The sequence below is a fragment of the Crinia signifera genome, chromosome 1 (assembly GCF_055691185.1).
Source record: "Crinia signifera chromosome 1, ASM5569118v1, whole genome shotgun sequence".
Lineage (NCBI taxonomy): Eukaryota > Metazoa > Chordata > Amphibia > Anura > Myobatrachidae > Crinia > Crinia signifera.
Genome location: NC_139217.1, coordinates 462,430,879 through 462,502,967, shown reverse-complemented (window position 1 = coordinate 462,502,967; position 72,089 = coordinate 462,430,879). Strand labels below are relative to the sequence as shown.

The window sequence follows — 72,089 nt, the reverse complement described above, 5'->3', positions numbered from 1 at the left end:
ACACACATTGTGCATGCACGAGGGGAAATGGCGACAGAAAAGGCGTATGATCTAATCTCAATAATCCCGCAGTTTGATTGACAGGAAGTCGGTGTTTGGGGGAGTTTACCTGAAGTTTTCTGGGAGTGTCAGAAAAAGCGCAGGCATGCCCAAGAGGATTATGGGAGGGTCTGTGATGTCAGCACTGGGCTTGATTAGCCTGGTTCTGTCACTGATAGGGTCAGACTTACTGATATTTGCACAGACTGGGGAAATCATTATATGGTACATGAATTGTGTATGGATTTGCAGGTAGATAGTGACTAGGGTGGCCAATCCCGGGATCGGGATGTTTGGATTCCAGGATTAGACCGCGCAGAACAGAGTAGTAACAGAGAGAGAGAGGATTTCCAACCTGGATACAGACGCATGAAGGAAGAGTGAAGCTGTGTGGGACTCTATAGTGGGATGTAATGGGGCAGGAATGATATCAGTTGTTGTATAGATGAGTTATCAGGAAGAACTTGAAGGTTGTAGGTGCAAAATGAACTGTAGGGGTGAAAGTCTGTTTTGGGGAAGAGCAGTGTACACACGGTGCGATGTACTCTCTATTCAATCCCGATCCAATCGCACGGCGCAGTGTACACATTCAATGTAGACTATATAGTACAGTTCTGCACTACAGTATATATAGTCTTTCCTGCACAGTCTATTTTTCTATTCGATTTCGATGCATCGGGATCGGATAGTATTTGATTTTGCATATATAAGCAAAATTGAATAGAAAAATTGATTTTATCAACCCTACAACAGGCATGTCCAAACTGTGGCCCTCCAGCTGTTGTGAAACTACAAGTCCCATCATGCCTTGCCACAGTTTTGCTATTAGGGAATGCTGAAACTATAGCAAGGCCTGCTGGGATGTGTAGTTTCACAACAGCTGGAGGGCCACAGTTTGGACATGCCTGCCTTACAAGGAGGCTCCTGGAATAATCAGTGTGGGAGAGGGGAAGCAGTGCAGTTCTTGCTGTGTCCTGTGTAAAGCTGGCCATACACTAGAACAATATCAGTACAATTTTGACAGGTCGTGCGATCGATTGTGTGCACATTGTGACGTATATCGTTACGATGCGCGGTCCCATGGGTCGAGAGGTCGATCTTCAGGTCATATGTGCTGCACATATGACCCATCAGCTTTGCTTGCAGTCATTAGCGGATTTCTCATTCGATCACTCTTACAACCTTCAAATTATCAGGTTGTTCTGAGGTATGGCCAGCTTACGATATGGGCACATTCCGGATGTTTTTTAGAAATATGTAAAAAGATTTGGATACAGACTGAATGTGGGGAGCGAAGACAGTTCTGAATGTGGGGAGCTAGGACAGTTCTAAGTCCCAGATACCAGGCCAGGAAATAATAATAATCCCACCGACCAATAGTGTTATCGCTGTTTTGGAAAGACCAAGTGTGAGGTGGTGAGATGGCTTAAAAGATGAAACTGTAGAAAAACATTCAGTGACAGTGACCCCAGAGATGGTTAACAGTCAGGAGAGGTGATGTAGTTTAAGGATTCAAACACATAAGATAACAGACATTAAAAGAGGCAATTCGCTTTCCAGACAGAGAAAAGCCGAGGACCTAAGACTGAGCCTTGTTGTCTCTAACGGACAGAGGAAGCGAAGAGGAGGTGGATGCAGAGAAGCCAGTACTGCAAAAGCAATATGATAAGTAAGAGAAGAACCAGGGAACGGCAATGCAATGGCGACCTGGGGAGTGGAGCGTTTGTAGAAGGACAGAGATTCAGAAGATGGAGGAGCAGACATTAGCCATAGCAGTGACTAAATTGTTTGCCAGCTTAGTCAGTGCTGTCTATGGTGTAGTGGGAACAAAAGCTGGATTTAGGTGGGTCTAGTAGGTGGTGAGGTGACAGCGGGAATATCTCCAGTAGCCTGGATGGGCATGGGATCTCCGTCATCGAGCAGTAGCTGGACAGAATGTGTGGGTCACAATGGGGGAGAGATTAGAGACTTTAAGAGGCGATGTATCTGACAAGTGAACAAGTGAGAATTCGCTGATATCAACCAATCAGCTTCAATGGAATTTACTTGATCAAATGATTTGCTATGGATAAGTCTCACAGTTAGTTACGAATGTGTGACGGTATAGGAGGAGAGGTATTAGGCTAGGAGCAGGGTACAGAGGTACTGGTTGGAGGAATGTACCATCTCGTACAGCAATAAATAAAATGTAATAATAATCTCCAAGTAGCACACACAGTACATAGACGAGTGTCCCGTACCCCACACACACAGTACATAGACGAGTGTCCCGTACCCCACACACACAGTACATAGACGAGTGTCCCGTACCCCACACACACACACAGTACATAAATGAGTGTCCCGTACCCCACACACACAGTACATAAATGAGTGTCCCGTACCCCACACATAGTACATAAATGAGTGTCCCGTACCCCACACACACCATACATAAATGAGTGTCCCGTACCACACACCATACATAAATGAGTGTCCCGTACCCCACACACACAGTGCATAAATGAGTGTCCCGTACCCCACACACACAGTGCATAAATGAGTGTCCCGTACCCCACACACACAGTGCATAAATGAGTGTCCCGTACCCCACACACACAGTGCATAAATGAGTGTCCCGTACCCCACACACACAGTGCATAAATGAGTGTCCCGTACCCCACACACAGTCCATGAGTGTCCCGTACCCCACACACAGTACATAAATGAGTGTCCCGTACCCCACACACACAGTCCATAAATGAGTGTCCCGTACCCCACACACACAGTCCATAAATGAGTGTCCCGTACCCCACACACAGTACATAAATGAGTGTCCCGTACCACACACACAGTACATAAATGAGTGTCCCGTACCCCACACACACACAGTACATAAATGAGTGTCCCGTACCCCACACACACACAGTACATAAATGTGTCCCGTACCACACACACACCGTACATAAATGAGTGTCCCGTACCACACACACACCGTACATAAATGAGTGTCCCGTACCCCACACACACAGTGCATAAATGAGTGTCCCGTACCCCACACACACAGTGCATAAATGAGTGTCCCGTACCCCACACACACAGTGCATAAATGAGTGTCCCGTACCCCACACACAGTCCATGAGTGTCCCGTACCCCACACACAGTCCATGAGTGTCCCGTACCCCACATACAGTACATGAGTGTCCCGTACCCCACACAGTACATGTACATGAGTGTCCCGTACCCCACACAGTACATATATGTGTCCCGTACCACACACAGTACATAAATAAGTGTCCCGTACCACACACACAGTACATATATGTGTCCCGTACCACACACACACCGTACATAAATAAGTGTCCCGTACCACACACCGTACATAAATAAGTGTCCCGTACCACACACCGTACATAAGTAAGTGTCCCGTACCACACACCGTACATAAGTAAGTGTCCCGTACCACACACCGTACATAAGTAAGTGTTTCGTACCACACACCGTACATAAGTAAGTGTCCCGTACCCCACACACACAGTACATAAGTGAGTGTCCCGTACCCCACACACACAGTACATAAATGAGTGTCCCGTACCCCACACACACAGTACATAAATAAGTGTCCCGTACCACACACACAGCACATAAATGAGTGTCCCGTACCCCCCACAGCACATAAATGAGTGTCCCGTACCCCACACACACACAGCACATAAATGAGTGTCCCGTACCCCACACACACAGTGCATAAATGAGTGTCCCGTACCCCACACACAGTCCATGAGTGTCCCGTACCCCACACACAGTCCATGAGTGTCCCGTACCCCACACACAGTCCATGAGTGTCCCGTACCCCACACACAGTCCATGAGTGTCCCGTACCCCACACACAGTCCATGAGTGTCCCGTACCCCACACACAGTCCATGAGTGTCCCGTACCCCACACACAGTCCATGAGTGTCCCGTACCCCACACACAGTCCATGAGTGTCCCGTACCCCACACACAGTCCATGAGTGTCCCGTACCCCACACACAGTCCATGAGTGTCCCGTACCACACACAGTACATATATAAGTGTCCCGTACCTCGCTGCCGCCGTTGCATTCTGCTTTCTCCTTGTTAGCGGGGACCGGAGCGCTCTGAACAGATTTCTTTGGCCAGATTCGGTTGATAAATGGACCTATGAACGGGTACACGATGGGCTCTAAGAACTTCTTGTAGACCCACAGGAGGACTGGAATGACGATGCAAGGGATGCACACCATGGCTGCTGGTCTGCAGGAAGAAGCACATTGTAAGAACTAATCTTGGCACAGACATGCAGAGAGCTGGCTGGCGACTTAAGGGGCATACAGACGCAGTGACCCGGCTCTCGATGAGCGACAGGCTTAAGCATGACCGCTCAGCACACATCGCGGTACACCCAGCGGTGCTGAGTGCTGAGTGATCAAACTGAGCGGGGCTTTGCCTATTTTTAATAGACAAAGCCCCGCAATCTTGCAGGAAAGCCAGTGCAAGCGCTGGCTTTCCCTGCGGGCAATAGCGCCATCGCTGCAGGACATACACACAGAGCGATCAGTGCTTCATTTCTAAGTGATCTAGTCACATTGCTTAGAAATGTATCTAATATCGCCCCATGTGTATGCCCCTTGGGGACATTTATGAACACAAATGGATTTGTTTGTAAACAATACAAGAGAATGGAAAAAGTCCTAAATCACAAATATAACCAGTCTGCGTACTATCATAGTACCACCCGGAGGATAGTGGCTCAGAGGCGGAATATTTAGAACCGGCACTGAGCTCAACCTGTTTGAATTCCTGCAGGCAGATCTGCACACACTAGCTGGATATACACCTACAGATTTATCTGTCCAATCTGCCTGGTGGGAACAAACATCTGGAAATGTATGGGAGAAAGTAACAATTGACCATTTGCTCGCAAACACTTATGATTATGGTCATTCAGACAGATCTGTGCAAATAATTGTTTTTATCCATTTTTCAGGGTTTGGGAGAAAACGGTTAAATGGCATATGCTTTCATTTATCAACAGATTGTTGTTCCCACTAGACAGATTGGACATAGATAAGTGTGTACGCAGCTTTAGGCTCACTGCTATTTCATTTTTATTATTAATAAAAAAAACATAAATCACAATGATAGGTTTTCTTAATGTTTTCTACACCTATAACCTATAAGTCATGTAAGTACAATACCATGTGGAAGTGCTTACTGCATTAGATTTCAACACATACAGCACTATAATCAGTGTATATAGGTTACATCACGTTCCTTGTGCACCAGTATTTATTATTATCTCCAGCAGTTTTACAGATGGAAGAGAACATGCAGCGATACCGTTTCCCCACTAGATGGCATCACTATACTTACAAACACTGAACCAGAGCTACATTTAAAGAACCTCTGAGCCAGCTTCTAGTATTAACAGGAAACAATGCTGACTGGTACCAGAGAAAGGGTCTGTGCTCTACTCTGACCCGTCCACAACCCTGCAATAGACACTGGCTGATTGGGGCCAGAGCTGGCGTCACAGACCCTCCCTGAAAATGCCCAGGCACGCCTGTGGTTTTCCTGACACTCCCAGAAACTGGTCATTTGCCACCACCAATCGGCAGCTTCCTGTCAGTCAAACTAGGGGGTGAATGCGAATAGATTTATAAAATCAGCTCTGAATAACCCCCCACTTACACCATCAAAGCACAGTGAAAATCTATGGAGATCCAGGTCTGTCTTCCATGCGGCCTCTGCCCAACCTATTGCCCTGTACTTCAATGAATGCAGGCAACGAACTCCCGTTTGCCAAATGTAAGTATACCGGAGAGCGCTCAAGTTGTGCCGGGGATGGGGGGGGACTTAAGCCGTGTACACACGGCAGCGATGTTTGCTGAAATCGCTGGCAATATGGTCACTGGCGACCATATTTCCAGTGATGGGGAGTATGCCCCCGGCGATAAATCGCCAGGTGCGCGCTCCCATTTTCAGCCCTGTTCTAATCGCTGGTCGCAGGAGCTTGCTCCTGTGACCAGCTGCTTACCTCTGCGGCACCGTCGGCAGAGGTTTCTTTCCATCAGCGACCATCTCTGGTCGCCGATGAAAAGGGGGCATTGAGCGATATATCGCCCGGCGATATATCGCCCCTTGTGTCCGCACCTTTAGGTGTAGGCACTTTGTAGGAATTGGAGGTAGTGTGCAGGGGGGGAGTTAGTGTTAGGCTGCAGGGCAAGTGGGGGCAAGCATTAGCAGGGAAGGCTAGGGTCAGGATGTGGGAAGGGTGAGGTAAGTACCCCTATCAGTATTCCCTCCTTCAAGATGCTGCCTGTCAGGGATAGCGATAGGAGTTATTTGTTCCTGTCAGGACCAAATAACTCCTGAAGACCCCCATACACTTGTGCGATTTGACCTCTTTTCATCCGATTCAGACGATCGGGCCAAAGAATCAGATAAAAAGTGTCCAAAACACAGTTGTCTGATCGGATGTGAACACGCAATGGATGCGAGTCGGACCTGCAGAACATAAGATGAGTTGGAATGAGTTGATGTATCGCACCCGATTCCCTGGCACTCCCCCGGTAGCGCCCTGGGTGCCCTTATACATGCGATTTATCGTATGTAAAAAAAAATAGCACATCAAATGCAAAATCGTATGTGAGCCATAACCAGGGAGCTGCCGGGGAAGATTAATAAAAATAGGGTCAGACTTACCTTAAGACAAGACGGACTAGTGTATGGGGGCCTTTAGTGTGATAAAGATATCATAACAGAAAGTGAAAGCAATTGTTGCATGGACATTGATAGGTTTCAAACTTGCTGGATATGGAGGGAGCTATAAAAGACAAAGATTAGGGAGGAGCCGATAGGGACTGGGGGTGGGGTGGAGAGATTTGTGGGCTAAAAACTGTCACAGCTCAAAGTGAAACTACATCTCTTTCTCCCACATGCACAGACACAGAAGCTAGCTTTTGCTTCGAGCAAGCTTACTACTGTATAAGTAAAACAATATTTAGTATTATGTATTACTGAATAATTCTATATGCTGCTAGAACTACATGCGATGGGCGAGGGTATGCTAAACTGTGAACTCCCATGCCATTCTATTCTGACCTCTCTATGCCAATGCTGCAATACAGACCATTTCTATCATGTGCCACCTTATTATACCCTGTAAATTCTTATGCCACCATATGCTGCCTTGCATTATCCAGAGCACACTACAACCTCCTAACATCTCTTATCCGCCATCCTCCTGTCCTGCATGCATAATTACCTACCCAGGAGACTCCCTGAAACAGCAGCTATCTCCCTCTCTCCCTGATTAGTCAAGCAATCTCCCTCATATTACCTAGCCCACATTATGGAGATATTGAATGAGAGATACATTTATATTGAATTATCAGCACCATTCCCCAGCATTGGTGATAAAACACAATGATCCCTATGGCTACATGCATGTCTTATTGCCATTTACATGGAACCACGTGTAAAACACAATAGATGAACAATCCCTATCAGTGACTTTTCTTTAGCAAGTGTAGTATGTAGCAAGTATAGTAGCTCTTACTAACTGCTCTGGGGCTCATCTACATTTTGGATACAAGTTATTTTAAAAGACTCCTCTCAGATGTAGCAGTACACAGCCACGCTTCTAGGTGCCACGTGCAAAATTTTACTACCAAATATAATCTCCCTGAAACTAATTTTCAAAAGAAGGCAATTATACCTGCATGACCTACATGTCCTATGCTGCACTGCCACCTCCTGCTCAGCCATACACTGCCTGGCAGACTCCCTGCCATATCCATGCTCTGCCATACGCTGCGCGGCAGCCTACTGCCCTGCCATACACTGCTGGGCATGATCCCCCTGCCCCACATGATACCGCTGTGCCATACCCTGCCCCACAGCCTCCTGCCATGCATGATACCCCTGTCTTGCCATACACTGCCCCGCATACTTTTGCTCTGCCATATGCTGCCCTGCTTGTGCTCCTTGCTCTGCCATACACTGCCTCTTGCCCAGCCATATGTCGTCCTGCATTATGCCCCTGGTCGGCCATACACTGCCCCATAGCCTCCTGCCCAGCCATATGATGCCCTTCATTATGCCCCTGATCGGCCATACACTGCCCCACAGCGTCCTGCCCACCCATATGCTGCCCTGCATTATGCCCCTGATCGGCCATACACTGCCCCACAGCCTCCTGCCCAGCCATATGCTGCCCTGCATTATGCTCCTGATCAGCCATACACTGCCCCACAAGATACCTTTGCTCTGCTATATGCTGCATTACAACCTACTGCCATACTCTGCCCCGCATGATCTACCTGTCCTACCATACCCGGCCCCGCATGATCTCCCTGTCCTGCCATACCCTGCCCAGTATGATCTCCCTGTCTTACCATACCCTGCCCAGTATGATCTCCCTGTCCTACCATATCCTGCCCAGTATGATCTCCCTGTCCTGCCATACGCTTCCCAGTATGATCTCCCTGTCCTGCCATACCCTGCCCAGTATGCTCTCCCTGTCCTGCCATACGCTTCCCCGCATGATCTCCCTGTCCTGCCATACGCTTCCCCGCATGATCTCCCTGTCCTGCCATACCCTGCCCAGTATGATCTCCCTGTCCTGCCATACGCTGCCCAGTATGATCTCCCTGTCCTGCCATACGCTGCCCAGTATGATCTCCCTGTCCTGCCATACGCTGCCCAGTATGATCTCCCTGTCCTGCCATACGCTGCCCAGTATGATCTCCCTGTCCTGCCATACGCTGCCCAGTATGATCTCCCTGTCCTGCCATACGCTGCCCAGTATGATCTCCCTGTCCTGCCATACGCTGCCCAGTATGATCTCCCTGTCCTGCCATACGCTGCCCAGTATGATCTCCCTGTCCTGCCATACGCTGCCCAGTATGATCTCCCTGTCCTGCCATACGCTGCCCAGTATGATCTCCCTGTCCTGCCATACGCTGCCCAGTATGATCTCCCTGTCCTGCCATACGCTGCCCAGTATGATCTCCCTGTCCTGCCATACGCTGCCCAGTATGATCTCCCTGTCCTGCCATACGCTGCCCAGTATGATCTCCCTGTCCTGCCATACGCTGCCCAGTATGATCTCCCTGTCCTGCCATACGCTGCCCAGTATGATCTCCCTGTCCTGCCATACGCTGCCCAGTATGATCTCCCTGTCCTGCCATACGCTGCCCAGTATGATCTCCCTGTCCTGCCATACGCTGCCCAGTATGATCTCCCTGTCCTGCCATACGCTGCCCAGTATGATCTCCCTGTCCTGCCATACGCTGCCCAGTATGATCTCCCTGTCCTGCCATACGCTGCCCAGTATGATCTCCCTGTCCTGCCATACGCTGCCCAGTATGATCTCCCTGTCCTGCCATACGCTGCCCAGTATGATCTCCCTGTCCTGCCATACGCTGCCCAGTATGATCTCCCTGTCCTGCCATACGCTGCCCAGTATGATCTCCCTGTCCTGCCATACGCTGCCCAGTATGATCTCCCTGTCCTGCCATACGCTGCCCAGTATGATCTCCCTGTCCTGCCATACGCTGCCCAGTATGATCTCCCTGTCCTGCCATACGCTGCCCAGTATGATCTCCCTGTCCTGCCATACGCTGCCCAGTATGATCTCCCTGTCCTGCCATACGCTGACCAGTATGATCTCCCTGTCCTGCCATACGCTGCCCAGTATGATCTCCCTGTCCTGCCATACGCTGCCCAGTATGATCTCCCTGTCCTGCCATACGCTGCCCAGTATGATCTCCCTGTCCTGCCATACGCTGCCCAGTATGATCTCCCTGTCCTGCCATACGCTGCCCAGTATGATCTCCGTCCTGCCATACGCTGCCCAGTATGATCTCCGTCCTGCCATACGCTTCCCCGCATGATCTCCCTGTCCTGCCATACGCTGCCCAGTATGATCTCCCTGTCCTGCCATACGCTGCCCAGTATGATCTCCCTGTCCTGCCATACGCTGCCCAGTATGATCTCCCTGTCCTGCCATAGCCTGCCAAGTATGATCTCCCTGTCCTGCCATAGCCTGCCCAGTATGATCTCCCTGTCCTGCCATACGCTGCCCAGTATGATCTCCCTGTCCTGCCATACGCTGCCCAGTATGATCTCCCTGTCCTGCCATACGCTGCCCAGTATGATCTCCCTGTCCTGCCATACCCTGCCCCGCATGATCTCCCTGTCCTGCCATACCCTGCCCAGAATGATCTCCCTGTCCTGCCATACGCTGCCCAGTATGATTTCCCTGTCCTGCCATACGTTGCCCCGCAACCGCTTACTGCGCCACACGCAAACCCTCACCCGTCCCTGACACCGTCCTACATACAATGTATCACCAAGTGCAGCATGTTCCTGTACCGTCTCCCTCCCCTCCCTCCATAACACACACAAACAGCACCTTCTTCCGCCTCTTCTCCTCCACTCAGCTCCGGAACTAGTAAGGTAGCAGCTAGATTCCCTTCGTGGAAAGGAGGTTTGATGACGTCACGGCCATGTGACTGCTGTCGTCATCAGGGGGAGGAGTCAGCACGCAGCACAGTTTTCCCGCTGCAGGAAACAGGCAGCACGTTCGTGTCGTGAGTCCCACAGCGGCGTCAGGTACAGTTTCCCGGGGGTTTATTACACGTTTACACTCTTCTCCCCCCATCTATGCCCCTGGTGTGTTAGATGGGTGGAGGGGGAGAGAGTGCACTGCTGCGTGGTTTGGAAGGGAAGGGGGGACTGTGTCCCCCGTCTGACGTCCCCTGTGTGCCGCCGGGGGATTTAGGAGTCCCCCGGGAGCCGTCCCCCTGCATGCTGTCCCAATGCTTGTCAGCCCCCCGCCCGCTGTCTTCCCTGCGTGTATGCTGACCGGTCCCTGTTCCAGAGCTGCCGCATAAGTAATGAGCGGGGGACCCAGCTCGCAGTACTCATGCGGCTGTCAGTGCCGCTATCCCGGCAGCTCTGGAACAGGGACCGGTGAGCATACACGCAGGTATGCAGGGAGGACAGCGGGCGGGGGACTGGCTGCTTCTCCGGGCTTCTTGCAGGGACACCCTCCCGCTCCCCCCTCAGACAGCCTGACCTGGCGGCTGTGTCCCCGTCACTCCCTACTTCAGACTGGGTCTCGGGGTGCACACATCCCCTGTACCTGCAGCCGCTGCCTGCTCTCCGCCAGCTGCCATGTATTGATCCGTGCCGCCCTCCATGCAGCCCCCCTGCCGCCCTCAATGCAGCCCGCCTGCTGCCCCCACCTGCAGCCCGCCTGCTGCCCCCACCTGCAGCCCGCCTGCTGCCCCCACCTGCAGCCCGCCTGCTGCCCCCACCTGCACCCTCCTGCTGCCCCCACCTGCACCCTCCTGCTGCCCCCACCTGCACCCTCCTGCTGCCCCCACCTGCACCCTCCTGCTGCCCTCTTGCACCCTTCTGCTGCCCACATGCACCCTCCGTCACCCCCTGCTGCCTTTATGCACCCCCTGCTTCCCTCCATGCTGCCACCCTCCATGCCGCCCTCCATGCTGCCCGCACTGCTGCCCTCCATGCCGCCCCCACCTGCACCAGCCGCCTGCTGCCCCCACCGGCACCCGCCTGCTGCCCACCTGCACCCTCCGTCACCCCCCTGCTGCCTTTATGCACCCCCTGCCGCCCTCCAGGCCGCCCCCTGCCACCTCCATGCTGCCCCCACCTGCACCCGCCTGTTGCCTCCACCTGCACCCGCCTGCTGCTCCCACCTACACCCTCCTGCAGCCCCCACCGGCACCCCCCTGCACCCGCCTGCTGCCCCCACCGGCACCCGCCTGCTGCCCCCACTGGCACCTTCTTGCACCCTTCTGCTGCCCACCTGCACCCTCTTGCTGCCCACCTGCACCCTCCGTCACCCCCCTGCTGCCTTTATGCACCCCCTGCTTCCCTCCATGCCGCCCCCCTGCCACCTCCATGCCGCCCTCCATGCAGCCCCTCTGCCGCCCTCCATGGAGCCCGCCACCTGCACCCGCCAGCTGCCCCCACCTGCACCCGCCAGCTGCCCCCACCTGCACCCGCCAGCTGCACCCGCCTGCTGCACCCGCCTGCTGCCCCCTCCTGCAGCACCCTCCTGCAGCCCCCACCGGCACCCTCCTGCAGCCCCCACCGGCACCCTCCTGCTGCCCCCCTGCCACCTCCATGCCGCCGCCCTCCATGGAGCCCCCCTGCTGCCCCCACCTGCACCCTCCTGCTGCCCCCACCTGCACCCTCCAGCTGCCCACCTGCACCCCCCTGCTGCCCACCTGCACCCTCCTGCTGCACCCTCCTGCTGCCCCCACCTGCACCCTCCGTCACCCCCCTGCTGCCTTTATGCACCCCCTGCCGCCCTCCAGGCCGCCCCCCTGCCACCTCCATGCCGCCCCCCTGCTGCCCCCACCTGCACCCGCCTGCTGCCTCCACCTGCACCCGCCTGCTGCTCCCACCTACACCCTCCTGCAGCCCCCACCGGCACCCCCCTGCACCCGCCTGCTGCCCCCACCGGCACCCGCCTGCTGCCCCCACTGGCACCCTCTTGCACCCTTCTGCTGCCCACCTGCACCCTCTTGCTGCCCACCTGCACCCTCCGTCACCCCCCTGCTGCCTTTATGCACCCCCTGCTTCCCTCCATGCCGCCCCCCTGCCACCTCCATGCTGCCCTCCATGCAGCCCCTCTGCCGCCCTCCATGGAGCCCGCCACCTGCATCCGCCAGCTGCCCCCACCTGCACCTGCCAGCTGCCCCCACCTGCACCCGCCTGCTGCACCCTCCTGCAGCCCCCACCGGCACCCTCCTGCAGCCCCCACCGGCACCCTCCTGCTGCCCCCCTGCCACCTCCATGCCGCCGCCCTCCATGGAGCCCCCCTGCTGCCCCCACCTGCACCCTCCTGCTGCCCCCACCTGCACCCTCCTGCTGCCCCCACCTGCACCCTCCAGCTGCCCACCTGCACCCTCCAGCTGCCCACCTGCACCCCCCTGCTGCCCACCTGCACCCTCCTGCTGCCCCCACCTGCACCCTCCTGCTGCCCCCACCTGCACCCTCCGTCACCCCCCTGCTGCCTTTATGCACCCCCTGCCGCCCTCCAGGCCGCCCCCCTGCCACCTCCATGCCGCCCCCCTGCTGCCCCCACCTGCACCCGCCTGCTGCCTCCACCTGCACCCGCCTGCTGCTCCCACCTACACCCTCCTGCAGCCCCCACCGGCACCCCCCTGCACCCGCCTGCTGCCCCCACCGGCACCCGCCTGCTGCCCCCACTGGCACCCTCTTGCACCCTTCTGCTGCCCACCTGCACCCTCTTGCTGCCCACCTGCACCCTCCGTCACCCCCCTGCTGCCTTTATGCACCCCCTGCTTCCCTCCATGCCGCCCCCCTGCCACCTCCATGCCGCCCTCCATGCAGCCCCTCTGCCGCCCTCCATGGAGCCCGCCACCTGCACCCGCCAGCTGCCCCCACCTGCACCCGCCAGCTGCCCCCACCTGCACCCGCCTGCTGCACCCGCCTGCTGCACCCGCCTGCTGCCCCCTCCTGCAGCACCCTCCTGCAGCCCCCACCGGCACCCTCCTGCAGCCCCCACCGGCACCCTCCTGCTGCCCCCCTGCCACCTCCATGCCGCCGCCCTCCATGGAGCCCCCCTGCTGCCCCCACCTGCACCCTCCTGCTGCCCCCACCTGCACCCTCCTGCTGCCCCCACCTGCACCCTCCTGCTGCCCCCACCTGCACCCTCCTGCTGCCCCCACCTGCACCCCCCTGCTGCCCACCTGCACCCCCCTGCTGCCCCCACCTGCACCCCCCTGCTGCCCCCACCTGCACCCCCCTGCTGCCCCCACCTGCACCCTCCTGCTGCCCCCACCTGCACCCTCCTGCTGCCCCCACCTGCACCCTCCTGCTGCCCCCACCTGCACCCTCCTGCTGCCCCCACCTGCACCCTCCTGCTGCACCCTCCTGCTGCCCCCACCTGCACCCTCCTGCTGCCCTCCATGCACCCTCCCGCATATTCCTGCAGCTGATTAGCACTATTGGCTGCCTAGCGGCCTTGCGACTCCTGATTGGCCAATAGGCGGTCAATTAACCAATTTGGGTGGAGGAGCCGCTGGTTGTATATAGACATCCTCTGGCTCTCCTCAGTCCATGCTAGTATGGTAGTGGCTAGATTCCCTTCGTGGAAAGGAGCCTTGATGATGTCGTCCCCCATGTGACCCGCTCCCTCAGTTGACGTCACACCCATTTGACTAAGAAGTTTGAAGCGGCAGGAGCGTGGGGAATCGGGGATAGCTGTAGCAGCGGGAGCGCGGAGATTGCGCTATAAGCACTGCAGGTACACGTTTTACACCCATGGCTGCACCTAGCCCCCGCACACGCCCGGCGGCCGTGCACAACACCCATGATTACCCCGGCCACCCCCATCAGTTCTCACCCACGCACGCCCTCGCACCCCTCATCCGTGCACTCACCCTCCACCCGCGAACCCCTCACCCACGCACCCTCCCTTCTCCATCTCATCCACCCAATGGCTGCGTACTCCTCCCTCCTCAGTTCTCACCCGCAGCTGCTCCCGCCACCCCTCCTCACCCCGTGTGTGTCACCCCCCGTTGGCTCACCCCATGGGAGCTTGAGCCATGCACCGCCTGGACCCACCTGCCCCCTCCCATGGGAGTCCGAGGCTGCGCACTGCTGGGACTTGTCTGCTACCTCTTGCGGGAAGCCAGAGCTGCACGCCGCTGGGAGGTTGAACAGGACAGAGGACGTGGAGCACAAGCAGAGCCACTAAGTATGTATATACACTGTCACCTCTGTCTTCTGACTGTCCCCTCACTCCCCCACTCTTCTCTCTTTTTCTCTCTTACTCACTGTGCCCTGTCGCCCACTCTTAAGGCCCCCATACACTATGCGATTTGGGCACGATTTCAACCGATTCAGATGAATCGGGCCATGAAATCAGCCCAAATGGCATGTTTAGACATCTCCTCCGATCTGATGCGCGGTCCCGTGCACCTCTGAGTCGGCAGTCGGACCGGCTGCACATAAGATTTCCTAAATCTTATGTGCAGCCTCCAGGCAGGATCAGCGGGTGGGGGACACTGCAAGGGCAGTGACAGAGGCAGGCAGTAGTAGCGAGCGGTGACGCCGAAGAGACAGGTAGATGCTGGGGAGCTGCAGGGGGGGGAGCTGGGCATTGTAAGCTGTCAAATAGGGGGGGGGGGGCGCTGGAATGCTGGGCAGGGGACACAGGCAGTGGGGGGGCGGGGCGGTGTACCGGCGAGGGAAACGAGGGAACTGGGCAGGAGGATCGGGGACTAGTCTCTGCAAGGAAAAAAAAAAAACCATTACAAATTAATGGGCAGCCAGTGATTGGCTAAGAGAACTCTCTCAGCCAATCAGCAATTAACTGAGAGAGCTCTCAGCCAATCACTGGCTGACCATTTATTTGTATTTTTTATTTATTTTCTTTCAAAGTGAGTCCCCAATCCTCCTGCCCAGCTCTCTCGTATCCCTCGCCAGTTCACCAGCGTCCCCCCGCGTGCTGCCTCTGTGTCCCCTGCCCGGCTCCCCAGTATGCCCCGCTGCCTATTTGTCAAGTTACCATACCCGGCTACTCCCCAGCGTCCCTCGCCTGCTGATTCTGCCTCGCAGCTCCCACTGTAGCTCCCCGGGAGTTGCGATATATCATATGCAGAACTTGGCACATCAAATGCCTAATCATGTGTGACTCCTCCCGGGAGGCTGCCAGGGAAATCAGGTCCGACTTGTCCCTTGGACAAGTCAGGCTAATGTATGGGGGGCCCATTAATAGGGAGCCACCCCATCTTTCCTCTTTTTCGCTCTTTTCACTCTTTTTTTTTTTCTATAGCCAGCAGGGCGCATTTTGCCCTTTAAAAATCGGGCAGGGCGCAGTGCCCCACTAAAACAGCCTAGCGGGAACACTAAGCTCACGCCATCACCCACCCCCCGTCGGCTCACCCCTTGTCTGTCCACCCCCCCGTCGGCTCACCCCTTGTCTGTCCACCCCCCCGTCGGCTCACCCCACCTATCCCATCTCACCTCATCCTCCACTCTAAGCTCGCCATCACCTCCTTCCTACTTCTCATCTCAATCCTTTCTCTGACTTGCCTCTCTCCCCTTTTTTTTTCTCACCCCCCTCACCCCATCTGTCCTCTTTTCTGCTCCTTCCCCTTTTCTCCTTTTTTTTTTTTTTCCCTTTCAATGGTCCTGGTGACACAGCTTCACATTGGGATGTAGGAGGGTCCGCAGAAAGATGAGGTGTGGTGAGATGAGTGGGGCGAGATGAGGGGGTGGGTGATGGTGTGAGCTGGTGGGGAGCAAGAGAGCGAAAAAGAGTAAAGATATGGGGTGTAAAAGTGAAATGAGAGGATGGGGGGGGGGGGTGAGCAGACTAGAGAGAGAAAGGAGGGGGATGGGGGGTGTGTGGAATCATGGAAAAAGAGGGAATGAGAGAAAAAAGCCAACAGGGCAGAGTAGGGTCCGCAGGAGCCAGGCACCTATACCAAAGCTTTTGAGAGGTACAGTAGGCTCCTCCCTCTGCATCCCAGAATCCTCAGTTTCGTTTAGGTGCCCACTGGAGTGGGTGCTATACTGAAGAGGCTGCTGCGCAGCCGAAGATTAGAGAGAGATAGGTATTTTTTATTTTATTAATTTTACACTTATTCTATGAGAATCCTCACACTGCCAGCATGGCAGGTGCTGACAGAAGCGTGTCCTGTCAGTTTTCCTGCGCACAGAGGAGACGCTGTCTGGTCTCTCTGTGCGGCGCTGACAACTTCTATTAAGAAGTTTCCTGGGCTCCGGAGCGTCCCTGAACTGGCTTCACGCAGGTGAGGGTAATGGGGGACGGGCACTCCGTTATGGTGGCGGCCATTTTACGCGGAGCTTACAAGATGACCTCCTTATTGAAAAGGACAGCTGCTTGTTACAGGATCAGTCCAAGTGGTCCCCATACGAAGGGGAGACACTGGACATAGGAAATCCTATAGTGGGAGCGGCTGCTAGGGGTGGTTTGGCGCCAAAATGCTACAGAACCTGCAGCAACAGGGACATTTGGTCACTTCCCTCACTCTGCTTGGCGCCGTTTTGGGAGACGCTGTTGTGGAGCTGAAGAGCTGTATCTGGCTGAGTGAGTGGATTTCCTGGGCATCGCTACCCCCTTCTGGAGGAGAATTCCAGAGCTTCAGACAGATAAGTGCTGTGTTATACATTGACTCTGTATAAAACGCCTGTCACTTTGCACTATGTGAAATTGCTGTGTCATGTCAGTGTTCCCTCTAGGAATTTTTGTGGGCAGGGCGCCGCTGCACAGGGGCAGCGCAATTGGGGTGGACCAGGCCCGCCGACGTCATTGTTGTAGGCGGTCCCGGGCCGCTGCATCACTAAAGGGGCCGGGCCGCTGCGTCACTAAAGGGGCCGGGCCGCCGCGTCACTAAAGGGGACGTGCCCGGGCTGCCACCGTCGTTCAAGGGGGGCGGACCTAGCTACACCGAAGTCCCTGAGCTGCCAGGGAAGCCCTGCACCGCAGAGATTGAGATGTCTTGAGCTTTCCCGGGTACACCAGCAAGACAAGCAGCAGGCTCTTTTAGCGGGGCGCATTTTGCCCTTTAAAAATTGGCCGGGCGCAGCGCCCCGCTAAAACACCCTAGCGCGGGAATACTATGTCAGAGCAACAGTCTGTAGCTTTGGGGGAGGGAGCCCCACTTGCATTGAGTGTGCAGTGGTTGTGCACTTTAAATTTCCCCTGAACAGATGGCCAAGGGGGAATTGTGCCCGGCTTGCACAGTTGTGAGACCCATGGGCAGTGAACCCCAGAGGGTAGAGCAAGCAGAGCCTGCGTGGGCTAGTGCCCTGGGCAGGTCAGTGAATGCCTTAGTGCAGTTGTTGGACAGAGATTTTGTGGTGTCTTCCCCTAAACCTATGTCATCCTCTCAGCAGTCCTCAGGCTCCTTGCCTCTGACTCAAGCAGATCCGGGCCTGTTACAGGTGATGCAGGATACTGCAAAGTGTATTAGCAGATTTAATGAGCTGCTGGATAGATTTGATAATGATACCGAGGGGACTCCCAAACGGTCTTACTCGGCGCCTTTACTGACTGTGGAGTCAGGAGAGGAAGGAGAATGCACGTCAGACATTCCCTGGGACCAGGGTGATGATTCTAAAGGTTTCCTCAGCCCTGGGGGTGGAGGATTGTATCACAGGGGTACAAAATTCCTTTTAAAGTTCTTCCTCCGAGGAGGTTTTTACCCACACCACTCCCAAAGGAGTCACGACTCCGAACTGCTCTTTTGGGGGCGGCTCACTACCTTCTAGAAAAAGAAGTGGTGATCCCGGTGCCTCGGGAGGCATGGAGGAAAGGTTTTTACTCCATTCTGTTTTTAGTGCCCAGCCCGGACGGTACTTTCAGACCGATCCTAATTTTAACATCTTTAAATCTCCACCTGTGGGTAGACCACTTCAAAATGGAGTCTCTGCGGTCTGTGCTTCTCAGCCTGGACCAGGGAGAATTTTTGGCGTCCATGGACATCCAGGACGCATATTTGCATGTCCCTATTCTCCCGGGGGAAGCAGACGCTCCTAAGGTTTGCAATAGGGGACTGGCATTTTCAATTCCGGGCGTTACCCTTTGGACTGGCCACGGCTCCAAGGGTATTCACCACTTCACCAAGATCATGTCAGTGATGGCGGCCATTCTCCGATTGAGGGTTATCATTGTGATACCTTATTTGGACGATCTGCTGTTCAAAGCAGATTTAGCAGAGACCTTGCAGAAAAGCGGAGGCTATTCAGTTTTTGCAAGTTCACGGTTGGCTTTTAAACTTAGTCTCAACTGGTCCCATCTCAGAGGATCCAATTCTTGGGAGTTATCCTGGATACTCCTCTACATCAAGTATTCCTGCCAGAGACAAAAGCCAAGGACATGTCTCGCATGGTGAGGTCGATTCTGGAAGCACCGGGTCCCTCGGTTTGGAAGTGCTTAAAATTGCTGGGCAAACTTTTGCCAGGTTCCATTTTCGGACCTTCCAATGGAAAATTTTGACGTCTTGGTTGGGGAACACACAGACCATGAAGACTGAGAGTTTGAAGCTGATGTTAGAAACCAGGTCTTCCCTACAATGGTGGACAGATGTGGATTCCCTTCAGTGGGGTCGGTCTCTTCAGTCTTGGGACTGGCTGGTAGTCACTAGTGATGCCAGTCTCGGGCTGGGGAGCAGTGGTCCTGGACTTGAGGCTTCAGGGCCTATGGACTGCGGGGGAGGCAGCACTGCCGATAAATATCCTGGAGCTCAGGGCTGTTTGGAAGGCATTGTCCCTGGCAGAAGACAGGCTGAGGGGTCTCCCCAAGGTCCATTCGGACAACGCCATGGCTGTGGCGTGCCTGAATCATCAGGGAGGTACACGCAGCAAGCTGGCCATGTGGGAGGTATCCCAGATTTTTGGTTGGGCAGAGCAGAATGTTCCGGCCCTATCAGCGATATTCACCCCTGGGGTGAAGAATGTCGAGGCTGATTTCTTGAGCAGGGAGGAGCTGCTCGAAGGGGAATGGATGCTGAATCCACAGATATTCCAACAGATTGCATCTCGATGGGGGACCCCGGAGGTGGATTTAATGGCTTCCAACAATCAGGTTCCCAGATTCTTTTCCAGGACGAGGGATCCCTTGGCGTTGGCTGTGGATGCAATGACCGTTCCCTGGACAGGGTATCTGGCATACGTTTTCCCGCTGTTTCCGATGATTGCAAGGGTTCTGAAGAGAATTGGGTCCCAAGGAATTCCGGTAATACTAATCGCTCCGCATTGGCCAAGGAGGTCTTGGTATTCGAGTGTTCGGAAACTGTCAGTGGAATCGTGGCGCCTACCTCAAAAGGCCAGACTTACTAAGCCAAGGACCGTTCTTCCATCTGGATTTAGCTTGACTAACTTTGACGGCTTGGCTATTGAAACCGCCATTTTGTAAAGGTTTTTCTGAGGCAGTGGTAAATACCATGATTAAGGCCAGGCAGTCGGTGTCTTCGGCCAACTACTACAGCGTCTGGAAGACATATATTAGGTGGTGTGAGCGACAGAAGTCTCATAAGTCAAGGTTTTGACTGTCAAAATTGCTTGAATTCCTTCAGGATGGATTTTCTTCAGGCCGCAGTCTCCATTTGCTTAAAGTACAGATATCCGCTCTGTCGATCTTCTTTCAGAAGAGAGTGGCTGTACTTCCTGAGGTGCAAACTTTCCATCAGGGGGTTTCCAGGTTGAAATCACCATATAAACAACCAGTGGCACCCTGGGATTTGTCTTTGGTTTTGGTGCTGGAGTGTCTTCAACTGCCTCCCTTTGAGCCTTTTAAGGTCGGCTGACCTTCCTTATGTGGAAATTTGGTATTTTTATTGGCTGTTTCCTCTGCAAAGAGGGTTTCGGAGTTGGGAGCGTTGTCCTGTAAGGCTCCCTTCCTTATTTTTCATGACGATAGGGCCGTTCTTAGACCCCCAATTTTTTCCAAAAGTAGTTTCTGCTTTTCATCTGAATCAGGAGATTGTTCTGCCTGTGTTTCAACCCCCAGAGGGAGGGTTCTAGAAAAAGGGACAAATTGAGGAATTTGGATGTGGTGCGCGCCTTGCGCATTTATGTGGACAGGGTAAAAGGTTTTCGGAAGACAGATACCTTATTGGTCTTGTATGATGTACACAAGATAGGCCGGCCCGCTTCTAAACAGACAATAGCCAGGTGGTTGAGATCGGTTATTGCTTTTGCATATACTAAGGTTGGTAGGCCTGTTCCGGCCAGGATAAACGCACAAACGCAACGTCTGTTGCTACCTCTTGGGCGGTTTGCCATGGGGCTACAGCTGAGCAAGTATGCAGGGCCGCCACTTGGTCATCTGTTCACACTTTTACCAATCATTCGCATCATTCGGGCGAGCAGTGATGAGAGCTGCAGATCTGAGCTTACCCTCCCAAAAGACCGGCTCTTGTACGTCCCAATGTGAAGCTGTGTCACCAGGACCATTGAAAGTGAAAAAGAAGATTTTTGTAAGAACTCACCGTTCGAATCCCTTTTTCTGAAATGGTCCTGGTGACACAGCAATCCCTCCATTATGCTCAGTAAGTATGCCAGTATTCATGATATATCATGTTGTTGTTGGTTAAATTGATGTTTGTGCATATGTTTGAACTGAGGATTCTGGGATGCAGTGGGAGGAGCCTACCTCTCAAAAGCTTTGGTATAGGTGCCTGGCTCCTGCGGACCCTACTCTGCCCTGTTGGCTTTTTTCTCTCATTCCCTCTTTTCCCATGATTCCACACACCCCCCATCCCCCTCCTTTCTCTCTCTAGTCTGCTCACACCCCCCCCCATCCTCTCATTTCACTTTTACACCCCATATCTTTACTCTTTTTCGCTCTCTTGCTCCCCACCAGCTCACACCATCACCCACCCCCTCATCTCGCCCCACTCATCTCACCACACCTCATCTTTCCTATTTTTTCGCTCTCTCCCTGTCCCCTTTTCCCTCTCGTGTAAACTCTTGACCCCCTTAGCCTGTGCCCTCTCACCTCATCCACTCTAAGTTCGCCATCACCTTCCTCCCTCTCATCTCAATCCTTTCTCTGACTCTCCTCTCTCCCCCTTTTTATCTCACTCCATCTGCTCCTTCCCCTTTTTATTTTGTCTTTTTTTTTCTTCTTCTTCTTCTTCGTGTTCCATGGCACCCACAGGGTGACCTTGGGGTTGAAGGTGGATCTAGAGGACTGTGCACCAATCAGCAAAGCTTTGAAAGTTTCTCAGGATGCCTGATCCCTATCCCCTATAACCCTGCCTCCATCCTCATCTCCTCATTTTTTGTTTGGTGCCAGCATGAAGGGTAGCGGCTAGTTTCCCTTTGTGGAAAGGATCTTTGATGTCCTCCCCATGTGACCCGCTGTCCTCAGAGGACTTCACACCCATGTGACCCGCTGTCCTCAGATGACGTCACACCCATGTGACTAGACATTTTCAAGCAGCAGAGGATTACTGGCCGTGTGTAGGTACTCTTCGACATGCTCCTCCCCCCCTGCAGACTGATTCCCCACATGTGCCCTATTGCCCCCAGGATCTCCCTGACCTGCCCCCTTCCCCTGCACAGCCTGACTCCCCACATGCTCTCTGTGTGCCCTATTGCCCCAACATTTCTTCGACCTGCCCCCCCTGCAGTCTTCTTCCCCTGTGTCCTTCAGTGTGCCCTATTACCCCCCCCCCCCCCTCCCCTTCCTCCTCCTCCTTGTAGCCTGATTCTCCATATTCCATATCCCGGGATTTGGTCTCAAAAAAGTCTGGGATTTTAAAATATCCAATTTCGGGATTAGACTGTGCATGCGCAGTGTAATGCTGGGCAGCGTCTGAGCAATCGCTCATACGCCACCCGGCTGTTCCTGAATCCTGACACCTGCGTGCGGCCTGTGTAGCGTGACAGTAGAGGTCACTCTGCGCAGGCCACACCGCCCACTCTGTTGCAGCCTTCTCCTGTGCCCGCCCCCTTCTACTCTCCTCCGCACGCCCACCTCTTCTCCTCTGCCTGGCCGCCTGCCTCCTTTCTGTCCTGCCTCTTCTCCGGCTGCTGTGCTGTCTACTAAGGAGGAGGTGTATGAGCCTGGAGGCACCGTCCACCTCCGAACCCACTCCTCTCCCAGCCACCCGCTCCGCTAATGTGAGTAAATGTGCGGGTGGGCCAGTGTGGGGGTGGGTATGAGACCCCCCTGACACAACTATGGATGCTGATCCCAGGATTGAGAATTTTCCAATCCCGGATCCTCTTTGAGGTAATCCCATAAGAAGCTAATAAAAATATATATTCTTTTCTTTTTTACACTGAGCCGCCCCCGCTGTCAATCATTGACGACGGGAGTGATGTAGCTGCCGTGCCGGAACTCCCCCACGACCTGTGTCAGAGGGGTACTCGGCGGGGGAGAGACACAGCGCCTAGCACTGCCAGACATCTCCCCCAGGCAGCTTGGCCAGAGCATTGGAGAAGGTAAGGTTCTCTGTGAGAGCACAAACAGCTGCTGCGCATGATGGGAGTATGCCGCAGCAGCTGGGGTGGACAATGCTGCTTGCGGCAGGGACTCCATTAGACCACTGGGGCCTGAGCACAGCCTGGATCTCTTGGGATCCATTTTAATGGGGATCTTTTTGCTCCAGTGGGGGAAGACCAACACAGAGGGGATGGTGCTTAGAAAGAAGAAAGTGAACCTCGAAGTCAATTAAAGCTGCTGTATGAGGGAGGGTGTAAGTCTCCCCGTATAGAATATAGAACAGAAAAAGGGGGGTTATACAGCGCTGGGTTTTTCTGAATGATGACAATTAGACACTTGGTTTAAGAAAATACAAAATACATTTATTGTACAGTATAACAATAAAGAGAGTACTCTCTAAGAAAAAAATATATGTTAAAAAATTGCGCAATGTATTAAAAAATGGGGCAGGGGTAAAGAAGATGAAAAATGGGAATATTGCTTGCACTAAGCTCCAAGAAAAAATGATGAAGACAGTTCGTATGCCAATATATGGTTATAGTTACCACCGATGGATTGGGAAGTATCAGGATCTCATCTGGGAACCTGAGAATGTACCGGTTAATTCCCAGCTAGTGGGTCCAACTGCCTCCAGATGTTAGTGGAACAGGAATGGTGGGTGGGAGATGGAATGGCCACCGCCGTGAATCTCTGTCCGGGAGGTGTGGACCTGGTTCTCCGATGGAAATGAGGCAGGAGTGGTGGTGAAGGATGGTATAGCGCCGCCGTGGATCACTGCCCAGGGAGAAAAGGGGCTGACCGCCCAAGATGGTGATAGCTGGTCCGGAATCGGTTTGTTGTGCTGGAGCCTGGTGCAAGGTGGTTCAGGCTATTGGATGGTCCAAGTCAGGGGATAAGCTTGGATGGATCTCAGGATCTTGGATGTGGCTTGGCTCAACGCGTTTCGACGTCTTCAGGACGTCTTCATCAGGAGCAGTGGTGCTCAGAGGGGATGGTGCTTAGCCTGCTGAACGTCCTCCAGCTTTGGGTGCCAATCGCTTGCAGATCTGTTGCCCAGGAAGCTGTACTATCCTGTTACTGCCTCTCTCTGATCAGCAGGAATCGCAGCACGAGGCCAGATCTACCAGAGTGCAGGTACAGTCTCCCTTGTGAAACTATCTACACGTTGTTCACAGACAGAGGCGTAGCTAGGGCGGAGCCAGTGGAGCACCAGCTCCGGTCGCCGACATGTCATCTGGTGCCGGAGCTCTGCCGCCAGCTACCCCGCCCTGCTCGCCCGCTCCCCTCTGTGCAAGACTGCAAGTGGCTTCCCATTGTACCTGGAGAGGAAGCCCGGGGTCGTGGGTCAGCGCGACGACGAGAAGGAGGAGAGTGAACTTGAAGCTGCATAGCGAGGGGCAGGAGGAAGAAGAGCAGCAGCGTGGCCAGCAGCACGTGGGAGCAGAGCAGAGAGAGGGACGGAGCGGAGAGTGAAAGCTCCAGTCCCGGCACCCGACAGCAGCGCCCGATACCTGACAGCCGCATCACCGCACCATTCCACGGCACCTGGCATCATCAGACCGCAGAAAGGTTCCGTGGACTGGTGCGGTGATGCGGCTGCCGGCCCGGGTATCGGGCGCTGGTGCCGGGGACTGGAGCTGTCAATCTCCGCTCCGTCCCTCCCACTCTCTGCTCTCCTATCATGCGCTGCTGGCCACACTGCTGCTCTTCCTCCTCCTGCCCCTCGCCGGGCAGCTTCATTCTCCTCCTTGTTGCACTGACCCCCGACCCCGGGCTTCCTCTCCCGGGACCAGGCACTTCTCCTCTCCAGGCCCCGCACCCAGCCTATATAACCAGCACCTGCTCGCAGTACCAAGTGTCGCCCGGAAACAGAAGGTTCCAGGGCATGTGAGTTGGCCAGTGTGGCCCTATCTCCAAGGGTACATGTGCCGACGGGGGGGGGGGGGCGCGAAACATGCCCTTGCTCCGGGCACCGTGGAACCAAGCTACACCAGGTCACTGGTGACCCTCTCAGGTCACATACACTTAGTGTATCACTCTAGGTAATGGGCGCCACAAACAGGGTTTATTTTACTAAATCACTCAGAAAATGCAACCGCTGTGTGTAGATCTCCCTCCCCCACTCACGGAACCTAGACCCCCTCCCCATTCACCCTGGTTGCAGTCGTGGCCAGCCAATCACGGCTTGCTGTGTCAATGCCCTGACCCTTAGAGCTGGCTGTATTAGCCAGCCCCAGACAGTAGGTAGCCAGTCCGATGGTGGAGGAGCAGAGAAAAGCTCCAGAAGAACCAGCCCTGGGAGGTGGCAGCCATGCAAAAAAAAGCTCAAAAGGCCCCGCACCCAGGCAAAGAACACAGGAAGAGGCTGAAGCCCTGGGAAGCAGCAGCCATGCAAAAGAGCTTAAAAGGCTGCCCCAGGTGAAGACTCTGCAGAAGCCCGGGGGGGCATAGGCTCCCCTGGGTGAAGACAAGATGCAGTTTAATAAAATATTTACAAATCTGTGTTTTTATTTTAATATTTCCTTTACAGGTAGCTATAGGTGCTGGTGGGCTTTTAATGCCCCACATGCTGGTACCTGTGGTTCTCCCAAGTACCAGCATGTAGGACAGGCTTGCTGGGACCTGTAGTCCTACTGTAAAAGACAATATTACTGTTTAAACAAGCTTTATCAACCCTGCACCCACCGCCCAGGGGAGTTCCCACCTTACCAAAAACTCTCGGCCTGGGCTGACTAGATAGGGTGGGTAATGCTTTGGCTACGGGACTCCATCAAGCGTGGAGACTGGTGCTGGTCCCCAAAATACGGGGGATCCCTATTCATTTTCTCCTCTGTATTTTGGGAACCAGGACCACTCCAAAAGCCCGGGGTGGAATATGATTGGGGGGGGGCGGGGCGGACCCTATGCTTGTTCTATTATTATTTTTCTATTTTACACAAAGAAGATGTCACTCCCCATATTCCAAACCATTATTTCAATATGAAGAGACTTTATTCCCCTGAATTTGCCGAAACACTTTCTGTGAGAGATTTGAAATCTCTCACAGACGCTCCCATTATGAATCTCAGGCACAAATCTCTCCATGTGTACGGCCCTTTAGAGAGAACTCTGGGATATTATGATGGAAGATCACTTTTATGTTTTTTTCTACATGTGGCCAATGTAATAGAAAGTTATTGTGGACAGTTTGATACTGGGTCATTGTGCATGGAATGTCACACCTGGTCTTGTGTTGCCCATGGCCCTGCTCTGGTGGAACCCACATGGGCACAGGTTTGGGGTGATTGGTCTCATCACGTAAGTCTGGGATGCAAACTTTATAATAAGTCGCACAGTTGCAGTGGAGGGGACCACGGAGGCCCTGCATATTGCTGTTGGTAGGAGCATTGGTAGCATGCGGCTGATTCAGCTGTTGTCTTCCGCCAGCCGTGGCTTCCAGCTCCCATACTTTGCCACGCTTGCCTGATGCCTGAATGCTGTTGTCTTTAAATTGATAACAAGCATCCTGGATGGCGCTAAATCATAGGACTCCCATCTGCAGATGTATTGGTGCATTGTGCTGGGTGTACAGGCAGCCTATGTATTGGTGCTGCATGTACAGGCAGCAGATGTATTGGCGCATCGTGCTGGGTGTACAGGCAGCCTATGTATTGGTGCTGGGTGTATAGGCAGCAGATGTATTGGCGCATTGTGCTGGGTGTACAGGCAGCCTATGTATTGGTGCTGAGTGTATAGGCAGCAGATGTATTACCGCATCGTGCTGCGTGTACAGGCAGGCTGCTAAAGACAGATACAAGAATGAATCCTGCTCCAGTTTTAATTTTTCATACAAGAGACCCTCTTCACTCCACATTTATATATATATATACACACAGATCTAACTCTCCCGGCACTCCATATGACAAATCAACTTGCTTGCGGTTCCAGACTATTGATTTCAATACATCCAATCCCAGTGCAGGAACAAACGGCACTCACAAGACGAGTAAATAGTTGCAGCAAATATTTATGGTGGTAGGAGAACGTTTCGGGGTCTGCGCCCCGACCTATATAATTTACTTCTTTACAGCTTCTTATATAGCGCTGCATATTCCATTGCATAATATATATTTGAAGGAGCAATGCCTTATAATTCAATTTGAAGGTGCTACCCACTTTCCTAAAACACCCATACAACAATAGTAAGTAGAGATATGGGTGAAAGTCCTATAATAATGAATAAAATGTAACTTAAAATTCATATGATTCTGATTGATTCGCTAAGCAGTGAAACTTCGCTGCTTGGCGAGCCTTCCAAAGCTGACTGCCACAATCCACACGGTACTTGTTTCCTAGAACGGCCACAACGATTTTTGTCGCAGACATCTTGTCGGAAAAACTGCGTTGATGGCATCGCACGCGTCCTCCGACCTTTTTCATACATCCACGTCGGCATGGACTTGAGAATAGAAGCGTGACAAGCCCTGCGAGGGGACGCGGATACCTGTGAAGCCCGCGAGGGAACTCGGATACCTGTGAAGGTGTCCGCTTGCCACGCTTCAGGCTCGGTGGCTTGCTGCGCTCGCCACACTTTCTATTCTCAACTCCACGCTGACGTGGATAGTGGGGGTATGAAAAGGTCGGAAGACGCGTACCGCCGGCTCGCCACGCTTCGGGTTGGCGTCAATAGTGGGGTGGCGTTAACAATGGAGGGGCATTTACAACCATCAGGGGGGAGGGTTCCTATACAAATGTGGGGTTTTGGGGCTTTTTAAATTGATTCCAATGGCCGCAATCAATGCGATTTCGTCTTTCACCGGCAAATAGCCCAGTGATTCACACAAAATCAGGGACATCGCGACGATCGCATGCCTTACAGTTAAGGCATGCGATCGGCCCGATTGTGGCCATTCTAGGAAACAAGTACCATCCCCGCAGCTTTGCAAATGGTTGTTTTGCATGAACATCCATTTGCAGGGTAGCTTAACTACCATGGTTGCCAACCATCAAATTACTTTTTCCCCTGCTTGCAAACCAAAGTCAATCTGGACTGACCTAGACTTGTGGCATTTGGGTCCGAGAATGGGGAGGTGGCTAATGTACTGTGACATCAGCTGCCCACCCCCAGAAGGCAAGTGCCTGTCTGCATTCCCATGGAAACGCCCAGTGTTTTCCTGGGCCCATCCATAAGGACCTAACAGAGCTGGACAATAGTGGCCATCCAGATGTTGATGAACTACACATCCCAGGATGCTATGCATCAGTTTTGCTATATGTCCATGCTAAAACTGCTGCAAGACATGCTGGAATGTGTAGTTCATCAACAGCTGATGGGCCGCTATTGCCCAGCCCTGACCTAACATCTATGGGACCATAAAGGTCCTTACAGCACGGCTCGACAAACTCCGGGAGCCAGGTCACCATGGCGACCAGATTTTCCTTCCTGGCGACCAGATCCTGTGGAGACGTGGCAGTGTCTCTAAGCTCCTTTTATAACATTGTAGCCCACATACCCAGTGTTACGGTCCAGCTGACAATAGTAGCCCCTTCGTAGGTGAACTCCTTGCAGCATCTGGGAAGGGGATCCTTCTGAGTAGCGTTCCGCTCTCAGACGCTGGGGCCTGCCACACCCCCAATCCCTGGAAGCCCCTGATGTGTTGGCACGGCTCTTATGAACCTCCAGCCAGCACACGCACCTGCAGGAGCACCCGGAGGATGATGAGCAGGCGGCTCGCTAGAGCGGAGGACCCTGCTGCTGGTGAATGGTATCAGCGGTGATGCCCTTCTGCTCCACGGGAGGTTTCTGTCCTTAGGACACCTGCGTTACGGTTTGACAGGTGTACTGCCCCAGTCAAACTCCCCACCTGCCACTGTCCATGACCGTCCTGGCGGAGGGGCCGGGCAGTAGAGGTAGTGCTCGTCCCGCATTATGGAAGGCATGTGCTCTGCAGGGAAGATGAGCACCAGGGACAGGGGGGCTGTGCAGCCCAGTAATCCCAGGGAGCTTGCCAGATCAGGCTGCAGACGATGAGTGCGTGCCGGGCATCGGCGGCGGGTGGCTTTCTCCTCCTGCACCCCTACTGGAAAAGGTGAGCGGGGAGATACACAATGCCCGCCATGCCGTTGAGGCTGTCCCATCCCTGGCTTTTATCTGCTTGTGCCATGGCAGATGGTGCCCCTACTCTGTGCGCAATGCACCAGCCAATGGGACCTGGGAGGGCAAGGGGTGACCAGTCGGAAGCTGCCCACAGGGGGGAGGGTGCCCAGAAAGGGGATAATTATTAAGGGACAATGTGAACAAGGGATCAGGTTGCAGAAGGGTGCCCAGAAAGTAGGGATAATCATTAGGGAAGACCGACCAGAGTGTCCAAAAAGTAGGGACAATCATTTATCAATGTATGCAGGGAACACAGAAAGAGGGATCAGGGTGCAGGAGAGTGTCCAGAAAGTAGGGAAAGTTATTTGGGCAATGGATGTAGTGCACTGGCAGCGTCACTCTGGCACAGCTGGATGTCAGCAATGCAGTGATGGAGAAGTGATGTATAGTTTGGGAGATTTGGAGCCCACCATGGTTTCCTGGGAGCGGGTCATCTGGAGCTGCGCCCTGTCTGCCGCCGGAGTCGGGGTGAGCACCTGTGCACAGCCGGTGTTAGTAGCCCAGAGTCCATCATGCGCTGCTGCTGTCATTCTCCTGGCTGCGACCACTACCAGCCCTCATATGCCACCCTCACAGTGCGGCAGTCACAGCTGTGGAACCCAGCGCCATCAAAACAGCCTTCATGAGTACGCTGTATGGCAGTCCACCTTTTTAAATCCTCCCCTGGCCAATACTCCCTGCCTAGTAGTCAAACAAGTAATTATTAATGTTGGTAACAGAATAGGTAATGTCAACTAAATTATTGAGATGAGCTATAAATGCAGCATTTCTAGAATGAAGCAAAAACATTTTTTGGAGGAGGGGTGATATAGTGTTTTAGTGTGTCTGGCTCCTACTTTCATGCTGGCTCCTAGTTTTGAGAGAAATTTGTCAAGCCCTGCCTTAAGGTGTAGGGAAAATAGCAGTATCACTAAATGGCTGGCCTGTTCCCCATCACCATAATGACCTAACATCTATGGGTCCTTATGGTGAAGGGAAAATAGCATAGACAAAGTAAGGCTGGCTAAATACCCTTCACCATAAGGATCCTTATGGTGACAAAAATAACATTATTACTAGAAAGCTGGCCTATTCCCCTTCACCATAAGTACATAACATCTATGGGACCATAAAGGTCCTTACGGTGAAGGAAAAATAGCATTATCACTGTAAAGCTGGCTATATTCCCTTCGCCATAAGGTGTTAACATCTTTTGGTCCATAATATCCTTATGGCGAAGGGAATATAGCATTATCACTGTAAAGCTGGCTATATTCCCTTCGCCATAAGGTGTTAACATCTTTTGGTCCATAATATCCTTATGACGAAGGGAATATAGCATTATCACTGTAAAGCTGGCTATATTCCCTTCGCCATAAGGTCTTAACATCTTTTGGTCCATAATATCCTTATGGCGAAGGGAATATAGCATTATCACTGTACAGCTGGCTATATGCCCTTCACCATAAGGTGTTAACATCTTTTGGTCCATAATATCCTTATGGCGAAGGGAATATAGCATTATCACTGTAAAGCTGGCTATATTCCCTTCACCATAAGGTCTTAACATCTTTTGGCTCATAATGTCCTTATGGCGAAGGGAATATAGCATTATCACTGTACAGCTGGCTATATTCCCTTCACCATAAGGACTTAACATCTTTTGGCTCATAATATCCTTATGACGAAGGGAATATAGCATTATCACTGTAAAGCTGGCTATATGCCCTTCACCATAAGGTCTTAACATCCTTTGGTCCATAATATCCTTATGGCGAAGGGAATATAGCATTATCACTGTAAAGCTGGCTATATTCCCTTCACCATAAGGTCTTAACATCTTTTGGCTCATAATGTCCTTATGGCGAAGGGAATATAGCATTATCACTGTACAGCTGGCTATATTCCCTTCACCATAAGGACTTAACATCTTTTGGCTCATAATATCCTTATGACGAAGGGAATATAGCATTATCACTGTAAAGCTGGCTATATGCCCTTCACCATAAGGTCTTAACATCCTTTGGTCCATAATGTCCTTATGGCGAAGGGAATATAGCATTATCACTGTAAAGCTGGCTATATTCCCTTCGCCATAAGGTCTTAACATCTTTTGGCTCATAATGTCCTTATGGCGAAGGGAATATAGCATTATCACTGTAAAGCTGGCTATATTCCCTTCGCCATAAGGTGTTAACATCTTTTGGCTCATAATGTCCTTATGGCGAAGGGAATATAGCATTATCACTGTAAAGCTGGCTATATGCCCTTCGCCATAAGGTGTTAACATCTTTTGGTCCATAATATCCTTATGGCGAAGGGAATATAGCATTATCACTGTAAAGCTGGCTATATTCCCTTCGCCATAAGGTCTTAACATCTTTTGGTCCATAATATCCTTATGGCGAAGGGAATATAGCATTATCACTGTAAAGCTGGCTATATTCCCTTCGCCATAAGGACTTAACATCTTTTGGCTCATAATATCCTTATGGCGAAGGGAATATAGCATTATCACTGTAAAGCTGGCTATATTCCCTTCGCCATAAGGACTTAACATCTTTTGGCTCATAATATCCTTATGGCGAAGGGAATATAGCATTATCACTGTAAAGCTGGCTATATTCCCTTCGCCATAAGGACTTAAAATCTTTTGGCTCATAATATCCTTATGGTGAAGGGAATATAGCATTATCACTGTAAAGCTGGCTATATTCCCTTCGCCATAAGGTCTTAACATCTTTTGGTCCATAATATCCTTATGGCGAAGGGAATATAGCATTATCACTGTAAAGCTGGCTATATTCCCTTCGCCATAAGGTGTTAACATCTTTTGGTCCATAATATCCTTATGGCGAAGGGAATATAGCATTATCACTGTAAAGCTGGCTATATGCCCTTCACCATAAGGTGTTAACATCTTTTGGTCCATAATATCCTTATGGTGAAGGGAATATAGCATTATCACTGTAAAGCTGGCTATATGCCCTTCACCATAAGGTGTTAACATCTTTTGGTCCATAATATCCTTATGGTGAAGGGAATATAGCATTATCACTGTAAAGCTGGCTATATTCCCTTCGCCATAAGGTGTTAACATCTTTTGGTCCATAATATCCTTATGGCGAAGGGAATATAGCATTATCACTGTAAAGCTGGCTATATACCCTTCGCCATAAGGTGTTAACATCTTTTGGTCCATAATATCCTTATGGCGAAGGGAATATAGCATTATCACTGTAAAGCTGGCTATATGCCCTTCGCTATAAGGTCTTAACATCTTTTGGTCCATAATATCCTTATGGCGAAGGGAATATAGCATTATCACTGTAAAGCTGGCTATATGCCCTTCACCATAAGGTCTTAACATCTTTTGGCTCATAATATCCTTATGGCGAAGGGAATATAGCATTATCACTGTAAAGCTGGCTATATGCCCTTCACCATAAGGACTTAACATCTTTTGGCTCATAATGTCCTTATGGCGAAGGGAATATAGCATTATCACTGTAAAGCTGGCTATATACCCTTCACCATAAGGTGTTAACATCTTTTGGTCCATAATATCCTTATGGCGAAGGGAATATAGCATTATCACTGTAAAGCTGGCTATATGCCCTTCACCATAAGGTCTTAACATCTTTTGGCTCATAATATCCTTTTGGCGAAGGGAATATAGCATTATCACTGTAAAGCTGGCTATATGCCCTTCACCATAAGGACTTAACATCTTTTGGTCCATAATATCCTTATGGCGAAGGGAATATAGCATTATCACTGTAAAGCTGGCTATATTCCCTTCACCATAAGGACTTAACATCTTTTGGCTCATAATATCCTTATGGCGAAGGGAATATAGCATTATCACTGTAAAGCTGGCTATATGCCCTTCACCATAAGGTCTTAACATCTTTTGGTCCATAATATCCTTATGGCGAAGGGAATATAGCATTATCTTTATAGAGCTGGCTAATTTCCCTTCGTATGCAGGATCTGACCACTAGGGGCATAAAAGTCCTTACGGTGAAGGGGAATAAGCCTGCTCTCTAGTGATTTAGCTATTTACCCTTCACCATAAGGATCACCTCCTTTCCACGAAGGGCATATAGTCACAACCGAACTAGTAACTGCCACTTCCGCATAATCATCATAGAGAACGGAGCTGCGCTGGCTGCGAGGCCGGGGTGTAACTACGCCCCTAGCGGCAACATTCTACACTACACATACAACGTCCTAGGGCTGAGGTGTAACAGCGCCCCTAGCGGCAACATTCCATATTACACATACAACGTCCTAGGCCAGGGGTTTCCAAACTTTGTGGAAGCACGGCACCCCAGAGTATCACAAAGTTTTTATGGTACCCCTAGAAAAAAGTTTCTTATTAAGAAAGTCAGAAAAAAAATAAGTTATTAAAATTGCGTTTATAGCTCATCCTTAGGGTCAGTTATGTGGTAATTATCAGGATTCAACCCTGTCTACAATTCGGCTATTACTTTGGCCATAAACAACTTAAATTGGATCATGGACCACCAATCCAGGGCACCCCTGCAAGTTCCCCAAGGCACCCCAGGGTGCCACGGCAAACAGTTTGGGAACCACTGTCCCAGGCTGAGGTGTGACAGCGCCCCTAGCGGCAACATTCTATACTGCACATACAACGTCCAAGGCTGAGGTGTGACAGCGCCCCTAGCGGTGATATTACTTACTACAGATACAACATCCTAGGCTGAAGTGTAACAGCGCCCCTAGCGGCAACATTCTATACTGCACATACAATGTCCAAGGCTGAGGTGTGACAGCGCCCCTAGCGGTGATATTACTTACTACACATACAACATCCTAGGCTGAAGTGTAACAGCGCCCCTAGCGGCAACATTCTATACTGCACATGCAACATCCTAGGCTGAGGTGTGACAGCGCCCCTAGCGGCAACATTCTATACTGCACATACAACGTCCAAGGCTGAGGTGTGACAGCTAGCGGCAACATTCTATACTGCACATACAACGTCCTAGGCTGAGGTGTGACAGCGGCCATATTAGTGGTATTACATACTACACTACAACGTCCTAGGCTGAGGCATGACAGCGCCCCTAGCGGTGATATTGCATCCTACACATATAACACCCTAGGCTGAGGCGTGACAGCGCCCCTAGCGGTGATATTACATACTACACATATAACACCCTAGGCTGAGCTGTGACAGCGCCCATAGCAGTGATATTACATACTACACATACAATGTCCTAGGCTGAGGTGTGACAGCGCCCCTAGTGGTGATACTACATACTACACATAGGCGGGGGTATAACAGGGCCCCCAGTGGTAATGTCACATACTATACACTGTACATTACCTCTGAATTGAGGGTGCGACAGTGTCACTGGTGATTATGTCACAGAATACACAGACTACCTCCGATGCTGCGTCATAATATACTACGCATGTAACGTCCGATGCAGGGTATGATGGTGGCCCTAGCGCTTAAGGCTGGATCAGTTCTACAACAAGTGCAGCCCAGGGCAAAGACTTCCTACTGCTGGGGGCATGGAGCTTTGGACCCTCACCAAGAGGAGTAGGGTCCTGTTACTCCCCAACCCCAAAATGGGAGGAAAGAAGGATATTCAGGTCCCCCTTACCAAAGCTCTGAGAATCCCTGACCACTGGCCAGATGTATCAAACTTCAAAAAGTGATCAAATGGAGAGTGATAAACATCCAGCCATTCAGCTCCTTCCTGTCATTTTTTTCAAACCCAGCCTGTAACATGGCAGTTAGAAGCTGATCGGCTGGCAGTTTATCACTCTCCAATCGATCACTTTTTGAAGCTTGATACATCTGGCCAGTGGTCAGGGATTCTAGGGGTAACTCAGAGCTTTGGTAAGGGGAACCCAAAAATCCACCTCCCCACTATTCACCTGATTAATTTACAACCAAGATCATTGAAGGTGGTGGCTCTAAGCATACCGTTTACAGCTGGATCTCATGCTCCTGAATTCCACTTCTGCAGCCATCTTGGTCCCTCTAATGTGCTGGGGGCATGCTGCATGCAGAACAGCTGAGAAGTGCAGAGCTGATAGAATCTGCAGACCATAGAGCCTGAGCCCTTGTAGCCCACAGTACTCTGGAGCAACGGCCCTGTCACAGTAGCCCTCAAGCTGACAATGGTGAAGGTGTATACTGTATATTATGAAATATTTGGGAGCCTGCTTGCCTACTCCTCCATTTTATTCTATGTCAGGGGATGTTTCTGGGTACTGAGAAGCTCCCTGCATACTCCAGATCCCTTTTGAGCAGCCAGGGTTTGATGGTCAGGCAGGGCATGTGCCTTACAGTAGGGTGGTGCGCGAGTAGCTCCAAGGACAGTGATTTGCAGCAATAGGTTGTCTCTGTTTGGCCCACCTCCGCCTTACTGGCATCTGCAGCCTCAGTGGGACCTGCAGCTACTTCATGATGCTAAGCATAGTGGCTACAACAAAAGAGAATAGTTGAGGTCTCCAACCATGGCTGGATCTAAGGGGGGGCAACAGGGGTGGTCGTCCCATTAGGGGCGCCCCACACTCTCCTCCCAAATTGCACATGCACCTGGTATTGAAATCATAGCACAGCATGATTCAGCTAGGGCTCCAATTTCCCTACACACACCGCCATTCCTGGGAATTCTGTGATGTCCAGGAGCGGAGAGTGAGGTGGAGCCCATTCACCCTGTCTCAGCTCCTTCCTCAGCGGCGCCCACTCAGTCTCAGCTCCTTCCTCAGCGGCGCCCATTCACCCAGCCTCAGCGGCACCCATTCACTCAGTCTCAGCTCCTTCCTCAGCGGCACCCATTCACTCAGTCTCAGCTCCTTCCTCAGCGGCACCCATTCACTCAGTCTCAGCTCCTTCCTCAGCGGCACCCATTCACTCAGTCTCAGCTCCTTCCTCAGCGGCGCCCATTCACCCAGCCTCAGCGGCACCCATTCACTCAGTCTCAGCTCCTTCCTCAGCGGCACCCATTCACTCAGTCTCAGCTCCTTCCTCAGCGGCACCCATTCACCCAGTCTCAGCTCCTTCCTCAGCGGCGCCCATTCACCCAGTCTCAGCTCCTTCCTCAGCGGCGCCCATTCACCTGGTCTCAGCTCCTTCCTCAGCGGCGCCCCTTCACCCAGTCTCAGCTCCTTCCTCAGCGGCGCCCATTCACCCAGTCTCAGCTCCTTCCTCAGCGGCGCCCATTCACCCAGTCTCAGCTCCTTCCTCAGCGGCGCCCATTCACCCGGTCTCAGCTCCTTCCTCAGCTGCGCCCATTCACCCAGTCTCAGCTCCTTCCTCAGCGGCGCCCATTCACCCAGTCTCATGTTTGGTCATGTTTGAGGACTATTTAATTATAGATGTTCTCTTCTTTATATGGTGAGCACAGTGATCTGTTACATCACTCTCCTCCCAAATTGCACATGCACCTGGTATTGAAATCATAGCACAGCATGATTCAGCTAGGGCTCCAATTTCCCTACACACACCGCCATTCCTGGGAATTCTGTGATGTCCAGGAGCGGAGAGTGAGGTGGAGCCCATTCACCCTGTCTCAGCTCCTTCCTCAGTGGCGCCCATTCACTCAGTCTCAGCTCCTTCCTCAGCGGCGCCCATTCACCCAGTCTCAGCTCCTTCTACAGCTGCGCCCATTCACCTAGCCTCAGCGGCGCCCATTCCCCCTGTCTCAGCTCCTTCCTCAGCGGCGCCATTCACCCAGTCTCAGCTCCTTCCTCAGCGGCGCCCACTCAGTCTCAGCTCCTTCCTCAGCGGCGCCCATTCACCCAGCCTCAGCGGCACCCATTCACTCACTCAGTCTCAGCTCCTTCCTCAGCGGCACCCATTCACTCAGTCTCAGCTCCTTCCTCAGCGGCACCCATTCACTCAGTCTCAGCTCCTTCCTCAGCGGCACCCATTCACTCAGTCTCAGCTCCTTCCTCAGCGGCACCCATTCACTCAGTCCCAGCTCCTTCCTCAGCGGCACCCATTCACCCAGTCTCAGCTCCTTCCTCAGCGGCGCCCATTCACCCAGTCTCAGCTCCTTCCTCAGCGGCGCCCATTCACCTGGTCTCAGCTCCTTCCTCAGCGGCGCCCCTTCACCCAGTCTCAGCTCCTTCCTCAGCGGCGCCCATTCACCCAGTCTCAGCTCCTTCCTCAGCGGCGCCCATTCACCCAGTCTCAGCTCCTTCCTCAGCGGCGCCCATTCACCCGGTCTCAGCTCCTTCCTCAGCGGCGCCCATTCACCCAGTCTCAGCTCCTTCCTCAGCGGCGCCCATTCACCCAGTCTCATGTTTGGTCATGTTTGAGGACTATTTAATTATAGATGTTCTCTTCTTTATATGGTGAGCACAGTGATCTGTTACATCACTCTCCTCCCAAATTGCACATGCACCTGGTATTGAAATCATAGCACAGCATGATTCAGCTAGGGCTCCAATTTCCCTACACACCGCCATTCCTGGGAATTCTGTGATGTCCAGGATCGGAGAGTGAGGTGGAGCCCATTCACCCTGTCTCAGCTCCTTCCTCAGTGGCGCCCATTCACTCAGTCTCAGCTCCTTCCTCAGCGGCGCCCATTCACCCAGTCTCAGCTCCTTCTACAGCTGCGCCCATTCACCTAGCCTCAGCGGCGCCCATTCCCCCTGTCTCAGCTCCTTCCTCAGCGGCGCCATTCACCCAGTCTCAGCTCCTTCCTCAGCGGCGCCCACTCAGTCTCAGCTCCTTCCTCAGCGGCGCCCATTCACCCAGCCTCAGCGGCACCCATTCACTCACTCAGTCTCAGCTCCTTCCTCAGCGGCACCCATTCACTCAGTCTCAGCTCCTTCCTCAGCGGCACCCATTCACTCAGTCTCAGCTCCTTCCTCAGCGGCACCCATTCACTCAGTCTCAGCTCCTTCCTGAGCGGCACCCATTCACTCAGTCTCAGCTCCTTCCTCAGCGGCGCCCATTCACCCAGCCTCAGCGGCACCCATTCACTCAGTCTCAGCTCCTTCCTCAGCGGCACCCATTCGCCCAGTCTCAGCTCCTTCCTCAGCGGCGCCCATTCACCCAGTCTCAGCTCCTTCCTCAGCGGCGCCCATTCACCTGGTCTCAGCTCTTTCCTCAGCGGCACCCATTCACCAAGTCTCAGCTCCTTCTTCAGCGGCGCCCATTCACCCAGTCTCAGCTCCTTCCTCAGCGGCGCCCATTCACCCAGTCTCAGCTCCTTCCTCAGCGGCGCCCATTCACCCGGTCTCAGCTCCTTCCTCAGCGGCGCCCATTCACCCGGTCTCAGCTCCTTCCTCAGCGGCGCCCATTCACCCAGTCTCAGCTCCTTCCTCAGCGGCACCCATTCACCCAGTCTCAGCTCCTTCCTCAGCAGAGCCCATTCACCCAGCCTCAGCTCCTTCCTCAGCGGCTCCCATTCACCCAGTCTCAGCTCTGTCCTCAGCGGTGCCCATTCACTCAGTCTCAGCTCCTTCCTCAGCGGCACCCATTCACCCAGTCTCAGCTCCTTCCTCAGCGGCACCCATTCACCCAGTCTCAGCTCCTTCCTCAGCGACACCCATTCTCAGCTCCTTCCTCAGCGGCGCCCATTCACCCAGTCTCAGCTCCTTCCTCAGCGGCGCCCATTCACCCAGTCTCAGCTCCTTCCTCAGCAGCACCCACTCACAGCTCCTTCCTCAATGGCGCTCATTCACCCAGTCTCAGCTCCATCCTCAGCGGTGCCCATTCACCCAGTCTCTGCTCCGTCCTCAGCGGTGCCCATTCACCCAGTCTCAGCTCCTTCCACAGCGGCGCTGGCAGTGGGCTTTGAGCTGTGTGGTGCCAGACCGCCCTACTGCTACTCCATGGTGCAGGCAGCAGCTGCAGCATTCAGGTGCCTGGAGTCCCGACCTAGTACCTACGTACTAATGTTTTTGTTCAAACAAACTACGTGTTTATTTATTAAATATATTATATACTATACTGTATGCAAACATTCATAGCACGGCATCTGGCGGCTGTGCTGCAGGTTATATTATGCAAGATATTCGGAACATTACGATACATTTTGTAAAGTGTGATTTATTTTCTTAAGGAATTATACACAATCACAATGCGGATTGATAAATTATACTTTATTGTTCTAACCACCATTATATCCCTTCTATTGATAGGGCCCCCCATAGGAACAGTAATACCCTTTCAAATCGTTGTGCGGTGTGAAAGGAGGATGCTAAATATCCCCGATAGCCAGCAATCCGACCCGGGATATAAGCAGTGTTATTTACAGGTCGGACCCAGATTGCTGGGCAGCGTGAACAGGTAACCCGGGTAATGGTCACCTCTGTGGAGGCAGCAGTGTAATCTTAGTGCCCCTCAATAAAACGGGTCACTGAGCCACGGTTAGCGCAAATGCCGGGCCGTTCCTGGGATGGACCGGTGTCCAAATCCGAGGCGTGACCTAGCATTAGCGATGAGAAAGGGGTAGAAGACGGATGTTAATTGACAATGGGCATTATGAATGTAATTATTGAAAAGGGGTTAACTTGTTTAATTGCATGAACTAGTCAGGATAATGCTGTCATGTTTGAGGACTATTTAATTATAGATGTTCTCTTCCTTATATGGTGAGCACGGTGATGATCTGTTACATGTATGGCTTATAACCACTGTGGCCCCTTATAAATAAAATGTAATAATAATGCAGCCACTATGATGCATTCCTGTAATTCCGGATTGTCTGGCGGCCCTTGTGCCATTCTCTGCATTATATGGTGATCATATGGGTAGCGGATAACTTCTACTCTGGTCACTGCATCCCATGCGCTTACCAAAGATTTTGCCCACACTGCCCCCTTTATTGGAATGAGCTCCCTCACTTTATAGTGCCCTCCCTGACCACAAAAGAGTACCATCCGTCATAACCTAGTAGCAAGGCCACTTCAGTTACAGCCCTCTCCTACTCACCTCCCACCTATACTGGCACCTCCTCTGCTCCCCTACCTGTGTGGTTTTTGTTTTTCAGTTAGGTGTACTCTGTATTGGTGTGTGTGACATATGTACAGCGGCTACAACCACTTGCAACGCCTTAGAACTAAAATGTAATAATAACTTAGTGGTGGGAGCGTGCTAAGATGAGTTTTAGCCAAGTACCATGTTACCTATCCCATGAGGAAAAGGATAGCCTGGTGGAAGGTTCACCATAGCTTCATCACTTTAACAACGTGATATTTTGAGCATCGTCTTCCTGGGGGAATTAGAAATTCCAGATGTGGCCTCCAAATACACTAGATAGCTACATAATTAAGCATCTGTAGTAAGTGCTGACCAGCAGCAACTCTACCATGCAATCTACAAGCATAACATACCCTAGGCCATGTAGCATTTATACCTCCAGACACCAGAGCTGTCTGGGCGGCAGTATATTCAGTAGGGGGGCATAATATTTTAGCTCAGTTTTCCCAAAATGATCCATAAAATTATGAGCAACGGGGCAGAGGTGCAGTTCATACCACAAACAGACTGCAAAGGGAAGATGAACCAAGCACTGACTGCTATACCGAAGGGTGTACACAGTGATGGCTAACCTGGACACTCCAGCTGTTGACACATCCCAGCATGCCCTGCTATATAAAGTCATTTAAACCACTTTAACAGAAGGGATCATTACCTCACAGCCTGTACTGATATAGTTATCCACATATAAAAGGGAAGTACTTTGAAAAGTTAGTATGGGATAGATCAGGGGTGGCCAAGCCAGACCTCGAGATCTACCATTGGTCCACGTTTTCCAAATCACCTATCTGGTGCCCAGCTGTAGTCATTATCAACTGTCACATGTCCCAGATCACCTAGCTGGTGCACAGCTGCAGTCATTACTAACTGTAACATGTCCCAGATCACCTAGCTGGTGCACAGCTGCAGTCATTACTAACTGTCACATATCCCAGATCACCTAGCTGGTGCACAGCTGCAGTCATTACTAACGGTCACATGTCCCAGATCACCTAGCGCAGGGCTGGGCAATAGCAGCCCTCCAGATGTCGAGGAACTACACATCCCAGCATGCCTTGCATCAGTTTCAGCATGGCCACATAGCAGAACTAATGCAAAGCATCCTGGGATGTGTAGTTTCTCAACATCTGGAGGTCCGCAATTGCCCAGCCCTGACCTAGCTGGTGCACAGCCATATTCATTACTGTCACATGTCCCAGATCACCTAGCTGGTGCACAGGTGCAGTCATTACCAACTGTCACATTCCCCAGTTCACCTGGCTGGTGCACAGCTGTAGTCATTACTAACTGTCACATTCTCAAATATGCTGCATTCATTCCTACTGTAGATCCACACGTGGCCTGAAAAGCATCAACTGTTGGTAGATCCTGAGGACAGGTTTGGCCACCCCTGGGGTAGATGAATGAAGCAGTGATATGGGAGAATGGCCAAATAGTTAAACAGTAACAGGGCATGCTGGGATGTGTAGTTCAACAGCTGGAGTGTCAAGGTTAGCCATCACAACAGAGTATCAGGTGAGATAACTGACCCTCCTCGTCCCCCCTAATCTTGTAAGCTTTCTGGCATTATACTAGGTTTCACTCCCCTGTGCACCACAACAGGGCATCAGTGCCAGCAGAAGGTGTGGCGCTTTGAGTTGTGAGCCTTATGCAGGCCCCTCCCCCATTTTGTTTGACTTTAAAAGGCTATAAAGAGCGTTGTGACAGTATATTAGATACCTCACACATGCCACAAAAACTTGTGCCTAAGCATTACATTAAAGAAAACTGACAATTACAGACAAACCATAATGTAATGCATGCAGAGAAAGCAATGGCTGCCTCCACATCTATCCCATACATCAGGGCTGGGCAACACCGGCCCTCCAGATGTTAATGAACTACACATCCCAGCATACCTTGCATCAGTTTCAGCATGGCCACATAGCAAAAGTAATGCAAAGCATCCTGGGATGTGTAGTTCACTAACATTTGGACTGCCGATGTTGCCCAGCCCTGCCATACATTGTAGTTGGCCTGAGTGTTGGCAGGCAGTGGGCAGCACCCAATATCATCTACCACATGTAACTACTTCAGGCAGTGTTATCCTTTATGATAAGCAGGGGTGTGCTGCAACCTATCGGATTTTGTTTCACCTACCTATTGTGTAGCTTGTGGGAGTTGTCTAGCATATAAGTCAGTTCCACAGGCATTGTTTTAAGTAATTGGACACATACAGCCCACCCCACACCGGTATTTTGCAGTGGAAGGAATTGGTGAGAGCAATAAGCACAATCTCTCACATTACTCTGTACTCAAATGCGTAATTGCAGCAAAAAGACTGGAGGCAACAAAAAACGGGAGGAACAGTTTGAGAAGGTCGTTTATTTCTGTACAATTGAATTTTACTCCCGGGCCATAAGCTTCTGCTTCTTCAATTTCTTCTGAGAGATCTGAAAGGAAAAATAAAACAATTACTTTCTGAATACACAGAATTTATCAGACGTCAGCTGGGAAAGGAGGCAAATGCTGGAGCTCAGAGAAAAGATTGGTTTCATGTTTAATTCCAAAGGTGTCCTAAGTTGGTCATCATTGCCAGCAGCGAGCGCCTCCTACACGTCACATGACTATTACATGCAGCAGCCTCTAAACGGCATCTGCTCAAGTGATCCTGGATCGAACACAACTCAACCCATGAGGTGATATACAGTAAAGGTCCTTTCAAAACAGCACCAGATTTAATCAGCGCTTAATAGATTTAATAAGAGCTATTAACAAAAGTTAGTGCAAAAGGTGAGGATCAGCCAGGCCTAACAAAGAATGGATCCAGCTGCTGTGATTTTGATTTAACACAATTATACTACACCAGCCGGCCATAACTGTTAACACTGATAAAAGTACAAGAGGCTTTATGAGAGAATACAGAAGAGGACACTGAGCACTGTATATGGCCAAACAGCCAGACGTTACGTCAAACTAAATCGGCATATACTGAGTTTGTAAGCAAGTTGGTTATAACATGGGCCCATTTACTACAGGATTGGATATTTAATGTGATCTGGGCAGGATCTACCACGCAGGGTCACATCGCAATATGCCACAGCGCTGACACGCCGGCTGTGTCGTATATGGCCCATAGGCTACTGCCACCTGAGAAAGGTGGTAGCTGCTGTACCGGATGCTTTGTGATATTGGTACATCGGGCAGAATCTCCTCCCCCATAGAACTTTACGGGGGCTGCTAGCGGGACAGGAGAGATCAGAGATTCCTGCTGTGGTCCATTCATATTCTATGCTGACAGTACTTTTGAGGATAACCCCCGGAAAAAAAATAAAAAAAGGCCCCTTATTCTTTCAGGGTCAACCATACCATATAAAGGTCTTCATTTAAATACACCCCCTCCTCCATAAGCAAATACAGGCAACGGACAGATAAAACTTCACTATATAAAGCCATTTAACATAAAGGGACCATTAACTCACAGCCTACACAGATATAATAATCCATATATATACTCCATGGGAAGTACTTTGAACAGTTACTATGGGGTAGATGTATGATGCAGTCATAAGGGAGACGTGAGCCAGAGGAGAAGTGAGCCATGGCAACCAATCAGCACTGAACTAACATCTATAATTTGCATAATAAAAAATTATACAGACCAGTTGTCATAGGCCATTTCTCTGTCTCACTTGTCTCCTCCATTTCATACATCTACCCCTATGACCTTATCTCGCTTGACTCCCCTGCGTGTCCTAACGCACAACGCTATACCTGCCTCAAAGATTTTGCACGTTCTGCTGAATTGCTCTGGAATTCTCCACCTCTCTACAAAACCTAAAACTGGCTTTAAGGACCATTGCTTCACCAAAACCAGCCAACTCCTCCACACCTCATCTATCGCAGCTCCCCTTTAGTCTGCAGTCTCACACAAGGGCTTTTACCTCCCGCAGTTTTACAAGGCTTTCTTCAACTCTCTAGTACATATTCCCCGCAGCAGCATCTGATCCCTTGGGGTTTCTGCCACCCTACCACTTAGATCAGTATAGTTTGCTGATGTGGACAAGTTTATATACCGTATATTTATCCTACGGTTACTCATTGTGTTCTTGTTTTGTTTATGCGATTATGAAAAGCAGGGACTACATCACCTTTTTCTTCTGAGCCACCTCCTCCTCTGGTTTGGGGACGATCTGCTCTTTCTCGGTAAGGATCATCTCAATGTGGCAGGGAGAGCTCATGTAAGGGTTGATACGCCCGTGAGCACGGTAAGTTCGTCTGCGCATCTTAGGGGCCTTGTTCACCTGGATGTGCTCGATGACCAGAGAATCGACGTCCAATCCCTGGGAATAAGAGGAAAGCAAAGTCACAAGGTTTTCTCTACATCAGGTAATAGGCAGGAGACAAAGCAGTGGAGCATAAGGTCTGCAAGGAAAGGAAAAGCGGCGAACACTGGGGCTCAGATCAAAGATTAGTTTCATGTAGATTCCAAAGGTGTCCTAAGTTGGTCATCATTGCCGCCAGGCAGTGCCGCATACGTTAGATGCACTACACTAAAGGCCCCCTCATACACTAAGTGACTTCTCCTACGAGAGAACTCACATCCAATTACTTTTGAGGGTCCCAGGTGGAAGGATTGCATGCAGCCCTTCTGCATGTGATCCCCGCCACCTGGAGGGGTCCGACACGGAAATCTTTCGTGCAGCATGAATGATCTCCGGGTCCCATATGATGCTCATGGAACTGCGCATCAAATTGGACATCAGACACAGGCTATTCAGGCTGATTTCTCAGAGCTGCCAGAACTGGGCCCAAATCCCAATGTATGGGGGCCTTTAGTTTTAGAAGGCCTATGAAGATGTAGTACACATGTACGCTCATTTTAACTATAAGGATGCAGCGCAGACCAGGTCATAGTGAACACATGCTGGTAAGGAGATTACATTACATGAATGGCAAACATTAACTGGCTCCTATGATACCGATAGGCAAGATGTTGTCCCAGATAAACCCCGCAGTGTCACATACCTTCAGCTCTGCATTGCTCTCTGCGTTCTTCAGCATATGCAGGAGGAATTCTGCGCTCTTCTTAGGCCAGCGCCCCTGTGTCCAGTCCCATTGCTTGGCCTAAATACAAATACACAGAACCCATGAGCCATTTCCAGGTATAAAATAGCTGCCATGTCTACATCTTGTTAGAGGGAAGGTAAATCAGAGGCCACCTGCAGGAGTTTAGAGACTGGATTTAGATTTCTAAATTATCAGCCACTTGCTGTGCCGCCTCAGTATTGGAACCTGCCATAGTAATTGGAAGTAACCCAATTGGTGGCACCGTTATGTAGTGACGCAACAGCACATCGCTACCCACAGCATCGCAGGAAAGCCAGACGCTGAGATAGGTGGATGTTTGACAAGGTTACGGGTAGACAATGTCTAGGTCAGGGCTGGGCAATTGTGGCCCTCCAGATGTTGATGAACTACACATCCCAGCATGCATTGCATCAGTTTCAGCATGGCCACATAGCAAAACTAATGCAAAGCATCCTGGGATGTGTAGTTCATCAACATCTGGAGGGCCGCAATATCCCAGCCCTGGTCTAGGTGGAGAATTACTAGGTGATCACTAATGGTCCACACCTGAAAATGATTGACATAACCTAAAGGTTGAGAAGTTTCACGTTTTTGGTCATCTGTCGACATGGACCACATCCCTTTGCATGGCTTTCTGCGCTCACCATACATCAAGGCACGGTGCCCAGTGCAGGGAGGCACCACTGTTGTTATCTAACTATGCCCAGTTGGAGAGTACAGTACAAACCAAGTCGGCACACACACCAAAACAAACAAAAAAGTGAAAAACTCACGTCCACCTCCTGTCAATGCCGACCCATGGTATGTCAACCATTTCAAGGCGTCAACCTAGACATTGTCGACCCAGGGAACGCATACCATTGGGCGGTAGTACATCTGCAACTGAATTGCCCCCATATAGTGCACATACGCACTGTAGAATGTAAGCGTTCATGAGCCGGGCCCTCGCTACTCGTGTGCTTTTCCTAGAGAATATATATCTCTGCCCGTAAAATTGCTTCAGTGTCCTTTACCCTGATGGAACTCTGTTACCACAGATTTGTCCGAAATTGCCCTCTACTGCAATTCATTAGTTAATAGATTTTTTTGCTTGGCTATGTATTGTCAGAACCCTTGTGACAATAAAACAATATTATACACAAGACATGTGCTGTGCATGGGGGATACTGCCCCCACTTCCGTAGTATGTAAGGCTTCAGCCATATAAGAATTACAGAGCAGCAATTCAGTACATCAGTCCTGTAACTGGCCAGTTAACAAGGGTAGTTTTGACATCAGCATTAACTCAGAATAAAGGAACATTATTACACATGCAGGGGGGGGGGGGGGGTTTAATATTAAAAAAAAATCCCCAATAGAGGCCAATAATCACCCATGCAAACGTCTTAACATTTACTAAGTATTATAGAAAAGCCAGTAGTAATAGGCACAGGATAAAGAGGCAGGCCTGTCACTAGGACCTCCAGTATTTCTATTGCTTTGTACTGTAAGACATCTGGTACTGGAACCCTGTCTATACCAATTCTACACTTGGGCTCGCAGACTTCCACGGACTCCTACAGGCTGGCTCTCACACCACCTAACTATAGTTGTGCCACCTGGAGAACAGTTTGAGGATTTCTATTTTGATAATAGCCCAAGGAGACCAGGTAACCTAAACGTTAAAGCCACAAGAACCCGCTAAGCCAGGGGTCTTCAACCTTTAAGACCGAGTGGGCCACATAAAAAAATTAAACGAAGCCCGAGGGCCACTAAGCAGTGCCAGATTAAGCCTTCGGGGGGCCCGGGGTACTTTAGCCAGGGGGGCCCACTTGCACTTGTCATTACTGGCCGCACACTGCATGGGAGAATATTACACTGTCAAAACACAGATTAAAGGCAGTATAAACTTGGTCAATGGAGATATATATATATATATATATATATATACACACATATACACACACACACAAATACAATGCCTTTGATTAAAAACCCTCCTATGACTAAGCTGCTGCTGCTGTTCTCCATGGGCATGTAATGAGCTCCATCAATTAGAGCTCAGCACAAACCTCTCAGTCTCTGCCCTCTGGTTTAAAGTATCATGGGACTTAGTCAGCTCCCAGTAATGCACTGCACACTTGTGCAGTCAGTGTGCTTTGGCTCCCGATGCTCAGCACCATTAATCATTGTCACATTGGCAGATAAGTGAAGCTGCAGCACTACCCCACTCCCATGCACAAAACCTTTAGCTTTTTTTTTTTAAATACATGCCAACCACAGGGGGCCCCTAGCTAGTGGGGGGCCCAGGGGCACTAACCCCTTGTGCCTCCATTATAATCCGGCCCTGCCACTAAGTTATACTGAGGTGTTTTAACTATTAAAACTATTTAAAATGTGAATGTAAGATTACAACACCTTTTCCATACTAACAAACCCATATTAAAGCCTTTAACAATAAGGTTTCAGTCATAAAAGAATTGTCTGCTTACTTTTGTTTTCTTCAAGTCAGAAACTTGGCATTGCTCACCTCACCCCATGTTCAGCAAAACATTTCAAAATGCAGCAAGTTCACCTCCTCCCCAACCCCATGTTCAGCAAACCATTTCAAAATGCAGCCAGCTCACCTCATCCCCCCCACCCCATGTTCAGCAAACCATTTAAAAATGCAGCCAGCCCCCCACCCCATGTTCAGCAAACCATTTCAAAATGCAGCCAGCTCACCTCACCCCCCACCCCATGTTCAGCAAACCATTTCAAAATGCAGCCAGCCCCCCACCCCATGTTCAGCAAACCATTTCAAAATGCAGCCAGCTTACCTCACCCCCCACCAAAACATTTCTAAATGCAGCCAGCTCACCTCACACCTCCACCAAAACATTTCTAAATGCAGCCAGCTCAACCCACCCCCACCCCCACGTTCAACAAACCATTTCTAAATACAGCCAGCTTACCCTCTCCCGAGGCACCTGCCTTAGTGTCCCTTGCAGAGGGCTGCTGCTGCTGGCGGCGTCTGTCTTTGCTGTCTTAACAGCTAAGAAGCAGGCAGGGACAGATGCAGCGCGCGGCTGGTGGCGGTTGTCAATCCAGTCTCCTGGCTGTCTGAAAGGGCGCGGGGGCGGGACGTGTGCGCAGTGTCAGGAAGTAGACAAAGCACATTTCCGCACACAGTCCCGCTCGCGCCATCCTCAACCTCACCCAGCAGCATCCTCTGCCGCGTCCCACTGCTAAGTGGACATCGCGGAAGGATTTTTTTTTTCATTCAGCATGCCAATCATTTTAATAATGCTATTCACTGGCGGGCCAGGAAAAACAAGTCGGCGGGCCACTCGTGGCCCGCGGGCCATGGGTTGAAGACCCCTGCGCTAAGCAGTACATCAGAGTTGCTCAGAACTTAATTGTTTTCATGGTTATTCCAAAGGTGTCCTAAGATAGTCATCATTGCAACTCAATAGATACAGCTGGGAAACCAGGCTAAACTGGTTCCAGTGATCCCAGACCAACTTCCCACAGCAATCAGCAGCACACTCACCTGAGCACACCTGCCAACACCTCCGTTGTATCGGCGGAAAGGAACGCACTGCTTCTTCAGGGTGACATCTTTTAAGTACTTGGTGGCCTTGCGGATGTGCATGCCCTTAATAGCCTGTGCAGTTTCACGGGTGTTCTGAGAGGGTCAAGAAAAAGAGATAACATTATTGCAGACTGCCAATTTCACTTACAGCACCTTACCTACGATATAAGCACTGGTGGTAACCAGGCGCCATGTGGATCACTATATGCACATAACTGCATTGACTAAACATGGTTTATTACAGAATATCAGGTCACCAAGTTTATTAACATTAACTGAGACAGAGTTAAAGGAAGGGGGGTGCACTCATTTAACCCCTGTATGTGTGCCCTGTACTCTCACTTCTAGCACACTGGAATATATTAACTGTGTAGAAGTATTTTCATGGATTACCACTGGCACAACAGTAGTAAAAAGTCCCTGCTCTACAGAACTCTAATACATTATATACAACACTCTGAATAGGATATGTATATAGAAGACGGTACTTGTGTAGTTTCACGGCAGCGCGGCCCGTGGATCGCATCGTATACAAATACGATGCAGCACATCCCCACTAGCCACATCAACCTGAAGTGTGGCGAGCCCCACAAGGGGACGTTGTACACATCCTCCCGACCTGTTCATACCTCCACTATCCACAATGGTGTGTAGCTGATTTTAAAAAGTGTGGCGAGCATAGCGAGCCACCGAGCCCTAAGCGTGGCGAGTGTACCGAGCCCAGTGAGGGGACGCGGAAAACAAGCCCCACGAATTACTTGACGTGTATTCCGCTGCGCTCGCCACACTTTGTAAAGCCAACTCCACGCCGATATGGATACTGGGGGGGTATGAATAGGTAGGGAGGATGCGGGGCTCGCCACACTTGAGGCTGACATGGATAGTGGGGGGTGTGCTAAAAAATGCATCGTATGCGATTTGCATACAATGCGATCCGTGGGCAGCACCGCCATGAAACTACACAAGTACCTAGAAGACTGTTAAGCTCCATCTCTTCTCCAACAAGTATGGTGCAGACCATGCGTCGCTTAAAGTAGCCATATATCAGACCCGAATGCACATTTTCAACGGGTCATGCGATCAATTGTGTTCACGCTGTGAGGAATATCGGTATGATTTTCTATCCCCGCTGGTCGATCCTCAGATCATTTGTGCTACACATATGATCCATTGGCTTTCCTTGCGTAAAGAACAGATCGTATATGCTTTTAAAGCACATTCAACCACTCTTACAAGCTGCAAACGACCTGGACGTTCCAATGTATGGCTGACAACTGCTCCCACTGCTACAAGCAACTGGACATAGGACCACTGACTGCGCAAAGAAAGTGCATACAGCTGCCAGCACAGAAGTGCAGATTGAACAGGGGCTGGCAACCGCAGTGCCCCAGCATGTGCCGGTTCCAATATATCAGTATATGAATAGACTGCTGCTCAGAGTTCTTATTTCTTTTCATGGAAAATCCAAAGGTGTCCTAAGAATACATCACAGCAGCACGGGGAGACCCCCAGGAAGGATGTAAGACATGTACCGCTTACCTTAAAGTGCACTCGCAGATTCGAGCCCCGTGCTTTGCATGCTGTGGAGGACAAGATGTATTAGAACACAAGGATAACAAGTCATAACAAATGGAACACATGGCAAGAGAAAGTAACTTACATTTTGTGGGGTTTTCCGGGTCTAGTGAGTAGCGGACCATTTTCAGAGGTTACCTGGTGGTAAAAACACATAGAATTCAGCCACAGAACAATAAGCAACAGCTGAACGCAGGACATCTAATGCAGCTGCTCAGAAATAAAGGTTGATTTCATGTTTAGTTCCAAAGGTGTCCTAAGATGGTCATCACAGCAGCTGCAGGCCACACACAAGCCAGCCCAAACACCTAAGCCAGAAAAAGAGCTCATTAAACATTTATCTCAGTTACAGGTCATGTTTTCAGGCGTTCTGCCTTTGGAAGCAGGTGGGGTAACCAATTACCGACCCAGCAAAATAAAACTCATACGTGCTTGAAGACACCCAGAAAACCAGGCCTGTTGAAAAATACTTGGGTGACTGAAGCTGACCTGACATTAAGCCCCACTACAGTGCTGGAATGTTAATTTAGTGCAACCAGCTTCCGCAGCAAGTCATTCATTTCAGTCAGAGCTGACAATCTATATCTACCACAAGGACACGTTGTTTTGGCAGAACCCAGACATCCAATCAGTAGCTGATTGAAGCATGGAAGTAAATCTACAGACATGCAGGGTCTTGGGACAGGGAAATGGACTCAGGAATTAGTGCTATGAGGAAAGTGCTAACCACAACGCTACCGTGCTACCTCTCTCACCCGTCATGACAGTGCCCATATAAAGTCCCATCACCCTGACAGAGCCAGCACAATAACAGACTGAGACACGATATATATAACTGAAGGGACTACCATGCTAATAATGCATTGCTCTACAGTTGCTTAAGCCTGCACACGGGAGACTACAGAAGAGCATGCCGGGAGTTGTAGTCTCTCCCCCATTGCCAGGCAGCCACGACAGCCGTGGGCCCAATATAGAGCCTTTGGGGAGGCGGAATAAGGCAATGCGGGGAAGGCGGCAGTTTGGGTACAGTAACCCACTCCGAGGCTTTCAGGCCGCCTCCCCGGCATCCCCAGGTGCCTCAGTCCGGCGCTCTGCCTGACATCCCGGTATCGGCCTCATACCGATCCCGTCTCCTGCCAAAGTCGGCGACGAGCATCCCTCGCCTGTTACCGGCGTGCTCCGGGGCCGGATGCCTGGGATACCGAAGGGATTGGGCTCCGAGTGCCCGAGCTGCTCGTAGCCGCCATGTCTCACTCACCTCAGGCCGCGCAGGAAGAGGGTGGGCAAAGCATTCTGGGAGCGGTATCACGACGCGAAGTCTCGCGAGAGCCGAGGCGTGGAGACTCGCCGCCATCTTGCCAACCACTGACTTTTCTTTGCCAACCATTGGACTGTCTGTTCAACGCTTAGCCTACACCCAGTTTTATACTTATTTATATCCTATGTGACAACCCTGGGATGAGGATAATGCTGTGTTTGACCCACTAACATGACATTTGCGTTTAGAATATTGTGTAGGGGCATCATGGCCACACTAAATGATCGTCAAGGACATGGCAGGTTGACATATACCGGCCGACACATAAAGGTGGACATGGGAGTACTGGTCCTGCTGCTGCAGAGTTTTTTCAACGCAGTCTTAATGGGCACCTCCATTGATAAGTGCCACCACAAGAGCAGAGATGGTTGTTATTCCAAAGCAGGAACGTGATCCCGTGGTGGGTGGTAACTACCGCCCGATATCGCTTTTAAACTGATTTAAAATTATTTGCGAAATTCCTGGCAAAAATACTCACTGGGGTTATCCCCTCTCTGGTCCACCCAGACTAGGATGGGCTCACACCCGGTAGACAAGCCTTTGAAAATATCAGACGGGCGGTGGCTACCAATCACTTTTCGGAATCCAATAAAATCCCTTCTCTGGTAATGGGTTTAGATGCGGAGAAGGCGTTCGATCGGGTGTGGTAGCTATATATGGATCAAACTCTCCAACGCTTCGGTCTTACAGACCGTTTTCTTACAGGAATCAAATCACTTTATGAAGCCCCTACTGCCTGTGTTTTTGTAAATGGATTAATGTCACAGCCCTTTCCAATTAAGATGGTACAAGACAGGGTTGCCCCTTATCACCCTTGATTTTCGCTCTAATGATTAAACCCCTTTCCTCCAAGATTGGGGACTTCCCTGACATTACAGGCATTACAATAGGCTCTGTCGAGTTTAAAATTTCACTTTATGCTGACGACATTCTACTTACTATTTCAACTCCTCTTTATCTCACTCCCTAATCTTTTTAAGACTTTTCAAGAATTTGGGAACATTTCAAACTTCAAAATGAATTACCCCAAAACAGAGGTCTTAGACCTTCACCTTAAAGCTCCTATACCAGTGGTTTCCAAACTGTGTGCCTAGGCTCCCTGGGGTGCCTCAGGACACTTGCAGGGGTGCCTTGGGTTGGTGGACCAGGATCAACACATATTATTTATGGTCAATGTACCAGGCAAAACCAGTGCTTGTGGCTGCCAATCATAATATATGTAGATAAAGAGAAGCACATCCTGTCCCTCACCAGATAACTGTGACATATAAACACAATGCACTTCATTTAAAAAAAAAAATCTGAATTTCTTATAAGAAGCATTTGGCCTAGGGGTGCCTTGAAAATATTTTGAGGCTGTAGGGCGCCATGATTCAAAAAAGTTTGGGAACCCCTGTCCTATACAAACTTCCCTAGCGCAAAGTTTTAAATTCTACTGAAATATTTAGGCGTTTTTCATACTACAAAATATTTTCAATTGTATTCCGCTTACCTAATTGAAGCATTACAAGCCAAAAGGCTGATATTCATAAATGGTCAAAACAATTTATCTTGTCGACCTAACGCATTTGTCGACCTAACACCATGTCAACCTTGTCCCATGTCAACTTAGACACCTGTCGACCTTCATTGACAATATGACCGTATCCCATTCTGCCACTGGAACCATGTACTGTGGTCATCTCAGAAAATAATATACTGAGCTGCACTTAGATGCAGGTAACCTAATTTTAGGTGGAATTGAGACACAAGACAAGCATTACACTTACATTGACATTAAAAAGTTTGAGGGTCACTCATTTTTGAAAAATAAGCACTGTTTTTTTTTTTCAAGGAAGACAACATAAATAAATAATATGGTAAATGGCTATACAAGTTGCAAACATCTGTTTTTTAAAGGAATATCTTCATAGGTGTATAGACACCCATTTCCAGCAACCATCACTTCAGTGTTCTAAAGGTACATTGTGTTTGTTAATCGCATTAGAAGACTAAAGCTGGGTACACATATGTACAATTTCATTTTTCTTGCGACCGTTCGATCGACCGAATACACGTTCGGCCGTCCAAAACATACGACCGATCTGCGCGTACACATATGTACAATTTTACTTGCGACGTCCGATGTACTCCCGTCCAAACAATCGCAAGAAAAAGATTGTACCACCGTACACACTCTCCCGTTCTGGCTATTCGCACGATAAAAATCAACACAACATTATCATAATGGGCTGGATTAAAAGAGCATACCAAAACGAGGCGTGATCACAGAACAAAGAATCGTTCGTGTAGTACAGTGAATAGAGCCGTGACTATTCAGATCATTGCTAGCTGTACAGGATATACGTACGTACGTTTGTCTATCGGTGCATTTGGGCCTTTTTACAAACAATTTAATTATGAGCTTGAGGAGAAGGAAGGAGGGATGACGCAGCTAGTCAACACCCACATGGGCGTGCTGCTTTTGGGAGGAATGATCGCAGGAACGGGCTGCATATCGATCGAACGTGCGTACACATGTCACTTTTCTTTCGATATGGAGCCGTCCTGTCGGACCTTCCCTTATTCTCTAACCTTCCCTTATTACTACACTGTAACATACCTCTCCTTCTCTAACCTCTTTCCCTTATTACTACACTGTAATATACCTCTCCTTCTTTAACCTTCCCTTATTACTACACTTTAATATACCTCTCCTTCTCTAACCTCTTTCCCTTATTACTACACTGTAATGTACCTCTCCTTCTCTAACCTCTTTCCCTTAATACTACATGGTAATATACCTCTCCTTCTCTAACCTCTTTCCCTTATTACTACACTGTAATATACCTCTCCTTCTCTAACCTTCCCTTATTACTACACTGTAATGTACCTCTCCTTCTCTAACCTATTTTCCTTATTACTACACTGTAATATACCTCTCCTTCTCTAACCTCTTTCCCTTATTACTACACTGTAACATACCTCTCCTTCTCTAACCTTCCCTTATTACTACTCTGTAATATACCTCTCCTTCTCTAACCTCTTTCCCTTATTACTACACTGTAATATACCTCACGTGATCACGTGATCACAGAACAAAGAATCGTTCGTGTAGTACAGTGAATAGAGCCGTGACTATTCAGATCATTGCTAGCTGTACAGGATATACGTACGTACGTTTGTCTATCGGTGCATTTGGGCCTTTTTAAAAAAAAAATAATTATGAGCTTGAGGAGAAGGAAGGCTCGTGCGTGCATTTTGGCTGCTATGGCCATTAGATTGCAGGCTATTAAAAAAAGAAAAAGGACCAAGAATCGGAGCCCAGCAGCATGCACCTTAAAATGGTGTATGTCATGGCAAGCAGTCTCACGGCAGCAATGCATCCCATGTGAGCAGGCCGGGATGTTCCCATGTGATGCGTTGCTGCCGTGGGACCGCTTTCCACTACATACACCACCATGTTCCAATGTGTTTGATGTTTTTTGGGTGGGTGGGCGTTCCTGCTACACCTTCACGTGGCACCTATGTCATGGCAAGCAGTCTCACGGCAGCAATGCATCCCATGTGAGCAGGCCGGGATGTTCCCATGTGATGCGTTGCTGCCGTGGGACCGCTTTCCACTACATACACCACCATGTTCCAATGTGTTTGATGTTTTTTGGGTGGGTGGGCGTTCCTGCTACACCTTCACGTGGCACTTATGTCATGACAAGCACCTGTATGTGACACTCTGTTCAGGTCCGACCACCGTTTTACCTCAAATAAACAAAGTGTTCACAGAACATCACATATCTATCTATCTATCTATCTATCTATCTATCTATCTATCTTCTATAACTATATCTGTCAGGAATGCACACACAACAATTATTTATTTCAAAAGGAATGCACACACAACGAATATTCTTTAACAGCATGGCGCGGAAAGTACGGGGGAGAAGACTTCCTGTTGTTTACATGCTGCGCTGATGGAGGGATGACGCAGCTAGTCAACACCCACATGGGCGTGCTGCTTTTGGGAGGAATGATCGCAGGAACGGGCTGCATATCGATCGAACGTGCGCACACGTCACTTTTCTTTCGATATGGAGCCGTCCTGTCGGAAGAATATTAAGCAGCAAAGAACCTGCGACCGACCGACCGTGGACGGCCAAGAGCGTTTTTGGCCGTTTATCGATCGCAACGAAGGGATCGGGACTGCATACACATATATACAATCGAACGGCCGTTCGTCCGCAGAACGGAAGAACGGCCCGATGATTGTACATATGTGTACCCAGCTTAAGGGAAAACCCTTGAAAAACCTTGGGGACGCGGACACCTTCACAGGTATACGCGTCCCCTCGCGGGCTTCACAGGTGTCCGCGTCCGCTCGCCACGCTTCGGGCTCGGTGGCTCGCTGCACTCGCCACACTTTCTATTCTCAACTCCACGCCGACGTGGATAGTGGGGGTATGAAAAGGTCAGAGGACGCGTACCGCCACCCCTCGCGGGCTCGCTGCGCTCGCCACGCTTCGGGTTGATGTTGATCGTGGGGTGGCGTTAACAATTGGGGGGGCCATTTCACACTTCAGGGTGCATATTTGGCCTCTGTGGCCCATTTAACATTGTTCCCTATGGAAAATCTGGTCAATTGGGACATTTAACATTGTTCCCTATGGGAAATCGGGTCAATTGGGACATTTAACATTGTTTCCTATGGGAAATCGCGGTCATCGCGTCAGTCGCATCGCATGCGATTTTTTTGGTCGCATGCGATGCGGCCAACGCGATTTTTTTTTTCCTTACAATGCCCACGATCAAAATCGTGGGCGCCTTCTAGGTAAAGAGTACCAATAATAGTGACGGCATAATTCATTATTTCAGGGTACACAGTTAAAGATTTAACTATCCAATCTATCTGGTGAGAACAAAAAAATCTGGTAATGTATGGGAGCAAATAACAATCGACCAATTACTCCAGCCTCCATCCAGAAAAAATGAGTAGCTGTCATGCAGGACAAGCTGGAAGATTGTGGGCCTTACTCTGATCGGTGCGGATTTTACCGCATGCGGACGTCCCGCCGATGTTGATCGTCTGCGCATGTGCAGAGGTCACTCTGCGCATGTGCAGGCGATTTCGCCGCACGTATTCTTTATACGCCGCACAGGGGGCGTAGAGGGGCGTGAGGGGCTACTTAGCCTCATTACCCTATGCATACGCCCCGCGTTTCATGGGCGTTCCCATGCAAACGCGGGGCGTATGCATGGTAATGAAGCCGTGACGCGTGTGTAGGGGGCGGGCATCTGACATCGCCGGATGTCAGCTGCCCGCCCCCATACATGATTTCACACGGACAAGTGTCCGTGTGGTCTTGTGTTGCGGGACCTGGTGGAGCGTGCGGCCCTGCATTCGATGTTCGGCGACCATCGAATGCAGGGGCTGCTCCCAACATGGAGGAGGCGTATCCCCGTCCACTTTCATGCGGACCGCCACATATCCGCATACGGACGGAGGTGGCGATCCGTATGGAAGGCGGGGATTCGCCTGCACGGACATGACCGCATATTTCTGATCGGGCCGCACCGATCAGAATAAGGCCCTTAGAGAAGAGGACCTGTAGAAACAACATTCGTTTTATTGGCCTACCAGAATCCATAATGACTCCTTAGTTTATGTCACTGGTGTCCACATGGCTACCGTGTGAGTTGGGCTGTGTCCAGTGGTGGAACTTGTGAGTGGTTGGCCCAGGTGCAAAAATATAATTTAGGACTCCCACCTCCAGTCCAACCCAAGTTCACAATACACCACACAGCAGTGGTTGGCAGCAGTGGGCCCCTTTGTCCTTATGGGCCCCGGTGCAATGCACCTGCTGCACCAATGGTAGTTCCGCCTCTGGCTGTGTCTCCGCCCCCATATATATATGTGGAACATGTCCATTGCATTGGCCCTGACAGGCAAACAGACATCCACGTCAGCCCAAAGCGTGGCGAGCACTCTTCCTGACTTGTTCATACCCCCACTATCCATGTCCGCGTGAAGTTGACTTTATAAAGTGCGAGCCACTGACCCCGGAGCGTGGTGAGCCCAGCTGAAAATAATCCTGAAGCGTGGCGAGCGCACGCGGATTACTTGACGTGTCTTTGAGCCTGGTGCTGGTTACGTTCGTGGGGGGGGACCCCACTCAGTTTTTTAAAATGATTTATTTGTTCCTTTTTTCTACACTGAAGCCTGCACAGATATGATTTTTAGTCGTACTCTATTGATGGCATATGCATTCGTATTGTAAATACAAATACGAATGTGCCATCAATACGAATACGAATTGCCATATTTTTGGGATAGTAAATCCCGAAAATACAAATTTGTAAAAATTAGGTGTATTTCTGGATACGAATACGCCTATTTTTGTCGAATTTCCCTTAGTAAATTTCCCCTATGTTTTTTGTTGTTTGCTGTTGGACTCCTCTGAATCCATTCTTTTCTCCCTCTACACCCGTTCCTGCTTTCCTTAGATGTATCTTGCTACTGATAATTCTACAGCATCCTGATGGAATATAATTTGGGTCCCCCTCTTCCATTCCATCCCAAGTTCACAATATGTTTTGGCTCCTATATACAACATTTTATTGTGGATATTTGTTATGTATTATACTGCAATTATTATTCTACACATTCATGCAAATATTTTTTAGTTATGTTGGATATCACAAGGTGCGACACAACACTCTCCGTTGGTCATTGCTTTCTTATGCCTACTCTCTGGGATAGGCTGGGAACATTTAACACTGAATGCACTCCCAGAACGGGTATTAGGTTAACATGACAGACCATCGGACTGCCACCACCAATTTTAAGACAGCTCTTGTGTCATGGAATGTGGAGGGTTTCAACACTCCCATAAAGAGGAAAAAGACTCTAACTTTCCTAAAGAGAATGCACCCCAATATTGTGTTTTTACAGGAAACACACTGGTATGTAGGTTTCATTTTGTAAAACTAACTTTGTTTAATACTTTATCCACTTTGGCATCTATTTATGCCCCAAATGGTCCAAGGTATTTTTCTTCTCTAATTTGTATGCTTTTTTTTACAGGACTGGAGGAAGAACTTATTTTGGGAGGCGAGTGAATGGCTTAGCCCCACCATCCTTACAGCTGCTAATTGATTCACTTCAACTATTTAATCCCCGGAGGTGCCGGAACCCCACGTCGCGTGATTTTACCTTTGATTCACATCCATGTAGTTCTTCTTCCCGTTTTGACTTTGCGAGGGGGTTCTTGCTTGATGGCACCATAGTACCCATTACACATGATGCCGCACACTATAGTACCCATTACACATGATGCCGCACACTATAGTACCCATTACACATGATGCTGCACAAATAATGTCCCCTACACATGATGCCGCACAACATAGTACCCATTACACATGATGCCGCACACTATAGTACCCATTACACATGATGCCGCACACTATAGTACCCATTACACATGATGCTGCACAAATAATGTCCCCTACACATGATGTTGCACACATAATGCCCCTTACACATGATGCTGCACACATAATGCCCCTTACACATGATGCTGCACACATAATGCCCCTTACACATGATGCTGCACACCGTAATGTCCCTTACACATTAAGCCACACATTATGCGTAATGCCCCCACATACCGCCACTTGTAGCATCCCTTAAGCAATACCCCCAAAAGTGCCACTTACTGTAAATTTTTATATGAGCCTTCGCTGCTGCTGCAAGGAGAGATGGAGAGCGGTGCAGCTGCTTTTATGGGGAGAGGAGCAGAGCGCAGCGCAGAGCAAGCTCCCACTCCCCTCCTGGTGTCCCCTCTAGCCGAATGGACATTTGAAATATTGTGCGCGCTGTTGTTGTGCGTGACGTCGGGGGAGCACGCCGGGCGCCGGCACCACATGATTAAAGGGGGGGGGGGGGCGGGCTGAGGTGAAAGCGGGGAGAAGAATTGGAGCGGAAGCTGCAGGGGTGACAGTCATTGACAGCTGGGCAGAGAGCAGGGGGCTGCCCGGCTGTATTCAGAGCACTGCAGGTCACGGCTGTTTGAAATAATACCCCTTTCACAACAGAAAATTCAGGAATTTACCCGGGAATATGGTCCAAGGATCATGCAGGGACATTCCCAGGCTGACCCCTTATACACCAGCCTAGTCCCTGCATTTTCTGGTGTGAGGGGGAGAGACAACCACTCCCCTCTGCCTACCCCCCTTTAACCAACCAGCTATATCTTCAGAACCAACTGACCCATTTACATGAGACCAGTATCATATTGAAGAACTTTTGAGTTGGCTTCCAATGATTTTGGTCCCATGAAACTGGGCTGTTTGGTTCCAGAGAAATCTGCCCTCAAAGATCAACTGAGATCAACCTCGAGCTTCAGTGATGCCGAAGGGGGAACTGGCAGCCGTTGAACTTGGTGGGGGTTGGAATTAGCGGGTCCCATGTTATCCTATAGGGAAAACGTTCCAGCTTTGCCTGGCAGTATCTCCGGTTCCCAGGGGCTAATGGGTGGTCCGGTGCACCCCCGGACCACCCCCTAGATTCGCCTATGCTAATTACTAGAGACCGGATTATATGCATTTGCATATTTGCATATGCATTTGCATATTTGCCCGATTTTCAGCAGAAATTGCATATCTGACCTAAATGTCCTGATGGTGCATATTTGGCATAGCGCGGTCGGCGCGGAGCATACACCCTCACTTCCTGACTTTTTTTTTCTTTATGTGAGGAAACGCCGCTGATAGGCTGACAGAATCGCCCATCAGAGGAATGGATTGAGTGGCCTGTCAGCGCGGCGGGGGGTGGGATGTGGGTGGAAGAGCTGATACGCCGCAGTGTGTACTGTAGGCTCTTCCAGCTACATCCCACACCCGCCGCGCTGACAGGCTGCCCGCCGCGCTGACAGGCTGCCCGCCGTGCTGACAGGCTGTCCACCTCTGCTGACACGCGGGGAATCACTGCGCGCCACACGGGTGCTGGAGGCCCCGAACAGTGGTGCTTCTGGACAGAACACTGACCTCAACCAACGGATGGCAACGGTGAGTGTAACTTACAGCACAGTTTCTGTTGGGGCATTACAGTATGTGCGGTTTTGCTGGGGGCATTATGTGCACTTCTGCTGGGGGCATTATGTGCACTTCTGCTGGGGGCATTATCTGTGTTATACTGCTGGGGGCATTATCTGTGTTATACTGCTGGGGGCATTATCTGTGTTATACTGCTGGGGGCATTATCTGTGTTATACTGCTGGGGGCATTATCTGTGTTATACTGCTGGGGGCATTATGTGTGTTATACTGCTGGGGGCATTATGTGTGTTATACTGCTGGGGGCATTATGTGTGTTATACTGCTGGGGGCATTATGTGTGTTATACTGCTGGGGGCATTATGTGTGTTATACTGCTGGGGGCATTATGTGTGTTATACTGCTGGGGGCATTATGTGGGGTATACTGCTGGGGGCATTATGTGTGTTATACTGCTGGGGGCATTATCTGTGTTATACTGCTGGGGGCATTATCTGTGTTATACTGCTGGGGGCATTATCTGTGTTATACTGCTGGGGGCATTATCTGTGTTATACTGCTGGGGGCATTATGTGTGTTATACTGCTGGGGGCATTATGTGTGTTATACTGCTGGGGGCATTATCTGTGTTATACTGCTGGGGGCATTATGTGTGTTATACTGCTGGGGGCATTATGTGTGTTATACTGCTGGGGGCATTATGTGTGTTATACTGCTGGGGGCATTATCTGTGTTATACTGCTGGGGGCATTATGTGTGTTATACTGCTGGGGGCATTATGTGTGTTATACTGCTGGGGGCATTATGTGTGTTATACTGCTGGGGGCATTATGTGTGTTATACTGCTGGGGGCATTATGTGGGGTATACTGCTGGGGGCATTATGTGTGTTATACTGCTGGGGGCATTATGTGGGGTATACTGCTGGGGGCATTATGTGGGGTATACTGCTGGGGGCATTATGTGGGGTATACTGCTGGGGGCATTATGTGTGTTATACTGCTGGGGGCATTATGTGTGTTATACTGCTGGGGGCATTATGTGTGTTATACTGCTGGGGGCATTATGTGGGGTATACTGCTGGGGGCATTATGTGTGTTATACTGCTGGGGGCATTATGTGGGGTATACTGCTGGGGGCATTATGTGGGGTATACTGCTGGGGGTCATTTACTACTTACTAATTGTATGCTGATTTAAATAAAAAACTATAAAATTTCACTTTATTTTGTATTTTTTATTAAGCATATTTCGAGCTTTTTATGTTGCATATAATCCTGTCTCTACTAATTACCCTATCAGATCATACCTCATTATGGTTCGAATTGGCTGTACCCACAGGTTGGGATCGTTGGGTCTACAACAACTAGGTCAACAAGCATTGGGTCGACACCACTAGGTCGACATGCAGCAAGGTCGACATGGGTTAAGGTTGTCATGGGTCAAATTCGACATGGATCAACATCGACATGGGTCTAGGTCAACATGACGTTAGGTCGACACAAGCATTAGGTCGACATGGGCTAGGTCGACAGTCAAAAGGTCGACATGGGGTTTTTCACTGTTTTTTTTTACCTGAATGTCGACACAGGTGACATGGACACAGTTTGAAGTGCACCGCATCCCCTCGCAACGATCGCATCACAATGCTTCGGGCACACTATTTTATTCTCCCACCATGCCCTAGTGGATGGTAGGGCATGAAATACCTCCTGTCGGCACATGTCGGCTCAAAAAACAGTGAAAAACCCTATGTCAACCTTTTGACTGTCGACCTAGCCCATGTCGACCTAATGATTGTGTCGACCTAATGTCATGTCGACCTAGACCCATGTCGACCTAGATGCATGTCGACCTTGATCCATGACGACCTTAACCCATGTCGACCTTGCTGCATGTTGACTTAGTCGTGTCAACCCAATGCTTGTCGACCCACTCCCTATTCTACCTCTTATAATTGGAGGTTCCTGACTTATTTATATAAATCTCCTGATTTTAAAAATCATTTAGAAAGGGCCTTTTTAAACTATGCGGATGACAATATGGGCACTGGATGACATAAATTTATTTTGATCTGCCTCAAAACCTGTAGTTAGAGGCCAAGTGGGACACGAAATTGTTGAACAATAGACTTAACTAAAGTGATTGTTAGAGCCTATAATGATCGTTTTCTAAATGATTCTGCGGATAATAGAAAGACGTCCTTGGAAGCGAAACATTCTCATGCTGCATTGTGTAATGAGCGAGCCCACTTCTCCCACGATTTGATGCGTAATACATTTTTTAGAGGAAGTAATAAATCAGGTAGATTGCTGGACTAACCTAATACGCTCTCGCCAAGAACCTTCCCATATACCATATTTGAATATTGCTTCTTTCCAAAAAGTTTCTGACTCTTCTGAAATAGCAGCTTCCTTTTTGGCTTCCTACCAACAGGTCTATGAGGCGCCCCCTGATTATCCTGATTTAGGCTTAGATTTTATTACAGAGGCCAATCTTCCTTCTCTTACAGAGGAGGACAGGGACTTGCTGATGTCACCAATCACAGCATTGGAACTTACATCTTTGATCGGATGAATCAGGCCGTGAAATCATCCCAAATCGCATATGGAGACATCCCCTCCGACCGATGCGCGGCCCCGTGCGCATCGGATCGGAGTCGGGAGGTCGGACGGGCTGCACATAAGATTTGCTAAATCTTATGTGCTGCCCGGAGCCGTGCTCCCCCGCAACGGGGTACCTACCAGAGCCGGGCGGAGGGATCAGGCACAGGGAGCCGGGCAGAGGAGGAAACCGCTGCCATCAGTGGGAGCAGGGGGGGCGGCGCAGAGTACCAGGAAGCCGGACAGGAGAAGACGCTGCAGCGGCAGTGCGAGTGGCTAGAGCACTTCCAAAAAAAAGCCCATACAAACGCATAGGAAGCCATTGATTGGCTGATACCTCTCTCAGCCAATCAGCGAATCTCAGCCAATCAATGGTTTCCTATGCATTTGTATGGGCTTTATCTTTTATTGGAAGTGCTCTGCTGCTCCCGCCACTCGCGCTGCTGCAGCATCTTCTCCTGCCCGGCTCCCTGGTACTCTGCGCCGCCCCCCCCCCTGCTCCCTGCCCAGCTGCTTCTTGCCCGGCTCCCTGCGCCCCCCGCCCGCTCTCTGGTCACGGACATGTCCCCGCTGCTGTCCCCCGCTCCCATTGTCCCTGCAGCGCAGCTCCCCGGGAGTTGCATGTGATAAAACTTGGCACATGAAGTGCCATCGCATGTGATCCCTCCCGGGGAGCTGCTGGGACAATCGGGTCCGACTTGTCCTTATGACAAGTCAGACAAATGTAAGGGGGGCCAAAAGGCAAATCTCCAGGACCGGATGGTTTTGGGGCTGAATTTTACCAATTATTAACTTCTTACCTAGTGCCCTACTTACTTACCCTATATAACTCTTTCTTAAATGGGAACTCCCCGCCACCTGGATTTAATGATGTCAGGATTATTATATTTCCCAAACCGGGTAAGGAAATGCACTATAAATAATTGTACAGGGCAAACTACACACCCAAACTGAGACATCTTACAGGTATTGCAGACAACGCTAATTGCTTCAAATGTGCGGCCCCTGAGGCTGACATAATTAATTGTCTATGGACCAGCCCTATAGTACAGGCATTTTGGCAGAATGTGCAGACTTACAGAAGGAGCTCATCCAACGCCGGGGATCGTTGGCGATTGCCGTGGGGAGGCGCTCCATCTGACTGGGACGCGCAAGGTCTCACACGCACGCGCGTCCCAGTTTTCGTGCGGCAGGGGACGCGAACCCTGCCCGTCCCCACTTCAGGGAGATGGACACAGATGGGGGGGGGGGGGTGGAAGGGGTGCGGGGAGGCAGTGGGGACTGGCGAACAGTGAGGGCGATGGCGGGGCTTGATGGCTAGCGATGGTTGGCGATTCTACAGTGAGAGGGGCTCAATCTGTATAATAATATAGATTTAAACATTTCCTTTACTGCTACTCTATGTCTTGGGCATTATGGAACCTGCACCCACCTGCGACTGCCTCTATGATTCCCTGGGGGGGCGGGGGGGGGGCGGGGGGAGATTACTGTTGGCTCAAATTGCTGCAGCTTCTAAGAAAACTATTCTATCCCAATGGATCCATTCCGATCCTATTACATTGTCCCTTTTATTACCACGCATATATGATTTATTTCACATGGATTGGGTGGAATGTTCCTATGGAATCTAAAGTTAAATCTTTCTTTGATATTTGGCTGCCGTATTTCCTTTATTTGTCCCCGACTGTGATTGACCATGATCGTAACATGGTTAAGTTGACCACTTGGTACAATATAAACACTTTAGCAAATGGTATTCCTGCATTTTGATTTTATCTCTTATATATTTGGCTACATCTGTCACTCAAAGTGTGTCTGAAGCTGTAACGCTGGGTGGAGCCTCTGACTCACATGACTGACTCACATGACAGAGAACCAGCCCAGTGAGCCCACAGACAGTGCCAGACACCCTCTGCCTCTCCATGTTACACAGCAAAGACACAGCTACTCACCAGACACACCAGGTGAGCGCCCCACACCTCCATACCTCCCAACATGACCCTCTCCAGAAGGGACAGAATGCACTGTTTGTGGACTTCCATCTTAATTTATGATTGTCATCACCTGTTTTAAACAGGGTGATTGATAAGAAAGGTGGGTACTTATGTAGTATCTGGGCTGCCGATTTTGTGATTGTATGCTTTACCTTAAGGCATACAATCAGATGCGATGCGATGCGATGCGATTCGATGCGATTTTGCATAGGATTCAATGTTAAGAAGGTCCTGTTCATTTCCCCACTATCCAAGTGGGCATAGAGTTGATTTTATATAGCGTGGCGAGCGCAGTGAGCCACCGAGCCCGAAGCGTGGCGAGCGAACGCATATTTCTTAAAAAGTATTCTGTGTCCCCTCGCAGGGCTCACTACGCTCGCCACGCTTCGGGCTCGGTGGCTTGCTACGCTCGCCACAGGTTTATATCCAACTCCATGCCCACTTGGATAGTGGGGAAAGGAAAAGGACCCCTTTTTCCCATTGAATTCTATGTTAAAATGGACTCAGACCATTTTAACATTGAATCCTATGGAAAAATCTTGACCATCGCATCGCATACGATTTGGTCGCATGCGATACGATGCGATGCGATCCGATCCGATTTCTAAATCGGACACCCAGATACTACATAAGTACCGAAAGGTGTTTAAGCACAGGTGATGGTAATCCATAAATTAAGAAGAAAGTCCAGAAACAGAACAATGTGTCCCTCCTGGAGAGGGTCATGTTGGGTATGCACCTCCCTCCACCCCCCCCCCCCCCATTCACGGCATCCCCACGATTAAATGGCACATGCAAAACCCTGACATGGCTATGACAATGAAAAAGGTTGACAAGATTTATTTGTCACTTTTTCAATGTTTTCATATTCATTCTCATGTGTCGACATGGACACCAATGAAGTGCCACACTTATGTCAACATTTACATGTGTTGACCTTTCTGTGTTGATTTTTTCTTGTGGCGATTTGCGGCACCCCCCCGCGACTCCCCTCCCGCGATTTGCAGCACACCCCCCACAATTCGCGGCACCCCCGGTGACTCCTGTGATTCGCGGCCCCACCCCGTCACACCCCCCCTCCTGCGATTCGCGGCCCCCCACGATCCCCCCTACCGCGATTCCCCACCCCTGACCCCCCCTCCTCATTGCGGCAACCCCCCGCCCCCGCGACCCACCCTCCCGCGATTCACTGCAACCCCCCGCGCCTCCCACGATTCGCAGCACCCACACACCCCCCCCAATTCACGGCGTCCACCCACGACCCCTCCTCCCGTGATTCGCGGACACCCCTCACCTCCTCCCCCCCCACCCCCGCGCGCAATTCACGGCAACCCCAGGATTAAATGGCACATGCAAAACACTGGCACGGCTATGGTCGACAATGAAAAAGGTTGACATGAGTTTTTGAAGATTTATTTTTCTTTTTTGGAATGTTTTCATATTTATTCTCATGTGTCGACATGGACACCGATGACGTGCCACACTTATGTCAACATTTACATGTGTTGAACTTTCTGTGTTGATTTTTTCTTGTCGCAATTTTTTTCCAGTGACAACTATGTGCACGTCAACCTACACATCATCAACCAATTCTTTGTATAATATATAACACAAGTTCTGTTTTACTGTAGGTGTTTTAAGTCAGATCTTTTACTGCTACTATTACTGTTTATGTAAATGCATTCTGAATGACAGCAACATCCTACCATCCTTCTACAAGAATATATAACCAACTAGGTGATTCATCGCGCCCCGTGCCCCCCCCCCCTCCCGCAATTCACGGACCCCCCACGCACCCCCCTCCCGCGATTCGCAACCCCCCTTGTGCAATTCACGCCCCTCCCACGCTTTGCGGACCCCCGCCCTCTCCCGCTATTCGCGGACACCTGCGCCCCCTCCCTCCCTTGATTCACGGCAACCCCCGCGCCCCTCCCGCAATTCACGGCACCCCTAAGCCCCTCTTTATTCCCCCGTATACTCACACACCCCTATCACTACCCAGCTTCCTGCTCTACTGAACCATAACTTCCACCACTGGGGAGTCGCTGACGCTGTTTTGCCCACATGCCCCTATCATGCCTCATAGCCCAGCCTCCTGCTCTCATGCACCCGAACTCCCACCCAGTAGGAGGAGACACTGACTGAGGGCCACCATCCTGTTGTACTGTACTGCCACGCTGGACCCTCACCCACTGGCAGAAGCTGCACAGTATCTCCCACCCTCCTCTTTAGTCCCCCTTATGCCCACACACCCCTATCACTACCCAGCCTCCTGTTTTCCTGTGTCGTGACCTCCGCCAGTGGGGAGCCGCTGACTCAAAAACACCCTGCTATACTATTGCACACACACACCTAAACAACACGCACACACAGCCCCCCCCACACCCACAAATGTCACTGTACCATCCACACTATCAATGTACATCTTTCTCTGTAACCGCTTTTTAATTAAACAAAACAATACACACCCCCTTCCACATCATATGCTCTCTATTTAACACATTTCACCTATAACTCAAGTTGCAATACAGGCCATCTTTCATACAATTCTAACCATCTTGCTCATATACAAACGTTCACAAATTAAGGGGGCGCAGCCCCTTACGCCGGTGTGAAGAGCGCCTGTAGGGCGCGATGAATCACCTAGTTACTATATATGTATATATTACCTTTCATGTTTGATTATTAAGATGCTGTCTATATTGTCTCACACCTTGTATATTATTCAGAGATGAGCGGATCCGGATCTCCGGGATCCGACAGATCCGAATATCGCGATCTGAGTCTGGATCCGAGCCGGCTCGGGAGTTCCCGCCTAAATTCCGGACCGAAAACGAGGCAAAACGTCATCATCGCGCTGTCGGATTCTCGCGGGATCTGGATTCTATATAAGACGCACGCGCGCCCCGCCATCTTTACTCCAGCATAGGAGAGGGAAGAGGGTGGTTGTGCTCTGTGCTGTGTGCTGTGCTATAATAATAATATATTATTTTGCTGCTGCTAACTCGATTAGGGTCTGCAGGGGCTGCTGTACACAAGTCCAGTGTACAGGGGCTGTACAGGGGCTGTGTTCAGTGTGACAGGGCTTGTGTCCAGTGTGACAGGGCCTGTGTACAGTGTGACAGGGTCTGTGTCCAGTACAGGGGTTGTGTCCAGTGTACAGGGGCTGTGTCCAGTGTACAGGGGCTGTGTCCAGTGTACAGGGGCATACCTCCCAACTGTCACGATTACAGCGGGACAGTCCCGATTTTCGGGTCCTGTCCCGCTGTCCCACCCGCGGCAGGCATTGTCCCGCTGCGGGGGGTGGCAGTTGGGAGACCGCCCAATCTAATAGAATAGACGCTGTGCGCATGCGTACAGCGTCTATTCTGGTATGAAAATGAGGTTGTGGCTAATTAGCATAAGCCGCACCCTCATTTGCATACGCCCCACCCCCTTTTCGGGCGCTCGCCCCTATTTCATCAGCACAGAAGTTGGGACGTATGCAGGGGCTGTGTCCAGTGTACAGGGGCTGTGTCCAGTGTACAGGGGTTGTGTCCAGTGTACAGGAGCTGTGTACAGGAGCTGTGTCCAGTGTCCAGTGTACAGGGGCTGTGTCCAGGGGCAGTGTCCAGTGTACAGGGGCTGTGTACAGGGCCTGTGTCCAGTGTGACAGGGGCTGTGTCCAGTGTGACAGGGGCTGTGTCCAGTGTACAGGGGCTGTGTCCCGTGTACAGGGGCTGTGTACAGGGGTTGTGTCCAGTGTACAGGGGTTGTGTCCAGTGTACAGGAGCTGTGTACAGGAGCTGTGTCCAGTGTCCAGGAGCTGTGTCCAGGGTGACGGCAGTGTCCAGGGGCAGTGTCCAGTGTGACAGCTGTGTCCAGTGTACAGGAGCTGTGTCCAGGGGGGGTGTCCAGAGGCTGTGTCCAGGGTGACGTGCTGTGTCCATTGTCCATGGGCTGTGTCCAGGGTGACGGGCTGTGTCCAGTGTCCAGGGGTAGTGTCCATGGGCAGTGTCCAGTGTGACGGCTGTGTCCAGTGTACAGGAGCTGTGTCCATGGGCGGTGTCCAGAGGCTGTTTCCAGTGTGACGGCTGTGTCCAGTGTACAGGAGCTGTGTCCAGAGGCTGTGTCCATTGTCCACGGGCTGTGACCAAGGTGACGGGCTGTGTCCAGTGTCCAGGGGCCGTGTCCAGGGGCTGTGTCCAGTGGCTTCTCCCGGAGAGGATTTTTTGAAAGTCGGCAACCCTGGCTTAGCTCAGTCATCCAGCTACCTCTGTATACCCTTTTGGCCCAACTACAGTAAATGAAAACAATTTTGTAAGCTGTGAAGTGATCAAAATTGACTAGAAATGAGTGGAAACTAATGTTATTGAGGTCAATAATACTTTAGGGTCAAAAACAGGCCCAAATTCAGTTATTTTAGCCATTTTAAGCATTTTTTCATAAAAATCCAGATCCAAAACCAAAACCCACAAGGGTGGTTTTGCCAAAACCAATCCAGATCCAAAACCAAAACCCGCAAAAAAAGTGGCCGCCGCACATCTCTAGTACTATTCTGTAACCTTTCGTTTGTGTAACTTCATATTTATCGATGACAACTTTTATGATATGTTTATTTTTCCCGTATAAAAACAATATAGAAAAAAAAATGATGTGGGGTCGGTGAAACAACCCCCCCCCCCTTCCCCCAGCATAACCACCCACGGGATCATTGAGCTGGTTCTGTTTCCCCAAATACGAGGGACAAAAAACGTATGCATGGTCTTCTGATCCGAACCATTATCACCATGGCTGGTCAGTCCTGGATGGGGTACCTGGGGGAGTGGGGACCCCCCCCCCCCAATAAAAGCCTCTAGACCTGGCATCCCTGGGTGGTGGGTGCCGGGCTGATTTTCGTGGTGTAAAAAAAAAAATTGATGTAACAATTACATTGGTTTTCACAGTAGAACTACAAGTCCCAGAAGGCCTCCCCCACATGCTGAGACTTGGTGAACCACAAGTCCCAGCATGTGGGGCATTAATGGGCCCGCTAGTTTTTGTATTTCCCATGTGAAAACAATGTAAAAAAAAAAAAAAACACACACACACACACACACATATGGAGAAGTAAACAGTGTCGATGATTGCTAGGATGGGGAAATCGCACAACACGTCTGATGCTAACCCGTTACCCCTGAATCAGGCACTGGACACCAGTGAGCCCTGTTCCCCTTTTCTGTTATGAAACTATTTTTATTCCTGCCTGTCATAATATTACTATTAATTCACATACCGAGGTCATGGCATTAAATTCAAACAGCTCTATTGATCGACGCTCTCTAGGTTGACACCAAAATCGTCGACATGCACAAGGATCACACTGGAAAAAGTCAACACAAGCAAATGTTTGACACAAAGGAAAAAGGGGACATCAGTTTTAAATGCTTTTTATGTCAATGTCGACACCTGAGCAATTAATGTACCAAATCCTCTCTCCATGCTTCGGGCCGGTTGCCTCGCTCCGCTACCCCAGTGCCGACAGTTCAGCCGGGCTCTGGTCAATTTAAAGGCGTGGTCAATGGGAGGAGGTGTGGCCAATGGGAGGCTGCATGGCGAGACCTCTTTCGTAGAGAAAAAAAGTAATATGACATATGTTGTGTGGTATTTAATTTGGCGGGGTGCTGGTGACACCTGCGCATAGGGAAAAGGAGAGGACAGGCTGCCACAGCAGCTGTCTCTCTCCCCGCTCAGCATACAGCACTGAGCAGCATTTGCAGGGATGGAGAGAGAGGCAGCTGCAGCAGCAGTTCTCTCTCACACCCTGTTATGAAAGGGGTTCAAAAAATGAAAAATATCCCCAAAAACTCATGTCACCTTGCTTGTGTAGACACTTTGACCATGTCGACCTAGACATTGTCTATGCGCCATCTGGATACCGTATTTATGGCTAATGCAAAACTGTTTAAATAAACGAAGTGCATGTTGGATGTAGTTTCTACCACTAGGTGGTGCTGCCTACTTGAAGTAGATGAGTTTGAAGAAACTCAGGAGCCCGAGGTGTGCTCCCTACCACCAGTGCTGTGCCTAAACACTTGCAAAGGGGGCCGAGCGATCGATGTGGGCTTATCTCCCGAAGGAGACGGGCCCCGTATTTCCCCTAACCCCTCTCAACCATAAGGCCGAAGAGGGGAAAATAGGGAACGGTGGGTCCTCTTCGCCGAAGCTTAGAGAGACCCTCATTCCTCAACCCGCGGAAGGGTTAGGACGGTGGGTCCTCCGCACCCGAAGGTTTGGAGAGACCCTCATTGGACTTCCCTCCGCCTTGCGGCTCGGGGTCGTCCTCTGGGGGACCGCAGCACTCCCCAAAAGGCGAGAGCTTTGGCACATTGGGGAAATGGAAGGCCCGAAAGGGTCGACCACACTACCCAAAAAAACGTGACAAACTACAAAAAAAAAACAGAAAACGTGAAAGTGACGAACGTGAGAAGGAAAATAAATAAATAATAAAGATACCTCAGCCAGAAGGCCGGGGTGGGGGTGTGAAAAATTGTCCTACCCCATACAAAAGGACGAGGTAAGGACGTGAAGCGCTAACCTAGAGGGAAGTGCGCAGTGCTAGTGCTTACTAGTGCATGGTGATTTTGGGATCACCCGTGCATGTTCGGCACCCCATAGTTTCCCCGGGGGCACAGTGCAGCCTCGGACTCCAGGCAGCCGACCGATCAGCGTCTGACCAAGTGTTTCTCTGCTCCCATCATAGGGCACTTTCCAGCCCCTGGCATGGGAATGGGTACTCCACTGGGCTTTTCGACTGACTCCCTTAGGGGCTGCGACCCCCTCGGAAGAGCAATC

At 50.5% G+C, this 72,089-nt stretch overlaps 2 protein-coding genes and 5 non-coding genes across 7 annotated transcripts in view; all 7 read right to left on the bottom strand.

The window, feature by feature from the left end:
- C1H18orf32 (chromosome 1 C18orf32 homolog) overlaps nucleotides 1–10,586 on the bottom strand; it is an 11,746-nt gene extending 1,160 nt beyond the window's left edge. The window contains exons 1-2 of the mRNA XM_083155292.1: nucleotides 10,462–10,586; nucleotides 4,106–4,295 (exon numbers count right to left, since the gene is read on the bottom strand). Of these exons, the coding sequence (XP_083011418.1) occupies nucleotides 4,106–4,285 (180 nt within the window). The 5' untranslated portion in view covers nucleotides 4,286–4,295; nucleotides 10,462–10,586. The remainder of the gene's footprint in view (nucleotides 1–4,105; nucleotides 4,296–10,461) is intronic.
- Nucleotides 10,587–42,480: 31,894 nt separating this feature from the next.
- Nucleotides 42,481–51,617, bottom strand: RPL17 (ribosomal protein L17). The gene is made up of 7 exons (XM_083155291.1): nucleotides 51,593–51,617; nucleotides 50,420–50,472; nucleotides 50,299–50,339; nucleotides 48,718–48,852; nucleotides 45,144–45,242; nucleotides 44,267–44,458; nucleotides 42,481–42,568 (listed from the first exon to the last, which is right to left on the bottom strand). The coding sequence occupies exons 2-7, from the start codon at nucleotides 50,457–50,459 to the stop codon at nucleotides 42,521–42,523; spliced, it is 555 nt and encodes a 184-aa protein (XP_083011417.1). The 5' UTR covers nucleotides 50,460–50,472; nucleotides 51,593–51,617; the 3' UTR covers nucleotides 42,481–42,520.
- Nucleotides 42,647–42,713, bottom strand: LOC146045526 (small nucleolar RNA SNORD58). Its single transcript, XR_014465462.1, has one exon. It is a non-coding gene; the product is annotated as a small nucleolar RNA SNORD58 (small nucleolar RNA).
- LOC146045525 (small nucleolar RNA SNORD58) lies at nucleotides 44,570–44,635 on the bottom strand. Its single transcript, XR_014465461.1, has one exon. It is a non-coding gene; the product is annotated as a small nucleolar RNA SNORD58 (small nucleolar RNA).
- LOC146045518 (small nucleolar RNA SNORD58) lies at nucleotides 48,568–48,632 on the bottom strand. Its single transcript, XR_014465458.1, has one exon. It is a non-coding gene; the product is annotated as a small nucleolar RNA SNORD58 (small nucleolar RNA).
- Nucleotides 50,189–50,254, bottom strand: LOC146045523 (small nucleolar RNA SNORD58). Its single transcript, XR_014465459.1, has one exon. It is a non-coding gene; the product is annotated as a small nucleolar RNA SNORD58 (small nucleolar RNA).
- Nucleotides 50,544–50,611, bottom strand: LOC146045524 (small nucleolar RNA SNORD58). The gene has a single exon (XR_014465460.1). It is a non-coding gene; the product is annotated as a small nucleolar RNA SNORD58 (small nucleolar RNA).
- Nucleotides 51,618–72,089: the final 20,472 nt, after the last annotated feature.

Excerpts from the sequence above, each read along its gene's own strand:
- RPL17 (XM_083155291.1), bottom strand. The coding sequence starts at position 50,459 with ATGGTCCGCTACTCACTAGACCCGGAAAACCCCACAAAAT. Across the intron at positions 45,243-48,717 it reads GTGTTGGCAGGTGTGCTCAG|GCCAAGCAATGGGACTGGAC; the intron begins GTGAGTGTGCTG and ends ATTTGTATTTAG. Across the intron at positions 44,459-45,143 it reads AGAGCAATGCAGAGCTGAAG|GGATTGGACGTCGATTCTCT; the intron begins GTATGTGACACT and ends TCTTATTCCCAG.